The following is a 70,900-nucleotide window of genomic DNA, read 5'->3' on the forward strand; positions in this document are numbered from 1 at the left end:
GCGGGGAAAGGCGGGGAGAGAAGGGAGAACGGCCGGGCTGTGCCCTGGAAGCGGAACCGCGGCTGCGGTGACTTCCTGCTTCGGGAGGAAGGAGCGGTGGTTGAAGTTGCGCTTCGGGCTCTGCGCTGGCCCGAGGCACCGGCGGCGGCCGCCCGGGAGGATGCGGCGGGTGGGTCTGGCGGGCCTCGGGTCCGCCGCGGCACGGGAGGCGGGCGGTCCCGGCCCCTGGGGCCGCGCCGGGCCGGGGCAGCCGGGGCTGCCGGCGGGTTTGGGGTCCGCTCTGGGGTCTCGCGGAGCTAACGCGGCTCTTCCCTGGGGCGGCGGCAGGCGGGCCATTGCCCCGGGCGGTGCGCGGCTCCCGTGCCCGCACAGCGGGACGTGGCTGCCGCGGAGCTGCTCCCGTGAGAGCGCCGATAAAAGTTCCGATTAAAGTGCCTTCCCGCGAAGCCCCGGAGACCTTAAGCTTCTTGGCAGCAAGGTCTCGCTCCAGTGTTTCGTTTGTCTCCGCTGCCAGATGGAACAATTCCTGCAAACGGGTGCTCGTAGAAGGTGGGGCTGATGGTAACTGCAGTGCTCTAAACGGGCCGAGTGGTCGTTTTGAAAAGACTGAGCTGGGTGTTTGTCTTCAGTCAAAAAGGAAGCAATTTAACAAGCTTCGAAATTACTGTGTTTTCGGAGCCTATGGTCCCTAGAAAGTTAAGGTTCCAAGTTAAGGTATAGCCAACCTTGGTTTGTTGTTGTTCGGGTTTTTTTTTTTTTTTTTTTACATAGTATCATCGTAATTCGAGACATTGAATCACGATGATACTTTGTACCATTTGTCAGCTGGGAGGAAAAGCATCACGGAGTGAAGGGGAAAACATTTTCAGTCATCAATATGTACAACTGGATGCATGGCTGTGGATGTTGGCTGTTTGGAATAAGCAGGACAAGTGATTCGATTTTAAAGCCAGAGCCATGAAATGTGTGACGCTTAAGTTATTCTTTTACTGTACTTTTTCCTTTGTTAAGAGTTGCTGCTGTGGATGTTGGCTGTTTGGAATAAGCAGGACAAGTGATTCGATTTTAAAGCCAGAGCCATGAAATGTGTGACGCTTAAGTTATTCTTTTACTGTACTTTTTCCTTTGTTAAGTGTTGCTACTTTGCTGTTGGTTTTTTTTTTTTTTTTCGTTTTTAATGACTGTTTCTGTAGGATTTTTAGTACTAAGAAAGTGTATTTTTCTGGTCCTTACTAAGCTTGTAGGTTTTCTTCCAGATCAGTTCCCCCTCCGAAACAAACTTCTTAGAGTTGAGGACCTAATATTTCTACTTACAGATGTCTTCTGAATAAATATGAGTAAATGTAACGCTTGTGCAAATCTCATCTGGATCTGGAGGAGGTAGAGTCTAGGAAAGGGAAGTGGAGACAAAGAGATGTTCTTAGCTACTTCTTAAGAACACAGAGAAATATTTGATTTTGTTTGTTTGTTTTGAAATGCAAAGGATTACAGTGAGTGTTAAGATTTAAGGTTATTTTTAAAGCTCTTTAATCGGGAAGCAGCCATCAAAAACCTGATGGTGCTTCTTAGCTCTAACTTTAAAGCTACTTAAGCACTAAAAGTTAGTTTTAAGGAGAGACTGTAATATTTATTTTGAAGCACTGTATATATATGCTATGTTAGTAAAATTATTATAATTCTATATGTATATTATTATAATATTACAGTATTGTCATACACTGTGTGTTGTGTATATAGTCCAGGACATTTCATTATGATTCTTGAACTTTGTTATGTTTTCAAGTTCATCAAATGTCTCAAACAAGCCTTCAGGTTGATAGGAGGAGCATGAGCTGCACAGTTTCATTACTGAAGCAGTTATAACTTCTAGGGGGTTTGGCTCTTATCACTTCTTCTTTCAAGTAACAAGATAAACAGTAAATTACATGTGTAATTAAAAACAATTTTACTCAAAATTCATAAATGGAATTGTCTTTCAGGCAGAGATGAAGCCTGGGAAATCATCACATCTAAAGGTAAATGTTTTATGATATGATTAGTGTATGAAAATAATACTGTTTAATTTTAAAAATATAGACAAAGGCAAAACAACAACCTGTGGCAGATACAAGAGTAATTTCAGCTGCCATTCAAAATGAATGAAAAATTGTTCCCTACTACTTTAAATATATACTTGAATTTTTGTGATTTTTTTCAGTTGATAATAATGTTAACCATGTAAAAATACCATTAGGGCAAAATAGAATATTGTTAAAATGCTTGATGATAAAGAGTTTTTTTTTTTTTCCTCAAAATTTTTTATTGTGAGTGATTTGTATTTTCAGTAGCTACCTAATTTTGGGACTTGTAACTCATCTGGTAGAGGTCTGCTGTAGTTCCTAGGCTGTGGTTCAGCAGTGGAGATGTACAGATACAGGGGGTGTGTGTATATATCAACATGTATGATGTATGTATATCCCAACACAAAGCTGAAAATCACCGCTTCCAAATTTCCTTTTTCTTTTGAGAGACAATACAGTTTCATGGCAGTTTAAACCAAAGGTACAGCAGCAGTCTGGCCAAGTCTTACTTGCATTAGGTCTTAACCTTGAGTTGGGTTGCATTGCTGTTCCTATATGACCATGATTTCCCCCATAAAGCTCTTTATTTCAATACTGTCATCTGTTTGTCTTTTAAGCTTACAAGCATCACCAAATAATTAGTTGTAGGAAGTATCAGGATTTCTGAAGGCTTTCTAATGCACGTTATCAGAGTGACAAGATGAAAAATGTATTTTACATGGCCTTATGCTTATTTACCTAGCCTTTTACTTAGTTTAAATAATCGGTGATTATGAAATATTGTGAATGCTGTAAAATAGGATGTGACTCCTTGTTACAGGAAAATCTTGTTTTCAAAGTTACAACAATTACATGAATTACAGTGCTGTAATACAATATTTCTTCAAAAAAAAAAAAATTTTTTTAGTGACACAAGAATGCCCTCCAAGAACTTAAAGGGCCGAATGCTTCTTGATATGACTGGGACATCAGACAGTTGTGGGGCAAGTCTGTGACTGGTTGTTGTAGTCTAGGAACAGAAGCAGTCTTGGCTAGAGAGAGGATCAGGTTTGCCCAGGTTGGGTGGGTTGGTGGGTCTGCTCTGTTTCTCAAGCTGACCACATCAGACATCAAAGTCTAAATATGCTGTTCTCCCACTCTCATGCCTTTTCCAGATTTCCTGGCCCCCTATTAGTCATAAAATTAGAGATGCAAGAGAAATTCAACACATGCTCTTCATAATTCATGACAGAGTATTTTCATCATAAGGTGTTACATTGTAAACTGCTTGAAAGGTTTATAACTTCCCATCCAGCATACCAGGAGTGGGAAATAAAGACCAAATAGAGAATTTTGTGTGTGTTGTCTTGCAGTATGTTGAACAGTCTCAAATCTCATACACTTCAAAAAGTGCTGACCTTACTGCTCACGGAATATTACTATATTTGCTTACCCTTTTTATTTTTGTCCTTCAAGTGGAAATTTTGTTCTATTTGATTCATCTTCTGCTCTCCAAGATAGTGTTTGGAAGGTGTGTTGCTTTGAGCTCCGTAGAAAGTGTGGGTTGTAGCTTTATTGAAAATGAGATTATATCGATTTGGCTTAGAGTCTCTTTTAGGCCTGTATAGCTTGTTTGAGAGACCATCCTTTTCTGCTCTAGTGATCTTTTAATTAGTATTGAAAGATAGGGAGGAACCTATGAAAAATTCTGATCTTAGTTTCCTAACTGACAAATCTTGCAACAAGATGTGAAGGCCTGGAAATGAATGGAACTAGTGAAGTTTCATATTGCTGGGAATAAACCTTAGTAGTAATGTAGTTGTTCAATATGGTGGTGTAGTCAGCTTTATTTAAATATGTAGTGAGAGTGAAATATTTGTGGCGGTGTAGTTTCCTCTTCCTGTTAACTGCTTACTGCATGTTGAGCTTTAGTTGTAGGATGTACTAGCTTTGCAATTTTAGTAGCAAAATATTTGTATGTGCCTACACACACACATACACACATATAAATATATATATATATCAGAAGTAATTGCACAGCAGCGATATCTCAGTAGTATAATATATTGATAATATTAGCCTGCTGAAATAAAAATAGAAGTGATGCCCTTCTCATGAAACTAACATGGCTTATAAAATCAACTATGGGTATCAGTCTCCAAATAATAATCCGTAATGTACGTGGGATAGCTGTTGCAAAACTTCATCACTTGAAGTGAGATTTTTATTAATTCTTTGTCACTTAGTAGTTTTGTTTAAGAGTGGGTCTCTTACTCTTGCGAATATCTTGTTGAGAAAAAATTTTTGGAGTTTCTTTCATTTTGTAAGAAGGCCAGCAAAATGTTGAATAGTCTAGGTAAGGAGAATGGTTTTATTGTCTCATTATCAATATTCTTATAGTCTGGAAATGTAATGCAGGAAATGTTTGCTAACTTCTTTAGGAAGTTATCTTAAAAATTGAAGTAGCTACTTTATATGTCTTCTAATCATTGTGAGTTCAAGGGAAATGGATCACAGGCATTAAATTTTCCTATAGACAGTATTTGTGCATACTTGGATATGGATAATAAACATGAACTTATAAATAATACAAGAGAACAAAGTTGGGATAACTGTTCTTTCAGACTACTTTATATTTCACCAGTTTTATGTTTTTGGAGTAGACACACTATATAAAAGCTTAATATCACATTGGGTTTGGTTAAGATGTGAATCTTAAGATGTGACATATTATTTTTATTTCTGATTTATTTCTAATTTTTGCATAACATAGAGACAGCAGGTTTTCCTGGTCAGATTGGGTGCCTATATCTGTGGAATGCAAAGGCTGTAGCTGCAGAGGTCACCTTTTATCACTCAAGCCTACCAAGATGGCTGATATAAAATGCTTGGATGCATCTCTGCATGTCAAACTCCTTTGGAGTTTGAATTCAGATTATTGCTGTGCTATATCATTTTAGGAGATTGTAACTTTGTGTCAAAAGTGTAACTATTATCTGCTATGTAGCTTAGTGTTCTCAAACAAGTGGAGTTTGTGTTGTCCCTTCCAGGTAGTGTGATTATTCAAGTCAGTGGTGACTAAATGGTTACTGTAGTTTTTGTGTAGGTTTGGCAGTTTTTGTCTGTTTCCGTATGAACCAGGAGTGAGACATAACTTCTGGCTGGAAAGAAGGTTTAATCCATTGTCATTAACATAACTCTCCTCATTTTATGCTGTCTGTATGCTTTTATCATGAGTCTGTTTTCATGTTTGGTATTTTCAGCAGTGCTTTTCATTGATCAGAGAATAATGTGGTTAACCGACTGTTTTCAGTGGTCTTGCATGATGATAAAATCTTCCATCCAGCTAAAGACTTCATGCGGATTACTGATCTGATGGTGGAAAATGATTGTTATAAATAAGAAGCAATCAAAATATAGCAAAAAAAAAGCTGTCATAAATGGTACATTACCACATACAATGTGGTGTCTTAGTATAGAGGAGTCTCTCTCTTCTGAGCAGTTCAGGTGTTGCTCTGTAACTGCAGTTGATTGAAATGCTGAAAGACAGCCACTAATCTATAGCAGTGCTGGCATGTGTGGTGAGCCTTCACTGGCTGCAGAGTGACGTGCACAGGCTTACCGCATGCTACTTAGCAACTTAGAAATAAAGGCTATTTTCATTTGTGTTCTCTGAATTCTAGAGTTACTTATATGAGCAGCTGAGCAGCCTTGACAAACTAGTGATAGAGTCTGTATGGTTGTTCTCTTGCTTAGTAGGAAAATCTGAGGGAAAGCAGAGTTTACTGTGGTCTCAGTCAACCAGTCTTCTAGTGCTGTTAATGGACTGCCTGCAGAAATACTGTAAATGGGATTTTGTAGAGTTCTAAAGCCTTTCCTTATGATTGCATTTCTGCTTGTTTTACAGAGTCAAAAGGTTTCTAAAACTTCAAAGGGAATTTGCCACCAAATTTTATGTTAATGCTCCAATACATTGACTTGCTATTAATCTTCTGCAAGTACAAATGCTTAAATTGCTACCTTTTTCCTTTTCCTATATTTATATGTAAACATTTGGGTTCTTTTGCAGGATTTACTTGGAGTAAAAGATCACTGACTTCCACAATGGAAAAATCATGGATGCTTTGGACCTTTGCTAAAAGATGGCTACTAGCTTTGGCTTCCTGGTCTTGGAGTCTCTGCCGTATTTGTCTTTTGCCCTTGATAGTGACTTTTCATTTGTACGGAGGCATTATACTCCTTATATTAATATTTGTATCAATAGCAGGTATATTATATAAATTCCAGGATGTTCTGCTTTACTTTCCTGAACAGCCCTCTTCATCACGCCTTTATGTTCCTATGCCTACTGGTATACCACATGAAAACATCTTCATCAAAACCAAAGATGGAGTTCTTCTCAATCTTATTCTGCTGAGATACACAGGGGACAATGCAGCGTATTCTCCAACCATCATTTACTTTCACGGGAACGCAGGCAACATTGGCCACAGGTTGCCAAATGCTTTGTTAATGCTGGTAAACCTGAAAGTTAACTTAATTCTGGTCGATTATAGAGGGTATGGCAAAAGCGAAGGAGAAGCAAGCGAAGAAGGCTTGTACTTAGATTCTGAGGCTGTCTTAGACTATGTGATGACTCGGTCTGATCTTGATAAAACAAAAATTTTTCTTTTTGGCCGTTCCTTGGGGGGAGCAGTAGCTATTCACTTAGCTTCTGAAAATTCCCATAGGATTTCTGCAATCGTGGTGGAGAACACCTTTCTTAGCATCCCATACATGGCCAGCACTTTGTTTTCTTTCTTTCCAATGAGGTATCTTCCGCTGTGGTGCTACAAAAATAAATTCCTATCCTACAGAAAAATCTCTCAGTGCAGAATGCCTTCTCTCTTCATCTCTGGGTTGTCTGACCAGTTAATTCCACCAGTTATGATGAAGCAACTTTATGAATTATCCCCAGCTCGGACTAAGAGATTGGCAATATTTCCTGATGGAACTCACAATGACACTTGGCAGTGCCAGGGTTATTTCACTGCACTTGAACAGTTCATCAAAGAAGTAATAAAGAGTCACTCCCCTGAAGAAATGGCGAAAACATCATCTAATGTAACAATAATATAATTGATATTCTTCTTTGGGGTGGAGTGGGGCAAGTACCTGCACTGTACCTTGATTTGTGATAAGTGGTAAAAGAATGTCTGTTTTTAAATGTATGTCATGTCTGTACTTGCCTAAAGAGTGAAATTAAACTTGGAAAGGTCTGATATTTTATTAAGGTGTTCCAGATAACTTTTACATTTGCAGCATTGTAAATGAACCATTTTATGTCTTTCTCATACTTTTTTGGTATCTCTGTCCATATATTCCACTTGTTTGATATGTACAACAGATGCTATTAAAGAAACTTGCTACAAAAGTAGTACAGAATGTATTTAGAACAACGGGAGGCTCTTTGGTATTCACTGCTGTATGTGTGAGCTTTTTGGACAGCCATGGTTAGCACAATGATTAGTTGCTTCTCTTAGAGTTTATTTAAAATGTGCCATGCATGAGATTAGTGTTTTATTTCTTGAAATTTTATATTATGCAAAGTGGGAAGACTTTAATGGGCTAAATAATATGAAATAACATAAATGGTAGTGTATACTTGCAGGTATACTATCCTGGGTTATTACTGGTTTCTATGGTTTTGCAAACTTACATATGTCAAACTGCAGCTGAAGATGAAAAGATACTTTCCTTATTTTCATTTGCTGTTTGTATTATAATAGTGCACAGACGGTTGTATGTGCCTAACATCGTGACTTTGGGATTTTACCCAGGCAATTTCTGTATAGAAAACAGAAGTAACTTTTTCTAAAAGAGATCAGTGCAATCTAAGCTCCTTTCTGCCTCAAGCTCTCCTCACTAATGCACAGGCAAACTATTTGTTAGTACTAGTCTGCTTGTGCATTTGAGGTGATAATTCTTAAGGCAAAATGGGTGGTCATACAAGGTAAAAGTAGATTTTTGTGTTCAGACTTTTACGCTGGTGTAGGTAAATGTTTGTGTCTTTTATTTATTACTCCTAAAGAAACAAATTCAAATAATTATCAGTGATCACTTGATTAGAGATAAATGCAGTTGCTACAGTAAGGATAATGAAAGTGAGCAGATAGTCCTAGATGGTCCTGTCATTGAGGGTAGGAAGGCTCTGCAGTTACTGCTTGACTGGAGCAGCAAGCCAAGGCCGACTGCACGAGGTTCAGCAAGATGAAAAGCTGGATTCTGCGCTTGAGTCGCAACCCCATGCAGCACTACATGTTGGGAAAAGAGTGGCTTGAGAGCTGCTCAGCAGAAAAGAGACTTGGAGATTCTAGTCAACAGCTGCCTGGATGTAAGCCCACAGTGTGTCCAAGTGGATGTAAGCCCACAGTGTGTCCAAGTGGATGTAAGCCCACAGTGTGTCCAAGTGGTCAAGAAGGCCAATGGCATCTTGGCCTGTATCAAAAATAGTGTGTCCAGAAGGACCACGGCAGTGAACATCCCCCTGTACTTAGCACTGGTGGGGCCACACCTCAAGTGCTGTGCTCAGTTCTGGGCCCTTCACTACAAGAAAGACTGAGGGGCTGGAGCAAGTCCAGAGATGTATAAAAGAGCGAGGAAGGGTCTGGGGCACAAGTCCTGTGAGGAGCAGCTGGGGGATATGGTGGTGTGTAGTTGAAAGAAAAGGTGGCTCATGGGAGACCTCATGGCTCTACAACCACTTGGAAGGAGGCTGTAGCAAAGTGAGGGTGAGCCTCTTCTGCCATGTTTCAAGTGCAAGGGTGAGAGGAAATGGCCTTGCATCAAAGAAGGTTCAAATTAGGAATTATAAAACTAAGTTGCCCAGAGAGGTAGCGGAATCACCAGCTCTGGAATCATTTGAGTCATCTGGATGTGGCACCTGGGGATATGGTTTAGGGGTGATTATGGTTGTGTTAGGTTGATGATTGTATTAGATGACCTTGAAGATCTCTTCCAACCTTGATGATTCTGTGATCAAAGACGTGCTGTTAGCTTAGTCTCTAATGGAGTGTAGGAGCTGTTTAGATCTCTTCTGCAGGTTTAATTATCATCTGCTGCAGCTGAGCTTGCCTCTTCAAAATATTCTTTTTTAATGGAAAGAACAAATTGGAAAATCTTCCACACAATCTTTAAAGTTGCCCTTTGGATTCAAATTTTTAAGTAAACTTCTCTGCCATGTTCTGATTCAGAAAAGCATCTCAGCACACGCTTAAAATCTGTTTCCTGAGGGACAGTCATATTTTAAGCTTGTGCTTAAATTCTCTGGTTGAATAAAACTGCTTTCCTGAACTGGTGCCTTAATGGTTATGCCTCCTAATGGAGTTCTAGTTCTTATGTACATGTGGGTAATAGTTGTCAGCAGTTTGTAGATAGGATGATACATCTTTTCGTAAACTTTTTTTTTTTTTTAATAAACATTTACATACCAGAAGTTGCTGCTTTCTCTGATAAGCATAGTATCTTGTGATAAAAATAATATTATGTAATAATAGTATCTTGTGATACTATTATTAAGGTTTTTGTAGAGTTGATTGAAAAAAACTATACATCTTTGTGGGTCTATAGATGTAAAAACACAGAGCATACTTTTCAATCTGAGTGAAACCAAAACTGTATTTTCAGCCTTACAGTGGTGATACTTTTTTTCTTTTCTTTTGGGGAGAGGGGTACTTGGGCAAGGTATATTGGAGAAGTTTGACTGGGGGCTGGGAGATGAGGCTGTGTTTGTGTAGCAGAAAGGAGTTGATAGACATAGCATTGCCTTTCCCTGATGCATTCTATAGTGAGATGTAAGTTGCTTGCATAGATTGTTTCATCTACTTCACATTGCTTTAGAATAGAGGTGGAGGGAGAGAAGGAAAATTAGCAGTCAAATACTATTTTTCTAAAATTCAGTTGATGAAGCCAAAAGAGTAGATTAATTGTTGGAGACAGAATGAAGAGAAAGTAGTTGTTTCAGAAGTTGTCATATCTTGACATTAAATACCATTGTGGGATTGAGGGAGGGTGTTCACAAAGCATCAATTTCTAAAGTAACATAGCATTTAACCCCACTTCCCACTAATCAAAACAAAACTCTCAACCCCAGAATACCCCTAGTATTATGTGGTACTTGTATGCAAACGAAGTATTCCTATGTGAGCACACAGTTGCTAAGACAAAGTCAAATGTGGAGTGTTAGATTATGGCAATCTGAAACTCTTCAAAGTGGGCTGTATCTAAACATTACTTTTTATTATGAAGCCATATATGTTTTCACTATATTGTCTGCAGGATATAAATATGAAACTTTAATTTTGCAGGGTGTGAGTTGACACATTGTCATATATGCATCCTTTACACTTGTGTGGTTTCTTCCACCTTCCACATATGCACAGTTTTGTTTCTCACTTAATGGGTTGGCCACATACACTTGTGAATGAATGTTTTATGCTATTTTTCATTGCATTGGTTATGAAGTCCACTGAAGGAAAATAGGAGGGAAGTGATATTTTTATGCAAGTATTCCAGTGCTCTGCATACAATTCTTTAAGGGTGGGAGGGAGGAAGAAGGGGGAGGAAACTTGTTCTGACAAGTGAAGACTTGTTTTTATTTCATGGACTGTGTGATGGAAACCACAGTTATCTGCTGCTAAAAACTGAACTGCAAGCAACATAGTAGTAATAACTTTAAATTGCCAAATGATGTGTTATGCTACTGGTGCATTTATTTTATTTAATACCATTATATGATTTCCCGTATAAGTTACCCATTTGTGTATAGATGTTTCCCAAATATTTGTCCTGTAGATATAAATTTCTAGTTTGAGAAGAAGTCGAGTTCTTTTCACAGGTTTGTAAGAAAGCCTTAGTTTAAATATGTTCAGTAAAGGAATTTTCTAAGAAGAAATTTTAGTTAAAAAAAAAAGTAAAAACAAAGTTCCTGGAGAGGTGTCAGGAGTTGAACAGCTGTAGCAGTAGAGTTCCTTGTAAGAAAGCATAAAACCTTGTGTGTGCACACATTGTGGTTTTAATTAGTGGAAATACTTGAGGCTTTCTACTAACCCAAGTTTACATTCCCAGAATTTGTTTCTGAAATGTGAAAAGCAGAGAGATAAGCTGTGCTTTCTTCTGGAGAAACATTAACTGGTTTAGCTGCCCTCATGTCCATTTCTCAGGTAAAATTAGAAATAGAGCACAAATGCATTTGGTAGGCTACGGACAATCTGTCAGCTGAAGCGCAGAAGGATTAACTATTTATACAAAATATGCATATCAGCATCTCTAAGCTAATAATTGGGTCATGTTGGATATTCACAGTGAAGAATGCAAGGCAGAATTGAGAGTCCAAGGTATGATCTTTTCTGTTAGCAAAAAGATGCAGACGTACCTCCAATTGTATTTCATCAATTCTTGAAAAATACATTTTTATTTTTGTTAATGACAGGCAATTTTGCTAGGGGCACTTCTGCCAAATATAAAATCAGTGCCTCTTGCATGTAGTGGGATCAGCCTGATGTATCCCATTAGGTATAATTTGCAATGCCATCCTGCTTGTATAATTTAGAGTAGAACCCCACAGAAGTGTAAATAGAGATAGCATATTGAAGTTCTAAATAACACTTATGTTTTGAATTCAGAAACAGTCACTGATTATGAGATGCAAGCTTTTTATTTGATTTTTCTTTAATATATAGTTAAACCAAAATTGTCTTATGAAGTATTCTTAAGTTTTGTAGACAAAGCATAAATGTTATTGTATATGTGCTAATTGTGGCAAAGTTTTACATTATCATTCTAGTTGGTTTTTACAATAAAGTTAATTTTACAAAAAACACTTTTCTATTTTTATGTACTGACATATGCAATAAATTGATACATTAAAAGTGCTGTTAATGTCTTATTCTAGTTTGTGGCCTGTCTTCAGTGTGTTTGCATAGTAACAGATCAACCCCCAGGTATCATTTTCAGTGACTGACTAAAGCCAGAGCACATGGATAGACATTGTTAGATGTAGCCTTTGTGGAAAGCTATTACATCAGGGGAAAAAGCATATTGCAAATATATTTCTAAGCTTTGACATGTATCCTCACTTTTCAGGAAGTGTTAGTAAGTAAAACTGATATGTGGTGGCATCACTTTCTAACACATTTTGCATTTCAAAATTTCTCTGTTGTCTGGGGGTCTGAGAGATGGTCTAAATATTATGTCCATTAGGAAGTATTTTGAAGTGTTTCTGACTAGTTTTACCATCTATGCTGGCAATATTTTAAATGTCAATTTTAAATCCTATAATGCCACTCAGATTTATAGTTAATTCATACAGTTGGAGTGGGATACTCGGTCTGAAGCAATTTCTACTTTCTTAGAGAGTTTACAGCACATTACTAAGCTTATATCACCTCTGCTCCCATTCAGCATGGTTAATATGAAATACCCAGAAAATAAGGGCTTACCGATGTCTTTTCTGAAGCTGCAAAATTTATGTCCTCTCCTGAATTACTGCAAGGCTTATAGTTCATTTTTAACCCAGTACCTAGGAAACGGGGCTGTGGGTGGGGGGTGTAGGTGTGGTACATTTGGACACTCCGTTCAAGATACGTATTAATTTTGAATGAAAAAAAAAATCTAATTTTTGTAAAGGAAGAAATGACAGTACAGGAGCAACTCCAGATTTGGGTACTTCATGTGAATATTGCCCTGAATGAGAAGCAAGTTGCTCTCTTATGAACTATGTCACTAAAACTTGCTTGCGCAGTAGTGTTCTGGACAACACAAGTCTTGCATTTGATTTTTCTTACATGAAAATTGATAAGCAGCTGGGCTACCAAGTGCAATACAAACTGTGTCTTGGAATGTCTCATGATGTTTTATTCATTTGCTTAGTAGGTGGGTATAGGCCTTCATGTCAGACAAAGCACCTGAATTTTTCTCTGAATTTGTGAGTACTGATTAAATCATAGTAAACATTCGTGAGGGCATATGAACATTGAAACTAAAATTGGAGCAGCCCTGCTGAGGACTTGGGGGTGCTGGTGGATGAGAGGCTGGACATGACCTAGCAATGAGCACTCACAACCTAGAAAGCCAAATGTGTCCTTGGGCTGCATCCAAAGCAGCGTGGGCAGCAGGGCAAAGGAAAGGATTCTGTCCCTCTGCTCTGCTCTGGTGAGACCCCACTGCAGTGCTGCATCCAGGTCTTGATTCTTTAGCACAGGAAGGACATTGAGCTGTTGGAGGGAGTCTAGAGGAGGGCCACCAATCTGATTAGAGAGATGGAGCACCTCTGTGATGAGAAAAAGCTAAGAGAATTGGGCTTGTCCAGCCTGGAAAAGAAAAGGTTTTGGGGTGACCTAATTGCAGTTTTACAGTACCTTAGGGAGGCTACAAGATAGATGGAGAGGCTTTTTACGAGGTCATTTAGCAACAGGACAAGAGGGAAAGGCTTAAACTTGAGAGAGTAGGTATAGATTAGATATTTGGAGGGAGTTCTTTGCTGTGAAGGTGGTGAAGCACTGTAACAGGTATACTGTAACCGAGAAGTTGTGGAACGCTCCCTGGAAGTATTCCAGGCCAGGCTGGATGAAGGTCTCAGCAACTTGATCTAGTGGAGGATGTCCCTGGCCACAACAGAGTTGTTGGAGCAGGACCATCTTTAAAGTCCCTTCCAACCCAGGCCATTCTATGACTCTGAAATGAAACCTAGACCAAGGGCTTGCTGTTTGTTCAAAAGATCAAGTACAGACAAATAAAGTATTGAGAAAATGCTGAACCATTGGCTTAGCAAAAATTATTTTCTCCAAAGATATTGAACATGCCTGAGCTTTAAATCTCTTTTTGGACCCTATTCAGGGTCTTCATTTTAGATTTTGTAGCGAGTTCTGTCTCTGTAAGTAGATAGGAAGATACACTGATTATTTTCTGGATTTGTTTTGAAAACATCATTGTGATTAATTTGTTATGCTTCAGCTTGGATGAGGGCAGAATAGCTCTTGTATGTCTGGGAAAAACAGCAATTTTTCTTTCTCTGAAGGGCAATGCAGCTTAAGAGCAGACTTGTTTTTACTGTATTAAAGAACATGGTTTCACTCCCAGCTGGAGATACATATTTAATACTGTGAAGCAATGAGCTGAATAATGCAAATCTGCAAGGTGGCTGATTTGAAATGTATGTTCACATACCAAGTTCAGAGAGGTGTTGCTGCTAGTTTGACAAGTAACTAAGGAACGGATTGCGCTGCTCGAGGACAGAAAGGAAGTTCTACAGCTGGTTTGAATTACACTGAACGTCTAGTGTGGGCTAACTATTTACAGAAATCCAAAGGGAAAGGTCAGGCAGAGAACCCTTTCCTGTCTGTCCTCTAGGACTCAGGGACAGTGTAGCAAATACAGCCACAAGGAGATTTTGAAAGTACTTGAGTCCTTGTCCTGTGCCCTCTACTGAAGGTCTCCAGACCGTAGCAGCAGCAGAGCGGCCACTCCCACATGAAGGGCCATAGCTCCGTGTTTATCTTGTTATCATACAAAAGCATTTTTAGCCCATCTGTGCAAAAACTATTGCATAGTGTCAAAGAGGTGGAGAAATGCAGTTCTCCATGTTGCTGCATAGCAAAGCTGGTGAGACTCTAGGAGGGGTGGGCTTCAGCTGTGTGACAGAGCTCCTTTTTCCCTGGGCAGTAAGAAGCTATTGCTGTAACATCATGGGGAGGGGTTGGTGGGGCGGGGGGGAAGAAGGGGAAGGGGAGGAGGCTGGCATTAAGTTGCTGCAGTATATAAATCTTGGGTTGTCTTTTTATATTTTACATGTTTTGAAAATTATTTTCTCGGTGGTTCTGCTACATACTTTGAAAGACACCTATAATAATTGTTTTTCCTTTCTGTGTCAGTTCCTCTTCTCTTTGAAAACACTGTAATAACCATGTAAAAAATGACAGTGGCTGCGAGTCAGATGTAGGTTTACTTTGTGTAGTATGCATTTGGACCCAAATTGTCTAGATATCTAGACAAGTAATATATTGCAAGGAATGAAACAAGGATGGCATACCTAAAATGTGCAGAGAGATTTGTGGTATCCTCGGCAATTTTGAAATGTTGAGGAAATGAGAAAATATTGCCCTTTTCGCCTCAGAAAAATCTCATAGAATGTTTTTCCTTTAACAAGATAATTTATCAAATAAGACTTCAACTGTTTGTATAACACATCCTTTACTTACAAGGTATTCAACAGCTTTCTAGAAGTTAAAATAATAAGATATACAGCCATAGGAGTGGGGTATCCAGAAATAGAGTACTTTTAGGATGCATTTGTGAGGCAGACCTTGCCTGGATTTGCTACTGTGTAAGTTGTAGTTAATGGCTGAAAAAACTAATTAAGTGTTCTTGCAGGGAATGTATAGTGTTTCAGAGGGGTATCTGTGAATACTCTTAATACAGATCTCCTCATTAGCAGAAAACTGTAATACAGGATTTATTCTGATCTTCCCCCAAAGTAGTCCATCTTCAGTTTTGTCCATCTTCAGAAAGGACTTGAAATTAAATGGAAAATTTCAGAATGGAACCTTAGCTTTTTCTGTGTTCTGCACTGTCTTGTGTGGTAAGGCGAGATATCGTGGTCTCTTTCTTGTAATAACCACAGGGACCATTTTGCGGCTGCTTCAGAAGTATGTGAAGCTGGACCCTTGCCACTGGAGGCGTACTTTTAGTGTAGCCTTCGGCACATTTGCCTGGATCTCTGGGTTGCAGCATCTGTACAACCTCCTTTTTAAAAACAGAACATTTGTTTTGAAGTAAGCTTTCATGTTTCTTCAGTAAATTGGGTTTTTATGCAAGCCTTCACAATCATATCAGCTGCTTCTCTTTTGTATATTGAACTTCGTTATGGGTTTTTCCTCTCCCACAAAGAAGATGCTTTTGTGGTTAAAGTACAAAAATGGATTTCAGGAAATCAAAAATTCAGTTTCTGGTTAAACCACAAATTTCCTGTATGATTGGTTGCTATCTCTGCCTTGGTTCCCTCCCCACCAGATCTAATGTTGATCTTTTATAAGTTTTCAGATTAGTAGGACCCATCTTTATCATTTAATCTGATCTTCTGCATAATGGAAATTAAAAAAAAAAGGTAATTACCTGCATAAAACTACAGGGCTTGTTTCTGCTGTAACATCTTGGAAGTTTTAAACAGCCTTAATTTTGGGCTCAGGAACCCTTAATAATGGGTTTAGGAACCCATTTTCCTGTCTTGGAGTGAAACATTCTCACATTTAATCATCATCAGTGGTAATGTGTTGGGGTTTGGCTTTCATTTATTTATTATTTTGAATTTTACCTAAATTTTTGCTTTTTTTCCTGGAAGTAAAGGACTTGGTTAACTAGAATTCTTAGATTAGCCAAGGCATTTCTTAATAGTTTTCCTTGGCTAAATTAAGGAGGTTTTTTAGTCAGTTAATCTGAGTGTTCAACATAGCTCATGCTTTGGGTTAGGGAGACACTATGGTGTATGCACAGATCATGTATGGTGCATGCAAATTATGACCATGTTTTCAGAATACCTTTATTATAAGTTTTTAGTCTTGTTTGTTTGCAGAGTTAGATGGCCAGGACTAGGTTTCTGCTGTTTAATGCAATGACATTTTCTTTTGTAGCAATAGTTTGCAAAATGCTGCTTTGAACTGGTCTTGAGGCAGCCCCTAAGGTTTGCTGACTGCATGTGTTTCTTGAGACCAAAATTGTTGATGTGGTACAAAAGTTTGCAAAAGGATTTTCAGGAAAGCTGTCCAGTAGAAGCAGGCTGCTACCCAAAACCTGAACACCATTTCTGAGATTAGTTCCTTAGGTGTATTATATTAATTCTGGATTTTTGACCTTTTTCACAGTTCAGTTTTGTCAGTCTCAGCTACAAGCAAATAGGTTTTGTCACTATAAAAGCATGATGCTATTTCCCCGCAGCATATATATCCAAATAGTATACCTCTATTTCAACAAGAATAGTCCACTGAGAGCTTGTGAACAGCTGAAGCCATCACCTTCCCATGTCTGCTGATGGGATGCTGATCTGAGCACTCCTTAGTGCTCTTTAGTCGCACCTTAGTTTAAAACACAGCAGAATCAGCATGTGCTAATCTTACTGACTTTGCTTTAAGCTGGCTAAGGACTGCTTTGCAGCTCTGCCAACGAGAGGAATCATAAGGAGAGTACATTATGACAAGACAGTGGCAAGCATTGAGACACTGACTCTAGGTTCTAGGCTGTGCAGCTAGCACTGAGTTGTTGTTTGGTTTGGGGGCTTTTTTGGGTTCGGTGATTTTTTGGGGGGCTTTTTGACGTAATTTTTGTGATTCGCTTTGATGCAATTAGCAATCTGCATTTAACTAAAGCTCCATCTGATTAGAGTGGAAGTTGTTAAACTAAGCTTATTTCTAGGTAATTCATACTGGTTTTCATGATTGACCTCTTATTGTCATTAGTTATTGTTCCATCATTTTTGTCATCACAGAAGTTGTCTGAACTTTCAAACTTTCAAATTTTCTTTCAAACCTCATACCTGCTTATAAATCTACAGAACAACACAAGGTTGCCAACAAAGAAATCCCTTTGATGCTACAAATGCCTGTTGAATTTAACAATTTCCCTTGTGTGGGAGATGAGATTTTCCTCATCTCCCCTTTGAAATTATCATTGATCAGAATTATAAGCAAGATGGAGCCAGGTGTCTTACAGAAGTCCTCTATGTCATCACAATTACTTTGTCAGCCCAAATAATGACCCTATTTAAAGAGGCTGTGGAGGCTGGGAACAGCCTATTTTCTCTAGAGGTGGCTAGAGCACTGCTATTTATATACCAGTCTGTTATTTTCTGATACATTAATGACTGCAGAGACCTCACTGGCCAATAGTTTCTTGGTATTCCTGGATAGCTAGTTATAACTTTCTTGTTCTCACTCGGTTTCATTTTCTAAAATAGCACTTCTTTTCCAACTGTCACATTATTTTTTATTTTTAGAACAGTCAGTACTAGGCTGGTAATGTTCTGATGTCTAGGGATACTTGAAGGCATGTCTGCTTAGTACCAATAATTGCTTATTCTGTTAAAAAAAACCCCATTACATTAGTTCATATTAAATTTACTTCAAAATGTAGCCCCATTTACAGTTTAACTTAGTCTTTAAAATAGGAACAGAAATGGTATAGTATTCTATTTTTTTCACCCCACACTGATTTCTATACAGTTCATCACAGTAAATATGTGACTTCTAGGTGCAAGATACAGGATATATTTTTTTCCCTTTGCATTTAGGAACAGATTCACTTATCTGTGCAGGATGTGTGTGGTTGCTAGAGGTGGCAAAATAAAGAAAAGAGCGCCTTGCATCACAACGGAAGATGATAAAGCTTATAATCACACTAAATTTCTTGTAGCCTTAAGAAACAGAAGAGGGAGAGGCTACGGAAGTTGTTACTCTATTGTTGCTCCTTCCTTCTCCTTCCCAACATAATTAACTTGATCTGAGCTACTCTGGTAGGTGCTGTCATCAGGATTTTTTACAAAAAATCCTGTTTGGACTGACCTGTAAAAGTTTTCTCTTTGCAAAGATAAAGTTTACTTACATGGTAAAGAGGGGTTGACCTGTTGATTTTGGCCATAATTGTGATAGTTTTTATCTTTTTTCTTCTGTCCCAAACCGCTGGAACTTTTAACAAAGAAGTAAAAGTTGAATTTTGTGTGAAAAGATAGTAAAAAAATCACATGAATATATGTGGGATGTCTAGGTAGCCCTGCTGTTCCAGAGAAGAAAGAAATTCCTAATACAGAGTTGTAAGATTAAAAGACTTATAAAATCTTAAAAGATTAACTTAAACCAGACACTCAGGATTCACCTGAGTATTGTCAGCATGCATGTTTAAAGGTTTGGGTTGTCTTTAATTTTAAATTTTCTTAATAAATATTTGCTCTTTCATCCTGTTCATATTTCCCCCTCTCTCATTCTTTTCCATCCCCTAGTTTTCACCTCTTCTAATTCTACCCCACTGAATTTCCTCTTTGTGCTTCTTCATGTTCCCTTTTGCATTAATACAGGTTCTTGAATTCTTTAGAGAGACTGTATTTATTAGAAAAATTTAATAAAATGTCATCCCTTTTCAAATTAGTTTAATGAACTGAACTGCAGAATTTGCATCTTCATACAACTGAGAAACCTGTAATTTGTGACTCATACCTGGGAATGTTTTTCACTATTGTTTTTAGAAAAGGACAAAAAGTCATTTTGAATAATTTGTCTCCTCTGTAGGCATATTGGCACTTTAGATATGAATATAAACACGTGAATATAAACGATATAATGTATATATAGAGTACATCTATCTGCCTTCACACACACAGAGGCACATGCCTGTCATACGTGCACATCTCTTAAGTACCACTGGATGAAATGCTGCCAGGAAACTTTAGATGGTTGCTGCCAGGAAATTTTACATGGTTTCTGAACTTCTAGATAAGGCTCCAAATCACCAGTGGTACTGGCTGTGCCTAAATTTAAAGATTATGGGAAATGGCTATAGCAAGCTGCCACATGAATAACTAGTGGAAAGTGAAAGGAGGAAGGTAGCGTGTGAGAAAGTATTTGTTTCCAAAATGCAGCACAGAGAGGTGGAAACAAAGGGAAGACAGAATCTTAGATGTTCACTCTGTACATTAAGTCTAATGGTGCTATCAACAGCTTCATATGACAGGAAATGATCTGGGCGTTTTGTTCACTTATTCTGGATGCCCTTAGTTTCAGAGAGCAACTGGTAACATGGATTGCACCTCGGAAGGGGACAGATGAACTCTCCCTCTGGCTTTAGTAAGGAAAGAGCAGCGATGAAATCCGTGGACTGTGTGCACGTCATCCAACAGAAGGATACCGCCTCCTCTCCCTCTGCCCCCCCTGGTGCTGTTTCAGGCGCCACGGGACTTTTTCCTGTCACATTCCTGTGGCTTGCAATGCTCCTGTCCTCTTGTCTTGCAGCAGTGTCTCTTTACCATGTTATCATCCTGAAAACAGAACTAGAAGCTCTGCGCAGCGAGCTCATCTACAGAATCCAGGCAAGGTCTCCGCTAGACCAACCACTCGTGTCCCCCGATGAAAATAAAGCAGGTACCCCTGTTTCTTCCTTCCTGCAAGTGTCTGCAGCTGGCTCCAGGCAGGTAAGCTGGAGGAGATGGTTTTGACTTGCAGGGCATGGACAAATGTGGGGCTGCTCTCACTGACTGTTGCTTCTCCTTACTAGGAGAGCAGGCTTGCTGGTACTGGCACAGCTGAGAGCTTCCAAAAGGAAATCTGGAATGGGAGTAGAAACAGGGGCAGGCGGTCTGTTGTCAACACAGAAGAAAAAGGTAAATACCAGCTGATGAAGTGGGTTGGGATGCTGCTGTTGGATACTGTCTAGAGAAAAGCAGGAGTAGTGTTTGATTTGTGTTTTCTTTCTCCTATCCATTGATCCATTGATCCATGCTCCTGGAGCCCATTCTGGTTTTCAAAATTATTGATGGATGAATGATGTTAACCATAGGCATATCTTCTTAAGAGACAGAAAATTAAATGTTTTGGTTTTGAAGGGATCTTTAAAGGCCATGTAGTCCAACCACCATGCCATGAGTAGGGACAAAATGTTTAAGGTACCAGATATTTATGCTATCTGCAGGTTAAACCTTGAATGCTAGATCCCAAATCTGCATGATGTGTTAGAGTTGAGAAAGGCAACTTCAAATCATTCAGATTTTTAGCTGTTCAATTCTTTCTGATCAAAGTAGGAAGGGAAATCTATTAATAAAAATGCCAATTCACTTTTCTGGGAAACATGCTCACCCTAAAAGAGAGAAGTAATGAGAACTTTAGGGAAATAGGAGCTTTCAAGAAGAAAGGCTGGCTTGTACCTGACAAAAGAGGCAGACTACAAGGAATTCAGAAGTTCAGCATAATTTCTACATTAAACCAATCTATCAATAAATAGTAAAATTAATAAAGGAATGCCTATCGAAGTAAGATTTTTTTGTCATAGTTCTCCTTTTTAAAAGGTTCTGCAAAGAGCACTGAAGACAGTGCTCCATAAAAGACCTTTGATGTGTATTATAGAGTTGACATATTAATGGGATATATATTTTTTCCTTTGGGGATAAAACGCCTATTTCTTTCTTATTCCAAACACAATAAGGCCTTCTAAGATGAAATGCAGAATTTTATTATACTAGTTTGCACACATACTCTAATTGCACTGGGTAACTAAAATATTCCTGGGTTGCCAAATCTGTTCACTCTTCTTTTGTATATTTTTATATTATTTTAACTGTTATCTTAAGCAATTTAGAGAAGTTGAAATGGAGTAAATTTTAGGTAAAGACTAAATGAAGCTTTGAATAAAATGTGTTTGGCAGTGAGCAACTAGCATGCAATGTATTTCACTTGAGCTTCAGTAAGCTAAATGAAATTAAAGTTCTGGAGTATAATCACTCCACTTAATTCCAATATTCAGAAAAAAACCCAAACCATTAATTTAGGACATCTCTTAAAATCTACAGGTTTATACGAGATTTCTTCTATTTCATTAGTAGTCTTTGATTCAAGATCTTGGCTAAGAAAGATTTCGCAAACAGGACTGAGGTCACGATTGCTTAAATTGTATTTCTTGTAGCCTGTTTCCTTCCACAGGAACCACAGAGTTCCCCTGCCCTCCCCACCCTAGGAACTCCCAAATAAAAACAAGTGATCTGATGTGCAAGTATCATAAAAAATAAGGAGATGTCTTTTTTAAAATTAATGTTAGAGCACCAATACTTGGCAAATGATCCAGTTTCCTTCACAATAGCTTTCATCTTTAGTCTTATTGCTATTTGAAGCAAGCAGGGTTTGGGGCTCCTCAGCTGTGCTTCTGAGTAGATTTTGGTTCTTCTCATCATGTAGCCACCTCTGATTATACCTGTTTACCTGTAACACATAAAATTTCAATTAAGCAACTTATTTCTGTAAACTTTTTTTTAAGGTACAGATGGCTTTAAAGTTGTTTTGGATGGATGAAAGAAAACACAGAATATGAACATTCATTTTAAAGGGAAAAGCTACATAAGTTGACCTATTACAAAAATGTTTTGTAACATGAACCTTGTATTTTTGTATATAAAAAAGAAAAAAAAAAGTAAATTGCAAATCTTGCATTTTTATCAAAGTTTGTTAGAATTAGTTTTCTGCCTGCTCTAATTACAAAAAATTAGCTTTTGAGAGTTTAGTAACATATTATATTTTCTCAGATCATATTTCACTGGTGACCATGAACCTACTAGTCAATGTTAAATTTTGTTTTAGCAGAGTGAGTTAAATAGAAGAACATGGTGTTGTTCATGGTGCTGAATCCAGTCTACTACTTGGTCGTGTACATAGAATTACAGGCCCTGCATTTTGATTGTTTGACATTCATATCTGGGTACCAGAATCCCACCAGTCTCCAAATTGTCCTGCAGATGTGTGGCACTTATTCTGTTATAATAAAAAATAAATCAGGGTATTGAGTGAGGTGCCTGTTCTTGTCCTACCTTTGTTTGCTTCAGCAAGGTCTCAAAGTTGAGTCTGATTTCATAGTTAATTGTTGAGCCATCATTTTACTTTTATATAGATCAATTCCTTAGAAAGTTAATATTTGGAAACATCGCTGGTATCTAATTGCTTCTCTTGTGTTTCAACAGAGAGCAGAAGTAAAATACAGAACTAATATTTTGTTTATAAATAAAGTTATTGTTCAGTTCTGGGATTTTTAGACTTTAATAATCAAATTCCAGGAATTGATGCCCCATCATTCTTTTTTTACACCCAGCAAAGCCTTTCTTAAACATACTGAATTTCTATTTTAATGCATACAAGTGGCCACAAATAAGCATTTTAATTAAAAGGACAATTAAACGAAAGGGAATTTAACACAATGTTGTTTCTTTTTTTATGGGATTTACATTTGTCTATGCTAATGCATGAAACTATTAGTCATCAGTAGCTGCACATTTTGTGTCTTGCAAAAATTTCCAGCTTGGGTAGGTTGAAGAGAAGTGTTTCAGGCATCAATTCCAAATAAAGCTTCACAGTCAGCAGTCAGAACCAGAGTTCTTGATGCAATGGGTAGGAGGTAATGGGTGATTTTGAAATGTACGCTTCTGGCAAATGTCGTATCAGGACACCTTACAACAAATGTACTTTTTCTTTTTTTCTTTCTCTTTACAAATTTCATCTATGGAGGAAAGTTGGTGCACAACAAAAGACCTCTCCTGAATTCTATATTCTATTCACAGTTATTGATTGTGTGTTTCTTCCTAAGCTGCGTGTGCACTTGAGCCTAGGAAGAAGATTTAGGTTCCATTGCCTAAGCCAAAGTATGAATGTCAGGTTTCATTTTCACGCTCTCTCAGTGTCTCATTCTGATCATTATTGTGACATTCTGATTTCCATGACCTAGGGAGGCGAGAATCAGGTCTTATGTAAATGTAAATGCAGGTGACCTGCTGGAATCAGACTGAAGCCCCCATGGACTACATTTCCTTTGGTGTATTGAGGTTGTCCAACTCCTTGCATGTGTGAAGGAGCTGAGGAGCTATTCTATGTAATTCCACAAATCAGTGAGGCAGGGTAAGCTGGCACGTGACCTGGCAATTGTTTTTTTTACTAACAATTCTGAGATTCTACTCCAACAGCAGTTGTGTACATGGGAAGTAACTATTACCTTCCAAGCACGGTATTAGAATTTTGCCATTGCTCTCGATAAAATTGCTGTCCTGGAAAATTGGTACATTTGTCGGTTGGAAGTGTTTTTACTGCGTATGTTGCTACTTTAGATATCTGTGACAGAGGGATAGCAAGAGGTTTTACAAGTGGTACTTGACTTTAGTGATCTTTGAATTGAGATGTAAGCTTTTTTTACTAGCTTAAACAAATGCCACATATAAAATTTCCTTGCCAAATATTCACAATACTTCATATTTTATTGTTTGAAGAGGTCAATTATGAAATAAAAATTAAAATCAAAATAAAAAGGAAAAAGAAAATATATGTTATCCTTATTTGTTTCTGCTGACAACAGTCTAACTCAAAAGGAAATAGACCCTTCTATACAAGAAGGATAGAAAATTACTTGATGCAATTCCTGCAATTTTGCATGAAGACTTTCACTGAATGAATGAGTGAATAAATCAGTGCTGTGTATTATGCAGAACACTGTACAGTCAAAAATACGCCTAATAGGCTCTAAGTTTTAAAACCAGCATTCTGTTTTATATTGTGTAACAGAAGTCTTAATTCCTAATAAACAATTCCCTTGTTTTTCTAAATATAACATGTTATTGGCAATTATGTGAAGGTTGAAATAATGCTACTAATTCTTTGAAGATGTTTGTTACATCTTAGTCATACATGCAACTATGATCAAGGCATTTTAATGCAGGGACTGATTGAATCCATAATTAATGCCATATAAAGACATCTCTATTAAAAAGCACTAGATTAACCAGTTGTCCTCGTTTCTGCTGTGATAAAGTTCATGAAAATCAGTTTATAAAAATGCAAAACAAAAACTAGAAGATCTCTTGTGATGAGAAACCAAGAAGTTAAGGGAAGAAAAAATGCAAATGCTTCAAGAAAATGCTTGTCATTTATAAATTAAATTGTCTGGTGCTTAAATGTGCGTTGGGAAGCCTACAGAGAACAGATCTAGACAGAAAAGGAACCTATATAAGGAGGTCTGGGTTTGGTTTGGTTTTTTTTCAAGGTTAGGGTTTTTCCTAGGTTTTATTTCAGCAAAAATGGGCACAGATGTCTCAGACCTCAGATATCTTTAAATTTAACTTTAAATTTTATAAATTAGCTCACAAATATTAAACTTGAGTTTTTGTTTGGATGGATCATTAAGTGAGATTGCAAAATACTAAAATTATTATGCAATTTAAAAAATAACAATGTTTACATGTGAGGGAAAATTTTATTTTACCAATGTAAGTTCTTAAACCATGGAGATATGCAGACATCTGGATTGTTGTCCTTCAGTAAAAGACAGTAGGGTTTTTTTAAAATTGTGACTATATTGCTCAACCAGTAGAGAATACATCATTTCATGAGCTGGCTGTGGTTTATAAAGGCATCTGCACTGTCTAACATCTTCAGAATTGGGTCTTCTGTTCGTGGAATAAGGCAGACTCTGAAATGAACTTCTGCCAACCCACTGCCAGCAGAGCAATTAAAATCAGCTGAGAAAACGAATGTTCATCAAAGCAAAGCTTTTATATAAAGTCACAAGAGGATGGGGCATACTTTGTCATTCTAGATACACTTTTTTACTGATAGATCTCATGGTGACAGTCTAGATATTTTTACACATTTTCAAGATGTATTGTATTAAACCTGTATTTTGCTTTCATTATTAATCAAAAATCCTTTAGACTACAAAGATGTTGCTTAGGTTTGACTTACACTGGGCTAAAAGACATTAAATAGCAACTATTCAATGTGTATTTTGTAATAGATGCATTCTCTATATTGTACTTAAGATTAGGGTACTTCTTGGAATGGAATTGCTGGTGTTTTTTAACATTTACTTTTTACTGAAAATTCCTGTTAATTTACTCAGAAAATGTACTTTGTATATCCATATTTTCTCCTTCTTAATAGTAGTGTTTACTTGCAATTTTTTTCAATGGATTACTTAATTTTTGGTATGTAAGTAGGTCCACTGAAGTCAAAGTACTTGTGTATACTGGAAATAGTTCTGTGTCAACTTTGACTTCTGAACATATTTTGAAGCACGTTGTTGTTCAATCCTTCAAGCACTTTTTTAGATATTGTTTTTCGTAGCTTTAGGCAAAATGACCACTGTGCTAGTTTCTATTGTCATGAAGGACACTATTGCATGCATTTTCTCCAAAAACAAGCATACTATATTCTGTAGAGCCTTGTTGTTATCTGCATATATTAACAGAAAAGAGACAGACTTTTTTTAGGGATTAAGTGTGGATCTGATGTCTGTAGACTGAAGTAGAGTTGGTATGTTTTTTTAAAAAGCTGGAGATGATCTCAAACCGCACTGATCTTGCAGATTTTAATTACTGTGAGCAGTTCTCAGCAATGCTGACTAGAATTTCAGGGCTGCAACCAGCTGAAACAGAAATCTGCACTTGCAAACTGAGAATTAGGATAGTTTGAAGAGTGCCCACCAAATTTGCAGAGAGAGTTTAACAAGAGTTAAATAGTCATAGCTTTCACTGCTGTAGACACTGCCCACTGGTATGCAGCTGAATAGCAGCTGGTTAGTGGGAATCATCACAAATCCTCTCGTTTGGTTAGTGAAAAATCTGGTGCCCACATTAGTGAGTTCTTTTAAAAGCAGGAATTGAAATTTTGTTTTAGGTTACTGAAATACTAGGTGATCAGCAAATTCCATTCACTAGGAAGGCATTTTGTTCCAAAGAAGAATTAGTAACTGTCGAAATTAATTGCCTGCTGTGCTGTGTTTTGTGTGTCCATAAAATCACATTTTAATTTTATTTAGAAGTTTATTTTCCAGAAAACTCTTTTGCTCACAAGTGTGATAGAAAAATGTATGAAGTATAATAACTTTTTAATTTTGTGTTGGCTTGAGTTTTTTGATTTCTTACCAGAAGGTAGATAATTCAGATGCCTTTAAGTTCTTGGTTTGAAAAATCTCTAAATTGTAGCACATTGTTGATGTGTATTGATAGGACTCAAGGACATATTTCAGTGTAGGACACAGGAGTTTAGATGACAGCATTCCTATTACCATGAATAGAGCTTGCAGGTTGTGTGATTCTGGAATTGAATCCTTGTGTGCTGCCAGTTGGCACTGCTGAGTGCTGGTGAGCATCCAGCCCTCTTGTGCTGTTTTCAAAAGGGACCCCTTAAAAAGGAGACTTAGAAACATAAAGAGGCTGCTTTCTGCCCAAATCCTCTTTCTACCTGCTGTGCAGAAAGAGCTTTGTGCTACTGGACACTTGGTTGCCCATGTGGGTACCACTGACAGATGCAGAAACAGGATCCCACATATCCATGGCATTCCCCATTATAGCCAAATCTGTGTGGCCAAATCTGATCCATAGCCTTCTTGTCTCAAAAATGGTAAACAAAACGGAGCAACCCATGGCAGAATTTTCTTCTCTTGACCCTTTATAAATTCATTTGGTCTCTGTCGTGTGCAGTAAGTATTACTACTCAGTATTCCATCCTTCAAAGTGGCATGAGAACCAGATGTTTCAATTAAAATCTGCTCCAAGCAAATGCAGCTATTCTTTTTTTCCTTTTATCCTGTTGCCTGACACTTATGCTTAGCAAGTTTTTTTTACAAGATCTTTGTTTCACTTGCAAATCTATATTTTAACATTCTGCAGTATTTTTTGCTAATGAGAAATACCTATTTTCTCATTAGTGTCACCAATCTCTACAGTTTTGAGCAACACATTTTGACAGATACCAAGCTATGTGTTATGTGTGCATTAATTTTCTAAGGGTCATCTCTCTATTTTGCCTCTTACTATAGGTTGATCAAGTGAAGGTATTTGAAAACACTTTGAAAGTACATATATATGGACTTCAAGAATTTATTATGAAAATACATATGATTAATATTTTACATCAACTATAAACAGAAAGTAATTTTTCTAAACAATATGGCAAACATAGTTAGAAAATCTGCCATCTATCATAGTAGGCAGGGTTGGGGCTTTTTTCAAGCTTTTGCTTAGAAAATTAACAAGGTTAATTGACCTAATGATTTCTAGCTTATTTCACTTACTGCTACATAATTATATTAGGACCAGATATTCAAACAAGCATTACTTGTGCTGCTACCTGAGGCCTCCCACTTAGCTCCATGATCTCTGAAAATCATCTAGTATATGTTGTGACAGGAATTTTTATTTTGTACATTTGAGTAAAATCTGTGTTAAAACAAATAAGTTCTGTTTGAAAATAAGTGGTGAGACTGAGAGATTTCTTCCATGTCCTGTTTTTTTTTTTCTTAAAGTCGTTTCATAAGTTTATTCTATTACTGATTTATGTTTCTTTGATTTCAAAATGCTTTCACTTTGCAGTGCTGCAGGCCTGCTTGCAACTGATTGCTGACAGCAAAAGTGATATCCAACAGAAAGGTAAGAATATGTGCCATGATTTATAGTTAACTATTCCATGGGGTAAATTTTTCAACAAATGTTACCTAACTTCAAAGCAGTAACTGAGCTTTAACAGCAAATTTTAAAATAAAATAAATAAATACATTTTTAAAAATCCCAACAACAAAAAAAAATCAAAAAACAATGAGGAGGTCCCTGCATCTGGAAGGTCTCTGTATCTGGATGGCTCTTGCAAATATCATGTTTTCAGTGGGAAAATCCACCTAGTGAGACTGGAAGTTCTATCTAGAATTCATCTTTGTTAATTGTCAGCAGGTGAAAAAGAGGAAAATAACCTTTCCATTCACCCAAAATTATTTTGTCTTTTAGATGATTCAAGCATTGTCCCTTGGCTCCTGAGCTTTAAACGTGGAACAGCTCTGGAAGAACAAGGAAATAAAATAGTGATCAAAGAAACAGGTTATTTTTTCATATATGGCCAGGTGAGAAAGCTCAATTCACTGCAGCACCTGACTTTTGTAAGGATTTTTAATGCCTCCATTCAATAAGTTTAAAGTTTTCACCTCTTCTTTCTGTAGGTTTTATATACAGATACAACATTTGCTATGGGACACTTAATACAGAGGAAGAAGGCTCATGTGTTTGGTGATGATCTCAGCTTGGTGACATTGTTTCGCTGCATCCAGAATATGCCACAGTCTTATCCAAATAATTCTTGCTATACTGCTGGTAAATGTCTACATTTTCCTTTGCTTTGTTTGCAAATAAGCTGTATCAAATAGAATCTGTAGTGCTGGGCAATTGTATTGTAGCGGTCGTAAAGAACAGGGTCTGCGTTCATGGATCTGGCTAACTGAAAAATTACAGAATACTTTCAGAAAATGCAGTTTTATATAAAGTATCAGCAATTGGAGATTATGCATCTGGCTTGGTGATCTGAACAATTTTGCTCTGTCCATTGACTCTGTAGTGTGGTTAGACATTCTGGTGCTTTCAGTTAGATCCTGAAGCAGGCAAGAGGAATACCTACTGTCCTCATTGAAGAACTCAGTTTAACTTAGGAGGTGAATTCCACATTTAGGCATCCCAAGAAATATTAAAGTGCTATATTCTCCTTTGAAATGTCATGTATGGATTTTAGCCATCTAATATTTGCATACCTTACTGTGATATTTCTACTCCTTATAAAGGCTACTGGACTTTTAGTCTTTGGTTTGATGACAAACAGTTAATTCCTGTAAGGTGGTCTTTATGACTGCACAAATTAGAAACAGCACAAGAAAGACCAATTAAAATATTTAATGCAAGTCCAGCAGGCTCAATGGTCAATATATGTGTATATTCCTGCAGTACCATTTAAGGAATTAGTGTCAAGGTCTATAAAACCCCATATATTATCTCTTAACTGTCTGTCTTTCCACCTTAATGGTGGATTTGAGGGTTTTCTCTTTGGTCATTTTCCAGCAAGATTTTTTTCAAGGCCTTATGAAAAAGTGGGTGACACTGAGGGATTGAGTTGACTGTCAGCAAGTAATGACATTAAACAAATGGGATGTGGCAGGAAGCTAATTTTTTTCCAAATAAAAAATAAATTCAAACTAACCAACTAATGAACTAGATACTTTTTTCTCAGCAACTGAGACTGTCCAAACATTTCCTTTGATTTTTTGCCCCTTCAGTCACACATTCTGGAAACATAACCACCTTCAATTTCATCTGTATTCTGATTTTACCCTTGTATTACTGCTTCCCTTTCCTAACTAGGATCTCTATCTTGCCACTTCATGATTCCTGCTTCCCAAATTCACACTGTTCTGTTTTCACTTGGAAAAAAAAAGTTCTGACTGCTCTCTCATGCTGTTGAGTACGTGTCACAGCAGATACTAGAAGTGTTCTCAGCTCAGTGGCTGCAGCTCAAAGGGGACATGCTCTTGGTTATCATATCAGCTGATGTGTGGCTGGCAGGAAGCAAACTTTTGTGCTCTGCAGTTGCAGTGGATCAGCTGATGTCTGGTAACTTCATTAGGTTGGTAAAGCTCATAAAACCTCCTCCAGAAGTGTGGGAACAGAGTGGTCAGGGGCCTGTAATACTCAATCCTCCTTTTGGCTGTCTCATCACCATAACATGAGGAACCTGGGTACACCACTGTTAGAAATTTTTGCTGTGTTTGCTGAAGTGAACTGTGCTATGCTGAGTGCGGTGTGGAAATTAGGTCCATCTTCACAGAGGATGTTAAGTGTCAGCTTTGGATAGGCTGCAAACTCTAAGATTGTACCTAAAGATAACACTCATCACGAGTAGCAAGCCATGCATGCATTTGGAAGGTGACACATAATGACTTTTAAGTACCATTTATAAAGTAGTGTATTTGAGATATTAACTTAAAAATATTCCAAATTTTTTTGCCAGGCATTGCAAAATTAGAAGAAGGGGATGAACTTCAACTTACAATACCACGAAGAAGGGCTAAAATATCCTTGGATGGAGATGGTACTTTTTTTGGTGCAGTAAGACTCCTCTGAAGCCCTTCATTTCTGGTTTTTTTTGTTTTGTTTTGTTTTGGTTTTTTTTGTTGGTTTTTTTTTTTTTTTTTTGGTTTTTTTTTTTGCTTAATGCTGTTTTCTTCTCTACCTATGCCTTTGTCAGAAGAAGTACTGAATTGTAATAAAGCTGCTAATTCAGCCTCTCCCAATTCACCACAGGCTTCTAAGAATTTTCTTCACTTTAATATGCAAACCCAAAATAGGAAACATACCAGACATACTTGTGATATAGCCACCATGTGATTACTAGTAAGTCAATTTATTTTAGACAATGGGAGAGTCTAGATAGCAACTATAAAGCAATGAGGTTTTGGCTTTGAAACAATTTGTTATCTATATGGTAAACCAAAGGAGGAGTTGACCAAAAATAGCAGCATGACCAGGACCACAGACTATCAAATTGTTATCAATTGAAAAGGAAATCTAAAATAAAAGTGCATCTTAGATTTGCATTATTTCATCAACAAAGTATTTAATATATAAAGTGTGGGGAGAAAACATTGAACAGTAGATTCCTCACCACAAAATGAAATTGTTAGGTGAGTTCTGAGTTTTGGAGTTTTTTTCCTTTCCCCAAAGATATTGGGGAAAGGAAAAATTCAAATTTCTGGGATAATGAAAACAAATATACATAATTGTAGCCACTGTCTTGCTTCTTCCCTGTGAACAAAAAGTGAACAAATTACTACAATCTATTAGCATTTACTAATTAGAATTAATTTTGCTGGAAAAAGGACATGTAAAACACTTCAACAGCTCAATCTTGAATCTCAATCTTGAATCACAATCTTGCTTCTCATCAAGGTATATGTGTACACTTCTATGTAAACAAGGCTGGCCCAGGAAGAAGCACAGTGAAATTAGACAAAATGCCATGGTTGGAATTGGATTTCTGGCTCTATAATTTCTGCAGTCATATATAGATGTGTGTATATATAAATATATATATATATATATATACACACACACAGAGTATGTAGACATATCTGTATATATTTGAGAATATGTATACACACATTGGTCTTGGGCATTTGGGCATCTTCTTTTGAGCAGTTTATCCAATGGATATACTACTTCATATATATATTTTTATATTTCCCTTGCTTCTTGCTATGATCCATTCTATGCAATATAGTAAAAAGAAAAATCCAATAGATCTGGGACCAGCCATGCAATTACAAAATACACTTGTATCTCAGAGGCTTTTTCTGTAGTTTTGAATATAGTGCTTAACTCTGTTTTACAAAAAATATCCAGATTTGTAGAAAGAATAAACAGATGTCCTTTTTCATTTTCTTTTGTCTGGCTGCTTTGTTCAGTAGATAGTATTTATGCCTTTTTTTAATCCCAAATATTGTATGATACAAGGAGCTATTCTATTTTTTTTCCCTGCTCTTAAAGAAGCATTGAAGTGCTATTGGAATAGATAAAAAGTAAAACCCTAAGTAATGAATTATACTTTATTTGAAAAATAGCTTTTAGGACCTGAGAATTGTGTTATATATGCTTACTTAGTAAAGAAAAGATGTTCTGCATATTGCAGTTTTCTTGTCTGTTTTTATGAATTGTGATTTGATTGATTTCTCACGGTGATAGATAATAAATAAAAGAGATTTGGAGCTCAGAATTATGGTAAACTAATGAAACAATTATTTCATCTTCTCTGGGCTTTGGGAAGACATCTCAGCAATAAGCATATGTGTTTTTGATTTTTACACTGGGATTTTTATAAGGCTTAATGACAGTTTCAAAATATCTGCAAGTCCCTTTTTAGAATGTCTTTATTTATGTGTTGTGGAGCTGAAGCTGCAGCTGCTTATTTTTTCGTTTGTTTTTTTGGTCTTTATTATTAGTATTTATGTGCTGAATTTGCCAAAAAGGCATTTTAAATCCTATACAGGAGCCATCCATTTAACCAAGGTTGTGTAATGCTGCATATAGGTAAAACAACTGCTAGCATGCAGCGAGTTGTGTGTTATTACTGAAGAACACTAATGATGCCCAGAATCTCTCATCAGAAATTTGATTTTTAGTGTTGTCTGATTATAGGAAAAATTATGTTGTTACTGTTGCTTTTCTAGAGACTTGGTAGCTAAACTTGCAAATCCAACTTCTATTGTGTAAGCTTCCCCATTGGTTTTGGTGGGCTCGTGTTGTGTTTAGTTTAAGCCATTCCCCTGGCTGTATTTCTTCCTTCTGCTGCTGACAAATGTGTAAAGTGCAGACGTTTGGAAAGGATCTGGCGCATGATTTGGCTTGGAGGAAAACTTCTGTCTCCTGAAAGAAAAATTTTCAAAGGTGTTCCCTTCCTTACAGGGATGAAATTGAACTTCAAGTTTCTTCACAAAAAACATGAAGCATGTTTCTGTAAACCACGAGAACTCCCACGTGTGTGCAGAGTACAAGTTGACAGACTGTTCAGATATTTCTACTGACAAATCCTGCAACTTTGTTGCTGTTAGATTAGCTTTTTATTGGCTTCATGAGAAAATTTGTCTCCTCAAAATTAACCTGCTTCTGCACAAAGCTGAGTTTTAACAGATCAGCATTTTCTGATCAAAGCATAAAGAAAAGGAGAACAGTTCATCCCTGATCATTCTGCTAACAAGCTGGTGATACAGAAGGTAGCAAACTGCATCCTGACCAGCATCGCACATATGCTTCAGTGAGTGGGAGGTAGTGAAGCATTCTGCATTTGGGAGATATTTAAATAAGTGTGATAGGCAATAATTAGTATCTAATTGGTTCATGCAATATTCCAAATTTTTATCAAGGATATCTAGCATTTAAGATAGGTTTCTGCAAATGCAACAAGCTTTGTGCATACTCTGGTTCTTTTCCACGTGGTGTTAAGTAGCAGTGTGGCAAACATAAGGGACTTTTTCTTTCCAGTACATTTTAACAGAAAGTGTGAAGTTGTATCATTCTTTCCTTTTTAATAATCTGCAGTTGACATATATATAGCTGTTTTGAATGTATTTAATGTAATGTGCATCTCATCTCTTTTATATGATATGCAGTCACACACCCTGCCAACATACAGAGTATATTCATTATGTGACTCTCCTCTATCTGACTGTTTCTCAAATTGCTCAGCATTTGTCAATTTAAGACTCTGACTTCAGAGGTCCCATAGTTTGCCAAGCTTATACTGCTGGAGCTGACAGTTTCTGTGTCTCTGGTTTGTGTCTTAAGTTGATTTACCTTGGGTTGTCTCTAGCCCTCAAAGTTCTACTCTTCTAAAGATGAGGCTAGGAAAAATGCATTCTTTGGAATTTATTTAAAAAATTTGGCTACTTTTTCTTTGTAAAGGCCTAGAGAATTTGCTTTGAAAGGAGAAATGTAATGTGAGTTTTGCTTTGTTTTAAAAAGAGTTTTCTTTCTTCCTTCTTCTCTTTCTTCTGGACTCTCACAGGGTATATGCTTTTGAAGAATATTTTATGCTTTCTCATGTTAAGCATATTCTATCTCTATGGAACTTTCAAAAAGAAGAGGAAAATGTTCCCAGAAGTTTTGTGTCTGGATTTCATCAGTAAGGTCTAAGCTTGTTTTTCAAGGTCAGTCCAAACAGCACTAAGAAGGAAGATGGTGCAAATACAGGGAAGAGGGAAGCTAAATATTTGATGTAGAAAGACTCTCATGGAGTTTGCAGGTTACATAGATCCCAGCAGAGATGGGGAAAACAAATTAGACCTGGAGCTGGATGACAGGAACAGGAGACACCCTAGCTGGGATTTAATTGATTGATTCCTAATTCACAAGCTCTCTTATTCATAGCTCACAACTCGTAACTCATGCACCTATGAGCAAAACATAGCTGCTGGGGAGAGCTCTTGTTCTTCCTCCTCTGCATGGGATAGGTGTCACACTGTGAAGAATGAAAACCTCAACAATCCAGCTCCTGTTGCAGCCACTTCAACAACTGTTCGGGTAAGCTGACACCTTCCAGCTTGGACATTTGGTCGACACCATCGCCAGGAGTCAGCAGGTTTTGTCAGACAAGCAACAGACAGAGATGATGGCTGCAGGAGACTGCAGGCTGCAGGTGACAGTGGCTGCATAAGGACCTTTAGTCCTTTCTGCCCACTGTGTCGAGCACACACGTTGCCTTTGCTTTGGCCAAACAGCAGTGACGCAGTGACCGCAGCATCAGGGAATAACACAGAGCATGAGCCATGTGCTAGCCAAAATCTGAGCAGGAAGAGAGAGAAGAGTCACACCATGGGGAGTGCAGTCAGCCACCGACACAGGTTGTTCACATAATTCCATCACTTTTTTGGATAAATCCCTGAGCAACATAGTCTGAATTCAGTGTTGATCCTTCTTTGAGCAGGATGAAGTACAGGCCTCCTAAATAATCCCTTTTGCCTGCCTCGTTCTCTGAGAAGAAAGCAGGAGATGTGAGAGGCAGAGAAAGGACTGAAACTGGTGGGTCAGAAAAGGTCCTGCTGGGCAAGGAAGGGTGTTCATTTCCTGAGTGCTAATGAAACACAGGGTCCTCAGTGTGTGCTTTAACAGCATCAGCAAACATTTATGTACTGAGCAGGGCAGGTTCCAGTTAAGCACAGCAAGTTGCTAGTAGTCATCAGGTACTGCATGACTTCAAACCTAAGAGTGTAAATTGAATCAAACCATGTGGCCAAGTAATAATCTTTTTTCACTCTCTTTCCTTTGACTTTTCTTCTTGCCCCCCTCCCCAGTTCACTCAGTGGATAGAAGGTAGATACTTCATCCTGTGGAAAATAGGGTATTGATGGAAAGTGTTTTAATCTGAAGGCCAGAAATATATCTCAGAAATGTTGAAAGGAAGTAGTAAATGAGCATACAAGAAGAGAAATTAGTGTCCTGTTTAAATTAGAATTGCATTCCCTTTCTGTCAGTGAGAGCTGGCTGAAAAGTTATGTTTACTTTCCACTGATGTTGATTTTTTGCTCTTCTTTTAAGGCTAGAGTTGTTTCAGTTTTGACTTAAAACCACTTCTACTAAAACTTTTTTTGGCCAATCTACTGATCCTATCTCTAGTCCTGATAAATGTCAGTTATTCCAATGGCTGTGGGAAGTCCTGTATCACAACATGTATGTGAATTCTCCCGACTGTGCTTAGGGTGCTTGCTTCCCAAAGCTGTTCTCAGCCTAGGGAGGAGTCTTGATGAGCTCCATTGAATCTAGAGACTTCCACTTTCAATTTCCCTGGCTCAGAAGCCAACAGACCTTTTGGATTTCTAAGCTAAGTTCACCCCAGCCATAATTTTCAGTTTCATAACAGTTTATTCAGTCTGAAATATTTTAAGGAGAACATGCTGGGCTCTACAAACTGTGGTTTTGACAAGTTTTGACTGTTTTGTCTGAAAATTTCCAGACTGCCCTAGCCTTTGCTGTAGAGTTCCTTAAACAAGATATTCACAGGTGGTCACTGAGTGAATGTTCCTCATTCTCTGTCTGACTGACTGATGCCCTTGTGGTCTCATTTGCAGAAGTGTTGAAACACACAGCTGCAACTGAAATTAGCAGGAGCATGCTTTGAATACATGGAGGGCTGTATATTTCTGCTAGAATTCTCCTGTGGAAATACAACAGCAACAAATATTCTGAAAAAGCCCCAGGGGAAATAAATTCTGATCTAGTTAGAAGTATGCAGTCCGCCAAGAGGCATGTTTTGGAATAAGTGTGAGGAAAAGTTCTTAAATCATTGCTTGGGTACTGGACATTGTGTTCATTGAGCGTGACAGGGATCTTAATGGGAAGGGTGATGTGAGAGTATATCAAGTAACTTCTGCTACAGGTAGTAGGACTGAGACTACAAAGAAAACTTTGTCCCATCTTCACTATGAGCAATTAACTTTGCGTTAGAACATTTGGTGGAGGTTGGAGACAGGATATCCAGGGGTCTATTTCTATTTATTCCACAGAAAAGGGAAGCTCCACTCCCCACAAACATCATAGAAACTAGTTCATGGACCTGTGAAAGGGTTGGTGAGAGTTCTACCTGTGCTTAGAAAGTGTTTGTCTTGACATTGAGGGAACTTGAAATCACCCACTTCATAATTCCTAGCTCCACTGGAGAGCAGACCTAGTATTTTTAAAGGGAGAAAAGTAAGGGGGAAAGTTTTGCCAGAGAACAGCATATAAGCACTGTCTGGTGGCAAACTGCTTTCTCAGGATTTCTTACCTAGCTTTGTTTGTCATCAGAACAGGAAAGTCATAAGGATGACAGGGATTTGAAAAGCTAAATGAGTCTGTTTTGCAATGAACGCTGTTGATTCTTTTTCTTTCCTTCAAAGAATAGATTTCCCATGTCCGCACCAGCCCAAGAAGGGGATAATAAGAGCAAAGTGTGTGGATGGGGTGAAGTGCACATCTGATGCGATGGCAAGTGGGAAAGGTAACCGAGATGTAGTTGTGTGGAAGGGATGAGTGAAGATGAGACAACAGCAAGAAGAATGTCCTGCTGCTGCTGCTGCCTGCCTTCCTCCACTGACTCCATTGCTCCATGCAACCTTTCAGTCCTGTGTTAGTCTGGCATTTAATTGCAACTGGTAATTTTTTCGAGAGGATGTTCACGATGGGTCATACTTACATCTCTATCCAATTATCAGTTGCAAATACCAGCCAAAATTACCAGTGCTCAACCTGCAAAATAATACTGATGATGCTCTGTTGGGCTGCTACACTGGAAGTGAGTCAGGGCTGATGCAAACAAGCAGAGCAGGCTGATGAGAAATGGGGTTGAGTCTGACATTCCTTGTCTGTAAAAGGATGACAGTACACTTTTCTACCTCTTAGGCTGCCAGAAATATATCTGCCACCGTCAGTGTATGCCGTGAGCAGTGGAAACAGGAGAAGCATGTAGTCTGCTACTTTTTCCATCACTTATTTTCTTTATTTTCTTTCTTTACTTGTTTTTTCCAGAATCCCTTTGTCCAGCTTTATTTATCTCTGTACTCTCTTGCATTTATCACTACTATACTCAGAACATGCCAAAAAAAAAAAAAAAAAGGCGGGAGGAGGAGGGAAGCAGATAATTTTATTGTCTCCATCGTTAGTTTTTGTTGGATAACCTCGCACAGTCATCATCATCACCACCACCACTCCGAGGGAGCGGGAGTCTCGTGCAGACCGTCGGTACGGCCAGTCTGTCCCCAGCGGAGTGCAGCAGTGCACTCACCGAGCCACGGCTCCCATCGCTTCCATCACCGCGCAGAACAAGCTGCTAAGGAAAATTCCTCTCCCTTTTAAACTCGGCGTATCACTTCTGACACTGCAAATGGGAAATGAGAAAAACAAAATGAGAAAAGCAGAAAGGAAAAGAGAAAAGAAACAAAAAGCTTCTGGAGTACCAGTGCCAGTGAAGTAAGCTTTTCTGCTAGATTGTATGATTAATTTTGAGTTAGTTCTGTGAATAATTATGGAACCATAGAATATCCTGAGTTGGAAGTGACTTACAAGGATCATTAAAATCCAGCTCCTGGTCCTGCTCAGGACAGCCCCAAGAATCACACCAATACACACAAACATTTTAAGAATTTTGGTCACTATTCTAATTAGATTAGGCCCATCTTGTTAATTCTCTCTTCCCTCTATTCGCATAACTGAGTCTACACACTCTCAATATATATGTAAGATCAGCCTGGTATGAGAAATTATAATTTATTCATCCACAGTTTCTGACCATGAATGGATCCTTCTCCAACCTCTGAACAGCCAAATGCTTTGTTTTGTTTTTTCTTGACAACCAGGTTGAAAAACAAGGGTGGAAAGAAGAATATTTTTTCTGTAATTTAGAAGCCAATGCTTTGAGAAATTTTCTATAAATTCATTTCCTCACCTTGATTTAATATCATAGAGCCAAGAAGAAAAAGTCCTTGTATTTCCATAAGTATTTTACCTCTTTGAAGGCATTACTTGAGTGCCTGTAGCTATCTTCACATTTTCATTAGTTTCTAATACACCTTTCATTTTAGCTGAAAACCTCTTTTCTGTTAAACTGGGAATAATGCAAACCCCATCCCTTTGATCCTACTCTGTAATTCACAGCTTTAGAGCTTATGTGTTGTTTTAGTCTGCTCAAATACTTGCTTATTTGGAGGTGGTGATTGCTTATATATATTCATTAGTTCTCTTCAGAAAGGAATTGAACTAAAACTGATCCCTTGGGATACACAAACTTCTGGTCTGTGCAGAAGAAGCAGGCAGAATGGCAACATTACACACTGTTGTGGCTAAAGAGTGTCTTATTGCTCAGTTTTCTTACCTTAATGGTTATGAATATAGGAGAACACATTCACATTCTTTAAACACTCAGGAAAAGGTTCTTCTGATTTAATGAAGACACCAGCATCTGCCATGAGGAGGCCTCCATGTTTTGAGGTAACTATCTGGTACCCGATCTTAGCCCCTGGGGAGAAACAGGCATTTCTGTGTCAGTTTGACTTTTACTTATGTAAATGATTCATGGCTGTGGTGAATCATACTGAAAATTACCTTTTTTTTTTTTTTTCTCTGTGACTAAAAGACACTCAAGTTAACACCTCACACAATGTAGCTATCCAAGCTGAGAATAAGCAGATAATGGCATATAAAAACAAATGAAAGAGGATAGTTTTCATGGCATGATTTGTAACTTGGCATTGAAGGGGATAAGCAGATCAAGAGCAGCTTGGCTGAAAAGGACTTGGGAGTGGTGGTGGGTGAGAGGCTGGACCTGACCCATCACTTTGGGATGGGTCCGGTCGACATATGGGGCCCTCAGTTCCCCTCAGAAGGGAGTCAGTGCTTACTCAAGCTGAAACCTCTTTGACATTCAGAGGCTAGTCACTCCTACTGATGAAAGCCCAGAGCATGACACAGTTTCATTCCAAAACCTGGCCCACAAGAGAAGGAAGTGGTGTCCTGACCTGATTTCAGATAATAGCCTGGTGGTTAGTGCTCTTGTTGAAGAAGTAGGGCACTGTCCTGAGCCTGGGAGCTGAATCAAATGTGTGCCTCGGGTCTCCTCTCTCATCACTCCTGCTCTGCGGGGTGAGCGCAAGACAGTCTCTCACAGCTGAAGGAAAGATTTAGCTGTGCATGTGAGGACAGAGGTTGCAAAGGTGAAATTTAGCCTTACTTGAATTCCAAAAGCAATGATGCAGATAAGTGCCAAAATCCTGTTTGGTAGTTCCCAAATTCAGGGTAATGGCGATGAGAAAGCTTAATGTTTACTGCTGACTGCTGTGAGCCTCACTCTGCTGTGCCTACCTGTGTCTGTCCTAGCTCTTTGCTGTGGTGATTCTGCACCTCTCTCAGTTGTAGATGGTGAAGGGTTAAGATACTTTTGGTACAAGTTGTTTTATCTTTAAACATTATAATAAAAAACTTTCCTACAATTTATTCATTCAACCAAAGTAAAATTCAGAAAAATGCTCATTTCAAGGAAATTCACAGGTCTCTCAATCTCTAAATGTTTGTATTGGTACGGCTACCAGTGGCTAACTGAGAAGCAATTGAGAGAATGTTTACACTATGTAGATGACAAACAACTCACATCTGGCAGTAGACACATATTTTTTTATCACTGGGAATCACGATTGCTTAAGTAGGTTGCATTTGGGCTTTGTTTCTCCCAAAACTGATTTCCTTGTCTTTGGATAGTAAAACATCAGATAAAAAATGTTTCCCAGCAAAATCTGTTTCATGTAAATTCCAGAAATCCTTTTCTCCATAACTATTTTCATTATTTTGTTTATATTGGAGCCCGCACATTCTCACTCAGACAGAGAATCACATGATTATTTATGTGGAAGAGACCTCTAAGATCATCTGAGTCTAACCATTAACCCAGCCTGCCAAGTCCACCACTAAACCACATCCCCAAGTGTCACACCTGCATGTCTTTTAAATACCTCCGGGGGGGTGACCCAACCATTTTCCTGGGCAGACTGCTCCAATGCTTGACAACTCTGGCAAAGAAGAAACTTTTCCTAATATTTAATTTAAACCTTCCCTGGAAGAACGTGAAGCATTTTCAACATTTTCTCTGATTTCTCTCCCAGCTGGATACCTGGGAGAAGACCAAGTCCTCTTGCCTTGCTACAGCCTCCTGTCAGGTAGTTGTAAAGAGCAATGAGGTCTTCCCTGAGCCTCCTTTTCTTCAGACTAAACATCCCAAGCTCCTTAGCTGCTTCTCATCAGACTTTGCTCCAGATTCTCCACCAGCATTGCTGCCCTCCTCTGGTCATGGTCCAACACCTCTATGTCTTTCTTGTCGTGAGGGGCCCAAAACTGAACAGAAGATTTGAGGTGAGGCCTCATGAGTGCTGCAGAAAAAAAAAAAAAAACCAGTGAGGTTTGTCAAAGTATTCACATGGGGCTTTCTAGGATCCTCTTGATCTCATCATGTATGCTAACATATATGTGTCACTGCCTTTTTATGCCTTGAAGTTGGATGTCTTGAGAAATTCACACCAAGAATGCAATGCAGAGTATATCTTCCTCCAAATGTTAACTTTCTACTCTTCCGGAATTTTAGGTTATCCTTTTTCTCATTACATTTGAAAATATAACTAAATACTCCACTTTTAACAGCTTAAATCCCCAGAGAATAAGAAGTATACAGGTTTTAGAAGTTAAATTAAAGGCATCTCCATTGTTCAAATAGTAGGATTGTTTAATTCATATCAGATGGTTTTCCTTAAACTAAAAAAAATAAAAACTCACCTTTCAGAACATTATTGGAAATGTTGTAATAAAAATAGCTTTGTGTGTGTGTGTGTGGTAGTATTCATTTGTTTGATCTCTTACTAGAATGACTAACAGTAGGGTTTGGTATCACTTTAACCAATTCCAATCTAGCTTGAAAATAGAGCCATACAAATTCTCTCTGTACAGGCATTAAAGATGGACTGGAACCTTCAAAGGATGTTTCATCCCATCCTAGAATAGCATTAGAGGACAGCTGGGCTGCCCTCAATGTGACTGTCTTTCACTATTGATCACAGAGTCTGGAGGGCAGGCTTAGAAGTGAACAGTTAATTTTTTGTAGTGAAACCCAGGTGGTACGAGCCCATTCTGTAGTGCAGGAGGAGACAGCACTGGATTATGTCTCCTATTGGAAACCATGTAGACTATTAATTGCAATACAGCCTTCTAAGTATATTAGTTGCATTACGCTCCAGCTATGAGATAAGTTGAGCCTTGGACAGGAACTGGGGCATCTGAATTACTGCTTTACCCCACACCAGGAGAGCACTTTTGAAGCACCTGTCCCACTGAGCCCCATCTCCTGCAGTTTAGCTCACGTCAGAGCAGTCCTGGAATACATGAACCAGGCTCCTTCCTGGTGTTGCAAACCTGTACTGCCTGCTCTAGAACGAGAGGTAAGGCTCTGCAATTGCTCCTGGGCATCCAGGCCTTGAAGACTTAGTGTAAATCAGAGTTCCAAGAAATAACATCACATCGTCATTGCGCAATGACTTTTAGGAAGGCGAGCATGGAACCACTGTGCTCTGAAGCCAATATAAGGCAGTAGTCGCTAGAGGGAGCCCATTAATCATCATATCCTACATAAAACCCCACTTCAGCTCTTGGATGTTGAGGCACTTTAATAGTGTCAAAGAATGTGTGACACTATTAAAGTGTCAGTACTCTGTTGTAGATGTCGGTGAACCCAATGGGAAGAATGATGATGTCTAACTTATTTCAGAAGGCTGAATGATTTCTTTATTATAATTATGCTATGATACATTAATATACTATATAAAAGAGGATACTAAAAACTACATGCTACTCTCTCTAACTATCCTTTCTAACTCCCAACTCGTGACCCTGTTCTCCAGAGCCCAAACACAGGTGGATCTCATTGGCCATCAGGCCCAAACAATCCACCATGATCCAGCCAGGCATTCGCTCCAGGTAAACAATTCTCCAAACACATTCCACAAGAGAAAAACAAGGAGCAGAAATAGAAATTGTTTTCTCTTTCACTTCTCTCTGTGCACCTTTATAAAAATCCTGAGAGAGAGAGAAATGTGCTTGCCACAGTACTCAGTAAAGAAAACACAGTAAAGTTTTCCAGTACTCAGTAAAGAAAACGAGGGGAAAAGACTGGATTATGCAAGGCTTCTGCAAAATTCGACATTTATTCCACCTTCTGGAAAAACACAGACTTTTTAAAGATTTCTCCACAGAAAATTGTCTAGTGCAAATTCAGTGCATTGGTTGGGAACAGAATTAGCTTTGCCTAGACCTTTTAAAAATGTCATCTTCAAGTAGCACCATTGAGAAGGCATGCACCTTTCCCTCCTTCAAAGATCAAACACCAAAATGGGCACAAGTTGTCACTCTGAAAATCTTCAGACCACAAGCACAGCCCCCCTTGCTTTGACTTCATAACACCATCGGTGTGCCCAGTGGCAATTCCCAGCAGCCAGACTGCTCTGGCTCTCTCTGTGTTTGAAGAGAGCTGTGTAAAAAACAGCAAAGGCATGTTCCTGTGGTGTAACTGCAGACATGCATTCCATTTTCTGCTGTGTTCTAAATTTAGTAAATACCATAGCAATTACAGTTTGTGGTTCTCTGTTACAAACTCTATAGAATTTGCAAGAAGTCCTGGGAAAAGCAAGGATATGAGAGCTGTGGAGATGGCCCCAGCTGCAAAAGGAGCTCGCTCAGTCAGCAGGGCCCGGCAGAGACTGATTGTAACCTGGGCAGAAAAACCCAGAAGTGACTCAGAAGGTGTTTCTTTTTAGAAAACATGCAGCAGTAGAGGGCATCAGACAACAAGAAATGCTGTAGACCTTAATGAATCCTTGAAGTGCTAAAGGCCCATTGAGGGGAATGGGAACTAGAGAGCACTTCCAGCATGTTAATGCTGTGGTGGGAGGGAATAGGGAAGGGATCACCTATGGTGCTCTATTTTGCCTCGGAGATGTTCCACTAGCAATCCAACCTGAGCATTGCAATTGATACCACCAACTCACCACAACATCTCCCTTCTCTTATAAGATACAAAAATGCAGGAAACTGTTAGTAAAACAAGACTGCTCTTGGGTGATGCCTCATGCTGTCCCAAAACACTCAGTACAAGAGGACTCACGTAAGAAAAAATCAAGAAAGTGAGCATTCGCCATCATGTAACCTTAATTTGTCCCTTTGAACAATTGGTAGGAAACAGGCAGCACTCAGAAGTGAAGCTGAATGACTCATTTTCTGAAAAAGAAAATTCAAGCCTCTTACCAGCGTTTCCTCCCCACCCTAGAACTATTTGTCCCAGCATGTGCAGAGACAACCACCTCACTGCAGCATGCACTCAGGGTGGCCATAAAGTGAAGAAATTAGCTCAATTTCTATTTCTACAACAAAGAACTGCTGCTCTGTAAGTACAGTGATTTTCTCTTTTCCTTGGTGGGAGTGAGGGGAGGTTTATTGGGAACTGTTATTCATAGTAGCTTTCACGGGAGTGTCTCAGACTTGAAGGAGATCATTCCCATCCCTTGAGAGACTGGTGGTTATGCAGAAAGCATTTTAGCTGCATCTGTGGCGTTCCCCAGCCCGACCCTCACGCCCTGTGTGAATGTCAGAGTTGTGCAAACAGCAGGGGGAAGTGCAGCTTGAGGCTCCATGAGAAGCCAGAACATCCAGCTGCTTGGGAGCTCTGGCATAACATGCTTTTCCTGTGGTGAGCTGTGGGACGTGCAGCTAGGGCACATTTCAGGACTGCCTTCAGAAACACTGCGCAGTAGCAGCAGTCCCCGTGCTGAAAAAAATTTGGAATCGTCTGAAGTCACCAATCTATCAGCTGCCTGCTTTGAACACAACTTGACCAGGTACTGTATTCCTCCCTTGTTGTTGGGAAATACACAGGAAAATGTTAAATGCTGTTTGGATTTTTTTTTCCTTCTGTAGATAAAATTATCTCAAGGAAGTTTTTTAAATACTTTTCAGTTTAGAACAACATTATTCTCATACAAGGCTATGCACAAAGTGAGAGTTGCAGGCTATGTGTTTACAAATATTGGTTTCCTTTTATCTTATCAAGTCTACAAAATAGGAATTTTTTAAAAGAAATTTTCACAGAGTGAACAGTACTGAATTGAGTGGTATTAACTGCGTGACTTTTCACTGAGTGTTGGAAAACTGATGCCACAAATGAGTACTGTTTTCAAGAAAAGTGCGTGTGAGTATGTCTAAAACAATGAATATTTCCTCTTGTGAGATTTTAGTATCCTATAACTATTTTGTGAGAAAGGTAAAGACTGATTATAAAATTTGAATCAATGCAGGAAAACAATTTATGAAATATGAAAGGTATGCAAGCTATTCCCCCCAGGATTATTAAAATAGATGAAGAAAGGGATAGCAGAGGGGAATGTTTGCTTGCAATTTCTCTGCCTGGACTCCCATCACCTTTCACTGAGGAAATGGCTTGACAGGGATAATACCAGTCAGCATAATAAATCAATAGCTGTTTTCTGTATACTGCCTTCTATTTTACAGGCAACTTCTGGGGAAGCTCAGCATCGAGCTCCAGGCTGTGCTTTAAATCAGTGTCTCTCTACTGTGTAACAACCAACTGCAAAATTAAATCTGATTATTTCCAGCTTCCTTTTTACTTCAGCTGTTTGGAGGATGTAAATGTTAGAGATGGCTGATGTGTTCTCTTGTACTTTTCCTATAACTGCTTTGGCTGCAGCAGAGGCACAAATCCACATGCAGGAAACTGAGTATCTCTAGATAGCAATGCTGCCTCAGCTCTGGTGCTTGTAAGCAAGTGTTTGGATGCCAGTTTTCTAAGCACAGAAATTTATTTTTTACCACTGAAGCTTGTAATGTTGATGGATAAAATGCAAGAACTATGAATATTAACTAAACTGCTTAATACATCATTTCTGGAAAACAAAATAAATATGAAAAAAACATAATTCATAAAATAGAGGTACTTGGGGCAGTTGAGCCAAGTGTGGGATAAATTGCAAAGAAGTCTATTTTAAAGCTTTAGAATGAAACTCACTCAGCCCCTGCTTCAAAGTCTTCAAATAGTTTATCTCACTGTCCTGACAGTGGAGGGAAAAGCCCCAGAGAAATATCTTCATTCTCAGAGTTAAGCAACAAGAGGTCATGAATTCTTCCAAGAAATTATAATTGTTGGGAAAAGATGACTAGAATTTCTACAACTACAAATTACTCTTACAAGTCTGAAAAGAAACTTAGCACATTATGTAAAAAAGCACAATGCTGCTACTGTCTATGGTTATAGGAATGTAAATCATATTGAGGAGTAGATTTTAAAGCACTATTTTTTCCTTTCTGAACAGCAAGTAATTTTTATATGGATGATTCATGTAAGAAAATGGAATTATTTCGCTATTTTGAGATAAACTTCTTTACTCAAAAAGAAAAATCCCTCTAATCAAGGGCTAGCAATAAAAATAACATTAATGCTTTTACTCTTCTTCATTTAGGGTCTGATCTGAGGTGCACTGAAGTAAATAAAACAGAACTTTAACAGGCTTTGAGTAAGCTTTTAATCTATTTTTATTGCAGTTGCTACTAGGAAGACGTAACTATGACAGAGTACTCTTGGTTTTGCAGGATTTGAACACTCCAAATACAGAAATGATGTGGCAACTAATATCTCATTGGTAAGGAAAAAATCATGAGTTACTGTTGTATCATACTTAGATCTAAAGTGAGTGAAGCTTAATAATGATGTAATACTGTGTTATAAAAGAGTAGCATTGCTTATCTCACAATGTGATTTTTGTTTGTTTTTCTTGTTATTAACTTTTTCACAACCCAAAGATCCCAGACCAGGCAAAAACGATGTCAGAGGAAGTTGACCCCATTCTCAGCTTCCCAAAACAACCCTTTATAAACATCCAAAGCCATGAAGCAAAATCACTTGTATGCCATCTGCTGTATATAAATTCCCATGTGAGACTGCTCACAGGGAACTTGGAAAGAATCAGGAAAGGAGATTTTAAAGTTATGGTCCTGACATTTTCCTCTTCATTACCTCAGTTTGGGTAAACGAGAAACACTTGGCACACCCTCTGTGTCTGGACAGAGTGGTCTGGTCTGCAGCCAAGCTCGGAGCAGAGGGTCTCTGGCCACGTGTAGGGGGAGTGATGAATGGCCAGGTCACTGGCTTCTCTCCCTCTTCTGTGTTTCAGGTCACCCTTGGTTACACCCCTGATTTTTGGTCTGCTTCTGCAAGCACCGTTCACACAGCCTTCCACCATCGCACAGCCAAACTTTGTCCTGTTGCTGGCCGATGATCTCGGCATAGGGGATGTAGGTTGCTATGGGAATGATACCATCAGGTAAGGAAACTGACCCTAAGGGTGAACAGAGCTGGTATGATATTTAATGTCAACCTGAAACTCTCTGCCCAGCATTATCTCATAGCCTGGAGGGCACTCCCAGGGCCAGCTCTGCTGTGTGGCACTGTTTTACTGTGGTAATATGACAATCATTCTTGTGTATTCCTTAATTGCCTAACACTTAAGAAACAGCTACCCAAAGATAGAAATATTGTCCCCTCTTCCAATACGCAGGCCTCATTACCTCATTTTAATTCTATGTTACCATTCTTTCCCAGTCTCACCTCAAAATACAGTTAGATGACTGCTATGAGCAATGTTACCAGGAAATATTTCTCTTTTCAGCCTCAAAGACATAGAATTTGCCTTTTCTTTGAAAATTGTGCCACAGTATTGCCTGCTGGCTTGTAACATGTTTGAACAAAACAAAAATTGCTACGATCCCTCCCCTCATCCAGCAAAGAATCTTGGAATCTTACTCTGAAAGGCTTCAGTCAGCAAGTTCCTGACAGGCAGCTGGTGATCGTAGGTAGCTGTTAGGGTTCTGCAAAGCCAGGCCTCCAGCACATCATGCCCAAGGCATGGATTTTCTTTTTACATTCAGGGCATACTAGCCAGGTGACTAGGTATCTGGGCTCTCTTAGCAGCTGGTTCTCTGCAATGCAAAGAACTGCAGGATTTTGAAACAGCAGTTTGGGAAGCAGACCTAGTGCTCCTTTGAGGAGGAATATTTGTCAGCCAACTGCGATGGCAATTGTGCTGAAGGGTGGAACTACAGCAATGGCTTTTTCAAGTTACCCCAGACTGCACCTCTGGCAAAAGGCTGTAGAGAATAAGAAATGTTGCAGATGTTATTTCCTGGCAGCCTGTCTTTGAGGGAGGAATCCATAACAGTACGAGTACAAAGCAACAAAATGTCCACGATCTTTCAAAATCCTGCTAAAGGTTTTGCCTTCTTGTGAACACCATTGAACTGATAATTGCAAAAACAAAATTGTAAAACTGAAGCTCAATATAATTTAAAATAGAAGTAGACCCACCTTGAATTGGAAGAGGGGGATATTGTATTCTGAAATGTAAGGTATTACCTTGTCTGTAACTAGCTTGCTAGGCAAGCTTGTTTTTGTTGGTTACCAGTTGCTTGCAAGATACCCTCTTCTCACCTAATTACTGAGATGTGGCTTAATTCATGTTGCCATGACAGATTGCCACTACAGTGTGAAAACATGCGGGATTTCTTTCCTTTTTTCTCCTTTTCCCTTGCTACAAATTTCATGAGAAGTACCTTGTTAGCTTCCTTATCAGTACTGTAAATCATGTAGCATCTTGTCTAGTCAAGCACTGTCACCCTGTGGCAACTAAATTACCATTACACTGATGCACTGAGGCTGATACACAGCTCTTTAAGAAGCTAAGTGTAGGAAAGGCAGCTCTGGAGGAATGAGAGGTTTTTGCTGTGAGGGTGGTGAGGCACCGGAACAGGTTGTCCGGAGAAGCTGTGGATGCCCCATCCTCAAAAGTGTTCAAAGCCAGGTTGGATGGGGCTCTGAGCAACCTCATCTAGTAGAAAGTGTTCCAGCCCATGACAGGGGGGTTGGAACTTTGTGATCTTTAAGGTCCCATCCAGCCCAAATCATTCTACAATTCTATGATTTCTGCAAGACTCTTCATAGGACACGGGAAAAAAAAAATAAATAATTCTTAAGAAAGAAAGAAAAAGAGAAATATTTCCACATCACTTGAGAAAATTTAAATAAATTACAAAAATATTTCCTGGCCATCTTCAAATGCAGCAAACTTCTGAAAATAAAGATAAGTATATAATTTCTTATTCTCTTGAAAGGCTCTCTGGATGACATCTGGTGGCATTGGTTGCTTTTTTAGGACCCCCAACATTGACCGCCTGGCAAAGGAAGGAGTGAAGCTGACCCAACACATTGCTGCAGCCCCGCTCTGCACCCCCAGCAGAGCAGCTTTCCTCACTGGCAGATATCCCCTCCGATCAGGTTTGCCTTGCAAAGCCACACTCCCTTTATACACTGCTCCATTGCTGGACAGAACAGTGTCATACAATGGGCCCAGAAGAAGTGAGGGTGTGCAAAGAGGGGTGTCTCAGACACTCCATCCTCACTGAGGCACACAAGGCATCAGATAGGCTATGCACCTTTGAGGTGGCTTCTGTATTTGTAGGGTATTTGCGAACAGGTCTGGGGCAAAGCAAAGCAGAGAACAACCATCTCTGCAGAGCATCTTGGTCTCCCCTAGCGCACAATTTTGGTTACGTTTTGACACTCTGCTATACAGATTGCAGCCAGAATGGAATTAGAGCAAATTTTTACATTCAAATAAGCCATTACACAAAACATGAAGAATAGTAACAACACACAAAATATAACACTAGTTAAATTAATTTCTGTCATAGATGACTCCTCATAAGATGTCAGAAGCAGCTCAGCCCTGTAGGGAGCAGAGTAGCCTGTGCAGATGTGTGTCCATTCCCTTCAGTCAAGGTGCAGAATGAGTCATTCATGGAAAAACTTCTTTACGCCTCTGTCAAAATTAATTTGTCCTAGGAGATAACAGTTTGACAGCAATATTATTTTTCCCAATTGTGTTTTTGAAGAAAAAATACTACCCTGTCAAACTGCATCCCTGAGATGAAGAGGTATGAAAAACAAATAGCTCTACATGTTTCTAACAGCAGCCCTCAAATGCTTGTTCTATTGCAAATTATCTTCAGAGCCTTCATTCCTGAGGCATTTTGAAGCTGATGCGTCATCCTACTTTTATTATGACAGCTCCCACTGAGTCGGGTAGTTTGAAAACACACACAGGCTTGTACAGACCCTTTCCCACTGTAACAACAGGGCCAGAGATGTTCAGTGCTGCAATGACAGATTGAACTTCACACAGCGCTGTATGATGGAGTTATGCCAGAATAAAATACTAAATGGTAGAGTGTAAACCTACAGGTGAAGAGAAGATAGCTACTCTGTGGAGCTCAGAGATCAGATACCATCCAGGCCACTGGGCAAGGAATCCCTGAGTTCCCTCAGTGAGCTGGAGTCTGAGACTGACAGGGGGCTGAAGTCCCCTTGCTCTCCTCCCTGCCCTCACATTCACACTAAGTGCATTTCATACAGCCTAGGTGACATTTCATCCAGCCACTGTGACATAAGATCTCCTATACAAATGTGTCATTCCAAATTTAATGAAATTCAAGAAAGAAAAAGTCTCAATATGAGATACAAAGATGAAAGAATAGGTACTGTGGTGAGTCTTAACTCTTTCTTAATCTTGTCCAGGGTCTTAGATTTATTTACCCAAACAAACAGCATTATGGCAAATGTTTAACACTACCATTGCAGTGAAATCAGGAAACAAGAAAGTATGTTGGATAAAAGTACTCAACCCTTTGTACTGACTCAGAATGGTTTTAATTGCATTTTTAGGGATGGATGCTATAAATGATTACCGTGTTATTTTTTGGAATGCCGGCTCAGGAGGGCTTCCTGCAAATGAAACCACTTTTGCCAAAATACTGCAGCACCAAGGCTACAGCACAGGACTGATAGGTATGGGGGCACTCCTCTCCTAAAGGTGTTCTTGAATGTGTTTCACCTGCACATTTCACTCAAACCATTTGTTTTAGTTAGTAACTGTTTGTACTTTGGTTGTAATATTTTTATTTCCTGATTAAGAATTATACATAAAAAGAAACTCTGACCAAAAAGTACCTCTCTTAAAAGAACGGGCGTATGATAAGGAGGACAAATTTTACCATTGACCCACTTTCAAGCACAGCTGCGGTTGTTAAAATACATAACAGAAAATGTTACTAATTCCTGAATATTATTATACCAGGTATAAGATACTTATTCCAATACTATTCCATTTTTTAAAAGTAAAAATATGAGTGCCATTTAGATATGCATGATGATGTTTATACAGTTCAGAGCAGAGTCACACAAAAGGGAACAGGTGCTGCTTAAAACATTAGAGACAGTTAATAGTGTCACAAAATTGGACCTTTCAGAAACAGAAATAAAGCAATTATTTTTTCTTCAGTCACAGCATGCCACTGTAGTTCACTAAGATTTCATACAGCCTGAAAACACTGTCTTCCTCAGCATCAATTTGAATTCCATTTTACTTTATATTTTATAGAGCTATTTTTTAGTACCTTTGTAACTTTTGGTCATGATCTTATTCCAAATAATTATTTATCTTAGATGTGTCAAATAGTTCCACAGGTTGATAAAGCACAAACATTCCTGGCTGATTTTTCAGCTATTTGCCCTATCTCAACTGAGCATATAAAATGTCAAAATGCAAAATCCGTATCTGGCACATAAAAACATTAGCTGCACAAACCAACTGAATTTATTAATACAACTTCCTGCAGAAATAGATTTGTATTCTTTGTATTAGAATAAATCTAAACCACACCAGACAAAACTAAAAGAAGCCTTCCAAGCAATTCAAATTCTACATTACTAAAGCTCCATCTCCTGTTAGTTTTGTAGTGATATTATTTTAGTTGTTTAAATCAGCTTATCAAACAGTGCATGCTTCATCTTGGTTTCAGCATGTTATCACTAGCAAAACAATCAGATTTGTCTCCACTCTCCCCAGGGAATTGCCCTTCAGGGGAGTCGTGCTGCATGCTTCCCAGAAGCAAAATGGGGAGGCATTTTCCCCGTGGGCATCTCAGCTCAAATCACACCACAGATGCCAAAAGCATCACTTAGATTAACTGGATTGACAGATCCTGGTTAATTGCACCATGGGGGATGATGGAAAGCACCAGTGATAGGTGACACACAGAATACCACAAGAATTTTACATTCAAGTCAGGAAGCAAAAAATCTTAACTCAACATCTACCCAAGCCACCACAGCTGAATGAGCACTAAGTAGTCTCACTTGAATTGTTTGTGATTGTTTTGCCCTGAGCACACCCAGTTTAATTGCAAAGTTAAATCCTATTAATAACCTGCAGCCTGAGGTGATAATGAGATTTTTTTGTTTTCAGTGCTTTGAAGGGTCTTTGTAGTCAGAAAACCAGTGCTGTATAAGTAATGCCCTCAGAGATTAATTTATCTTAATTATACACTTAGTTTAGCTTCTGGGGATTTGATTCTTTTCTAGCATGTCAGAAACCTTTATCGACCTCAGCTGGAGATTTAGGTCTTGGAGTGCATCTGAATTCCAAGAATACTTTAGCTGTACCTGTATTTATGACCAATGCATTTATGTATTGATTACAAATCTGGTTCATTCTACAGCTGTCTCTAAATATGTCAGGAGGCAAACTGAGTAGAGATTCTAGCTGAAAGCAATTCATCCTCCTATGCTAGAACTTCCATTCTTTATATTTACAGCCGAGAAGCAGCAATTTTTCTCCTCTGGGGCAGTTTTTCTGCTCCTATCGTAATGCACTGCAAGTCTATTGAAACCCACTCAGGGTTGGCTGCTATTATACATACTGATAGCATACTGAACAATTTCTTGACGATAACATCATCTTGGAAGTGCACGGTTCCTCTCTCTATAATAAGAATTAGTTTCAAATTAGTTTTCTAGTAAAGTTCTTAATGTCCATTATGCTCTGACATCCAAGATCTGCAAAAAATGCCATTAAGCTTCTGATGAGTGATAGATTTTTTTCACTCAATTCAGACATTCTCAAACCTCAGTGTTTGAACCAAATGAGCCAACTTACTATGTCACCACATTAAGTGCCTAACCAGGCTCTTTGAATAAGCTGGAGGCGAAGCAAAAGCATGGTTTTGATGTGCCATTCATGAAAGTAGTTGGTATGTTCATAATGAAGAACAAATTGTGTTCTAAAAGGTCAAGAGATGTTCCTTCTGATAAATGAAGACTTAAGTATTTAAAAGAAGTAGGCTTTAACTTTTAAAATTTTGATTAAATCCAAATAAATAGCAAAAATATTTATAAAACAAAGTCTTTCATTCTCAGTCAGTATGTGGAGATACAATGGTCATCAAAGTTACTTACAAATGTACAGCTTCACGAGAAATCCTGAGCTCAGGTTTTTCTGGATCCAGTGGTTTGTCTGGCAAACAGTTAGATGAGCTGCTAGTTTAACTACTCTATCCATATCTCCCCCTATCAATCTGGGACCAACACATAGTCCTGACATCAAGCACTTCAAAGCCTCCCAGGAACAAGTCCACATAGCACTTTGAAGGTAAAGGGACAACAAAAGGTTATTTCCCCCTATGCTTACAAAAGGACAGCTTCCTTCTATTTGATACTTGACAGGTCTCCAGGAAGGCCATGCATTTTTGCTCAGTTTGGATGTTTGGATTTTTTCTCAATTTCTAGTTGCCTTTATATGTTTTTTTTTGGTTTTTTTTAATGCTTGATCAAAGCTACAGGGCATGAATATATAAACAATAAATGTATATATCAGCACCAATAAATGTGTTGAAAATGTATACATTGTAGAGGTTTACTTTAGTCAATCCCATTATTTAACTACATCCTTGGTATATTTCTGTGCAGGATGAAGTAGTTATCACAAGCAGAAAACAACCAGCGACTTTTTAAAAAAAAGTTTTGTGTAAGGAAAAGTCCATTCTTTTAAAATATTATCTCTTTATATTTTAATAACCTCTATTTTCAGGGAAGTGGCATCAAGGTGTTAACTGTGAATCCCGCAATGACCATTGCCATCACCCTTTAAACCATGGATTTGACTACTTCTATGGGATGCCTTTTACACTAATAAGTGACTGTCAGCCAACAGAAACACCAGAGATGGACAGAGCCTTTAGAAGGAAACTCTGGCTTTCCACTGAAATGATTGGCCTCGTTACACTCACTGCTGTCCTTGGGAGACTGACTGGCTTGATTTCAGTCCACTGGAAAACACTGACCTGCCTTGCTGGGTTCAGTCTCCTGTTCTTCATATCCTGGTTCTCAAGTTATGGATTTGTACGGTACTGGAACTGCATTATGATGAGAAACCATGGAATTACTGAGCAGCCAATGGTGACTGACAGAACTACCTCCCTTATCTTGAGAGAGTCCATTTCATTTATTGAAAGGTGAAGTGGACTTCCTTTGACCACAATTTTCTGGTTCTTGCACATTTTCCAAATTGTAAAGAGCACTTTCCTGTTTCATGCCTTCATGAGTTTTTATAATTTTTACAGTATTATGTAGGATTATAAGTACTGTTATTTTTATAAATTTAAAATAATATCAATAGGTATATAATGTAATTAAAAAGGAAAAAAAAGCTACTGCATAAGGATGCCCCTTTTTCCTAGCTTCACTAAAGCTGATAATACTTCCCAACTTCCATGGGTTGTATTGAATATTTCTAGGCTATATTTAAGAAATATGTATACCTATCAATGAGAGCAGCATTGCAGCTTTAAGGAATAGCAGGTGTTGTCAGAAATGTGTGTGTGGGCCAGGGAAGGAGAAGCAGAGCTGTGATGTAGCCTTATCATATGGATATGGAGCAGAAAGTGGATCTTCTGGAAGTTTTCTATCTATGATTCAGGGTAGAAAAAGGATATTTTATATAGACCCAAAATTATTCTATGGGATCCTAATCCCTGGGTTATAGTATCTTACAAACTAAGGTGTTTCAGAAGGGAAACTTTGTTGAAATAGCTATACAAAAATAATACCATTTTTCTCTACAACTGATCTGCATTGAGAACCTTCCTCCCTAATAACACAGTGTTGATTTCTGTTTTGTAGAAATAAGCACAAGCCCTTCCTCCTCTTTCTTTCCTTTCTGCATTCCCACACTCCTCTCCTCACCACAGAGAAGTTTCTTGGGAGGAGCAGACATGGTTTATATGGAGACAATGTAGAGGAGATGGACTGGATGGTGGGTAAGTCAACATAGCATATAACAATGTCTCCAACTTTCAAATACCTAGTTTTAATTAAAAGGATGAGGAAGATTATTAAAAGCATGTACAAAAAAAATCATAAGCATTTCATGAACATCTGTCAATTTTGTGTGAGCACTGTTGATTTATAGTGTTGGATTTTTACTTTCTCCAGTCTTGGGCCAAATGTTCACTCTTTTTTTTTTTTTTTTTTTTTTTTGTCAATTTTTTACCAGTTTTAACCATGTCCCTTTAGCTCCTGTCAAGGAGCTCTTCTGTTCTTCTTACTAAATATGTAATAATTATTTCATTAAACATGTAATAATTATATTCATATGTAATAATTACTTCATTACTCTATGATTAGTAAAGACCAGGTCATTTCTGCCTCTTATGGTCATTTCTAAGCAGGACATGTCAGAAGGTGATAAAATCAATAAGTGAATTAATTACAGATGAAAAACAGCAGGTCATTTATTTGCAACGGCTGCACTAAGCAGAATACTGGATATTTTTCAGCCATGATCATAAATAGAGAAATGTTCATCAGTGTTATCTGGTGTGCCCCTCACAATAAGATTCATGGGTTTTTTCAGCCTGTTTTTCTGGAGAGGAAGGAGAATTATTTATCATTCAGTCATGATGGACAAAAAGTACGCACATTTGCAAAAGAGAGAAAAGTCAGGTACACATACAGGAAGAATTTGGTTTCAAACCTCTCAAACATTTACATATTGCAAATATAATTAAGGATGTCAAAAACAGCTCAAGAATTACTTTTAAATTTAAAAGCACTTCATTATTAATGCATATTATATCCATGCAGTAATGTAATGCAAACCCTAACTGTGATCTAGACAATATAAAATAAGGTTAACTTTATGTTTTTCCATATTTTTCATGATAGCCACCACTGGTGCAGACACTAACTTTTAGATCATAATTTCTTTCCATATTTTTACAGTACATGGTATTTTTTTGCCCTTGACAATACAGGCTTCTTGTCTGTGACTGTGGTTCTTGCACTCCCTGTTAAAATACCAATAATAAAGTGTTTACAACACATCACAAATTTTCCGTGCTTTTAGAGACAATGAAATCATAACTACAAATACCAATCTTAAAAATATTAATGACTGAACAACCTTACGTAGATAAGAAATTACTCTGGTAAATGTTTACAGTCAGAGGTTAAAATTTATGTAGTATGAGGGATATTTTTGCTTTTTAATACACACATATTCTTGCGTTTACAGGCCAGGTTCTAGATGCTATTGACAAGGAAGGATTGAAAGAAACTACACTGGTTTACTTTGCCTCTGATCATGGTGGATGGCTGGAAAGGCGAGAAGGTGAAAGGCAGTTGGGTGGCTGGAATGGAATATACAAAGGTAAGAGCTGTTAGGGACAGTGACAACCCAGCAACAACTAGTAAAGAACTTAGGACATTCCTAAGGCTTAGCTAAGATTATACACTCAAGAAATAACACTGGTTTATTACCAAGAAGAAAATATATCTCATTCTAATTAGGCATGTAACAATGTAGTAAATTCTGACCTGGGCAGGTGTCCTTTGTAAGCATGAATTCTCAAATTGTCGAGGTCTGGTCTACTGAACACACTTTCACTGATGCTCAGTAGGAGCTTAGCGGGAAAAACAGACGTGTAAAGAAGGGTCATCAAGGTAACATGATAATACAATGAAATTTGTGCAAAAATTCTCTTCATTTTAAATCAAACTTAAAAAAAAAAATGTTTCCTTTTTATTTAATGAAAGGTGGAAAATCTATGGGAGGATGGGAAGGAGGAATCCGCGTCCCAGGGATATTTAGATGGCCAGGAGTGTTACCTGCAGGCACAGTTATTGATGAACCTACAAGCCTTATGGATATTTATCCTACAGTAGTTCATTTGGCTGGAGGGGAAGTGCCTCAGGACAGGTACAAACAAAAGCATCTTTATTCCTCCTTCTTTCCCAAAACAATGGAAAATCTAGCTTAGAAACACATTCTAAGAGTTTGATGTTTTCTTTTTCAGTCCTGATGCTTTTTCAGACACATCAATGTCTACAAGCTCAGTCACCTCTTCTCTACCTTTGAGATTTAGCCCCTACCTGCCATCTTCTGCAATCCCCTTTCTTGTCCAGAGCTGCCAGTTCCAGTGAGAGGTGTGCAGAGGAAGCACAGTCCTGTCCAGCTCACCTCAGCCCTGTGGTGTGTTTTTCGTGCTAGGGTGATCGACGGGCGGGATCTGCTGCCTTTACTGCGAGGAGCGGTGGCGCACTCGGAGCACGAGTTCCTGTTCCACTACTGCGGCGTTCACTTACACGCCGTGCGCTGGCACCAGAAGGACAGTGAGTACACAGCTTCTTCCCAAAGAATTATGTTCAGTCTACAAGAGGGCACATTGTCTTAACACATTCTTTTTCTGGGATTCCGTCTGTCCAAGTACTTCAGGTGTAATGTGGGAAAGAACTTACAGGCATTGCCTGTGTTTTACAGAACTAGGAGAAATTACTGCATTAACTAATAAGTGTAGAGCTGAAGTGCGTCCAGAAATGAACTCTAGAAAAACACTCACTCTTCCTTGTGATAACTGACATTGTTATAACCAGCCTTCTGTGATTCTTTCTTTCCCGTCAGCTGGAGCTGTTTGGAAGGCTCATTTCATGACTCCCATTTTCAGTCCTCCCGGAGCAGGAGCTTGTTATGACAGAGGATTTTGCCCATGCTTTGGGGAAGGAGTGACCCATCATGAGCCTCCATTGCTGTTTGAGCTCTCACAAGACCCTTCTGAAGCCAAACCTCTCTCGGCTGACACGGAGCCCCTCTTTGACACTGTCATAAGGAAGATTGGCAGAGCCATAGAGGAGCATCGCAGGACACTGACTCCAGTGCCAGAGCAGCTCTCTGTGTCCAACGTAGTGTGGAAGCCGTGGCTGCAGCCGTGCTGTGGGACGTTCCCATTCTGTTGGTGTGATAAGGAAGGTGATAATAAACTTGTTGACCTATAAAGGAGAGAACATGATACTTTCTCAAAAATGTATTCAGAGTGTTTCCTTTGGGGGTGTTGACCCATGGGTCATTTGTTTCTCTAAACTGAGCCTTTAGAAAATAATTGTTCCAGTGAATGGCACAGTATTTAGTAAAGGTTGCTTTAAGCTGGACACTTTCAGGGAGGGATCAAGATAGATGATCTGAAGACCATGTTTTAACTAGCATCTGCTGACAAGTGAATGAATAGTTCAAATGAACTGAAGCAGGCCAAAATTAGAGCTGTGCAAGTAATAATTCTGAATGTATATTCAGAAGCTTTCCTTTGGGTTTTTGCACTGAATTTCTAAGTGATTCCTGGACTGAGGTCTCCCTTAATTTTTTTTTTTTTGATCCTTATCTCCCTTTTGTTATCCTGGCAACGCATAAGGTGACCCTACAATAAATTTTTGCAGACTATTGCTTCCAAAATAGTTAGAAAATAGTCTTGCCTGCAGCTCCTCAAAAAATCTTTCTTAGGAGAGGATTTCTTCTTCCCTTGTAGCTAGTGACTCCAGCAGCAGTGATGATGACAACTGATTGGCCTAGGCGAGGCGTAGAGCTTGGAAACATGATACAAGCTGGGTAGTGGCTGTCTGAGCTCTCTGAAAAGAGCAGGACTCTTCTGGTTGGAGCCAGCCTCTTTTCATGCAGAGGAAATAAAGGAAAGGATTATCCTTTTCCAAAGCTCCCTTTGCCTCCATTTCCCTAAAAAGCACTGGCAAAGGCCTTTTGACATTGATGGCCACAGCAGTGCCACACTGATTCAGTAGTTCAGTGATTTGGGCACAGGACTGCACAAGTTACCCCGCTGCCAAGATCTCAGTCATAATTGTTTCCTGCTGACAAGTAGCATGTTCAGAAAAGATCCTTTGAAATATGGCAAACAATAATTATGAAAATAAGCAATAATTTGCTATGGAAAAAAAAATCTGGATAATTAAGGTATTTTTTGCTTCACAAGTTACATTTTCATTCCAAAGAGCTAGAATTACTTAGTTCTTTCCTTCTTTGTGTTAAAATAGCTTTTCCTAATTACGTGGCCTTGCAGGTAATGCTTTTCTTTGTAGGGCTGTAAATACATCTGTTCACATCAACATGTTTACACTGGAATATCAGAATAGTTAGGCATCTGAGAACATAATTTGTCCATTTGTTTTACTTCACTGTTTTTAACTATTCTTTGGCTACTGTGCTAGGACCAATTTATCTTGTTCATCTTATTCAGTAAACATTTGGTTTAGTTTGGTTTTATTTCCTCTGTTTCCCACAATTCAGTCACCAGGAAATCTGCAGGTAACAAAGCCCTGCAGCTTAAAAGCAAAATTTTATTTTATGCTGTGACTTCATGCATTTCACATATTATAATTCAACCAGATGATCCATCAGTGCTGTTGATGAGAAAGGTGCTTAGTCTTACTGTGAAAAATTCAAGACATTCACTAAATCCATCATTTTCACATGTTCTGATTGCTGTTACTCCCTCCATTGTTAGAAATATCTGGGTTTTTTCCTCATTTGAGTGTATTCTGTTTAACTGGTTCTTTCTTGGAGAGATTTAAAGGTCTTTTCATATTCAAAATGAATTGTTTTCTTTAGCTGAAATTACTGTAATCAGACTGGAATTTTTAAATTTTCTCAGTTGTTTTCCAGGATATCACTTCCATTCTCAAACCAGTTTAGTATGTGGGATTTTATGTCCTCTCAATTTTTCAACACCTTTTGAAATGCACAGGTGTAGTATCTGTGAATATGAGCAAACTAGTTTTTCTTGTGCTGAAAAACTTCATAGCAATGTAGGATATGTATATCCATTAGGACCAGGGGGTACTGGAAAACATCTGAGCTAGGATTTGTCCTGGACACTGGTGCCAGCACATGAGAGCACAGTAACCATCCCTTGCTGATCTCCAGAGTGCCGTGGGATCAACAACCAGTCAGGGCAGAAAGGACATTACACTTGGAGTGATGTCAGACCATGATAAAGGCTGCCTTGGGCAGAAAGGGCAGAAAGAACATTACACTTGGAGTGATGTCAGACCATGATAAAGGCTGCCTTGACAATAACATTCTTGGAAGCATGCTAACTAGCAAATACCAATCAGCTTGCTCACATTTCTTTTTCTTTTTCCTACAAGATTCATGGACTACTATTTCAGTGCAAATAATTTGGTAAGACTGACTTTTTCTGCTTAGTCACAGCACAGTTTTCATCTCATTAATTTATGCTGGTCATAGCCTAAGATGACGTAGATGGTGTTCAAGACAAGATTTCAAGAGCATCTTATAAAACTCCTAAGATCTAAATTTGGATACTGAAAATGTTTTCAAACACAGTAGAAAGCAATATTTGAGCATGAAAATTAAGATGTTAAAAACATAATTATCTGTTTTCATTTGAAAATTGGACACAAAATATTTGTCTGTTGTGCTGAAAGGAGATCTGTGAAGAAAAAGAAAAGGAATAATTCTCTAAGTAGTATTTGATCTTTTATGGTTTGCTTCTTTGTTTGTTTTTACATTAGCATAAGAGCAATATTTTTAAGCTGGTTTTGAACTCTCCTGGACACACATTGGTCAAGTGCTTCAGCTTGACTTCAGCACTTAATCATCAAAAAGGTCACAGTTTTCAGTATTTCAAACTAAGCCACTGTGGACATCGTGGAATACATGTAGACATGTAGAATATTCTATCATATTCTGATAATTTGTCAGGCTTAATTAATAGTTTTGTCCCTGGACATGCAAGTTGATATCAGTGATGTCTACACTTGAACACTATCTCAAACAAGACTGCCTATGCTGTTAAATAGCATTGTAGAGGCAAACCAAAATATACCAATCAATGGCAGTACCTGGAAATGTCAAAATCAGGATTATAAATTTAAAAACTCACAGAGCATCTGTCAGTACCATGAAACTGAAGGGACACAATGTTTCCTCATAATTTCCACCATGTGTCATAGCATCACATGTATTTTACAAACAAGCATTTTTATCCTATCTAAAATAAGTAAAACTATTATTGTAAATTACTAGTAATATATAAAGAACAAGCTCTTACTTGTCCTGCTTTTCAGGATTTCACTTCAGTTTGCATTGTTTTGTCACTGGGTCTTCACTGTTTTTTTCTTGCACACTTTAGCATCCTTCACAGTTTGTTGATAGGTTGTGTTATAAAGGAATTTACTAATCTCAGCAGAAGACTGGGATACTTGCAAAATTCAAACATGAGCCAGTTACAGAGTTGACTTTCTACTATTAGGCAGTTTGTTTATTTCTTACTAGTCACTGCTAAAATTAATGAATTATTTTTAACACAAATTTGGAAGTATTTTTTTTAAATATATGTTCAATCTATATGAAAGAAGTTGAGAAATCAAGAAAAACTCTTAATAAACAGGAGATACATAAGTTGATTTATAATAAGTTGACTTATTTCATCCTTTTCATTCTTTCTGTGGAGGCCAAACTAAAGGTGCTGGTAACAAAGAGTGCTTTAAAAGCATCACATCACCTTACTATGCTCCTGATTATGGCAGATGGCCAGAGACACAAGATGGAGAAGCCTTTCTAGCTGGACAGAGAGAATTTCCACAGATGTGAGAGTTGTAAATGGTGTGATCAGATCTGTCCTGGAGTAAAAGGGCCAAACCCAAATCCCTGCTTTCTTCACCGAGTCTTTGCAGAGTGGATCCTTCCCTTGAGTCTTGGTCTGTAACCCAGGAATTTTCTGCTGCCTCCTGAATTGTACCGTTTCTACCTAGTTTTTCCGAGTCCCTCAAAAAAAGAAAAATAAAAGAAAATCTTTCTCTTCATATTTCTGAAGCTTTCCTTTAATATCTTCTCCCTAATGCATGCAAGCATCCTACTCTCAACAGTGGAGCCTGAACCTCATTCCTTGCACTCTCATTTTTTTGCTCCTTTTCCCAATTACTTTTTTGGGCAGAAGTTTTTAATGAAAATATTGCAGTAACCACTACAATTTGCTGATACTATTTCAGACCCTAATGCTCCCCTTGATTTCTCTACACAACACCCACCAACCATGCTGTGAATACTGCTGTAATTATCAAGGGCTAGTTAGTAAATTCTGTTTTCTCCTTCTTGCCATAGTGTTTTTTATTAATATTTATTTTGGCCTTTGAGCAAGAATATGTCTATGCCAAGAATTTCTCTCCTGTTTCCTGCCTTTCTTTGAGTAAAGCCCTTATTTAGTGTATTACAGCGTAACACCTTTATACCCTCTTCTTAAACCAGTATAAGCACACACGGCCAGTAAAAAGAGGAGTCCAGTACCCCCATGGGACTGAGAAGATATATGGCAAGCCAGACTGTGCAACCACATGTGTACTAGTGCTGGCACAGGAGAGAACTCCCAAAGAGAGGAACTATAAAAACACCAGAGGGAATTAGCCAGGCTGCCAGGCCTGATGTGCGCACACCAACGTGACAATACGGTGATGGATTTCCTTTGCTCCCAAGGGAGCTGGTTGGCTCATTCTGCATTAGGCAGGGCTCTTCCACTTCCATGCACAGGGTGGATCTCCACATGGTGTGCTGCAGCTGGCAGTCTCACTGCCTGAGATTTACGAGCTTTCCCTCGGTTGCTGCTCAAGCTCTTCTGTTTGCCTTGGCAGTTACAGCAGCTGGGGGCCAGCATCTGCTTTAGAACAATTCCTCCTTACTCAACACGTGTTACCAGGGGACGGCAGGGAAGCCCTCCCTTGCAGCAGGCAGGATGAAGTAAATGCCTTTGCCCACTTTTTTAAACGAGACTGACGTCTGCCAATTATTCTGATACAATGATATCGTGGTTTTGATAACTGCTCCTTGGAAGCAAAGATCAGAAAGCCTGAGGTGAAAGGGGGAAGTGACAAAAAAGCTCCTGCAGTGAGTGAGCGTGGAGTAAGTAAAAGATTGGGGGAGTTGTTTGAATTTTGGGTTGTTTGGGTTTCTTTTTTCTTTTCTCTTTTCGGTTGGGTTAGTTTGTTCTATTAAAAAAAAAAAAAATCCCAAACCAGAAAATACCCCCTCTCCCAAAAAACCTCACCCTTGCCTATGTTTGTGGAGACAACCTCTTTTTTTCCTTCTTTCAACTGAGATGAGTCACCTTTGGCAAAAAGGGAATTTGCCATCAATTGCCGCTGAGCCCTGGAACCCTGGTGGGCACCAAAGCTTTCGGAGGCAGATTCCACTCCACTTCCCATGGGACAGTGCTGGGAAATTGATCTGGAACAGCAAACTTTGCCCTGCAGAGCTGTGTTCTTTTTGGGGGTGGCCTCCAGCCTCTTATTGCCATCCTCCTCTGCCAAGCTCGCAGCCTCCACCTGCCGGTGGAGCTGATCCAGCAGGTCATAAATAGTAAAAAAAAAAAAGTGTGATCAGGGTTGCAGCAGTGTGTGATAGGGAGAATCAGCAGAGTACAATAAATAGCAAGCTGTGCTTTCCTTCCCTTCTAAGTGTTTCAAACCAAACTTCAGTTTTTGGAGGTTATTATAATTGTTATTATTACTTCATAGGGATAGACACAAAGCAAACACAGGTTTGCTTCCCTGTGTTCTTCACTCTTCCTCTAGCAACCATGCCCCTGGCTGCTGCTCTTTTAATCTCATTCCTCCTCCCTCTTTCTGTCTCTGATTTTCCAGTTGTGCATTGCTCTTGTCCTGAATGGAAGGAAAGTTCTGTGTTCCTGGGTGAGTAGTTTGAAGCCAAAAGGCACAATTAGGTAATTTAGACCAGGGACTGCTAATCATAATGCAAAAATGCTCGAGGTAATTTGCAGCCGAGGGCCAGACCATCCCTTACTGCTGTTGCTCTGAAGGCAGGGTGCTGCCATAATAAATTAAAAAATGGGGGTAACTTGCCATGAGAGTATTACTTATTGAAAATGCACAAAGCTAAGTGGTAGTATAATCATGATACAAGAGAGCAAGGATTGCTATTTTCCAGGCCACTAAAAACTTCATCCCCCCTAGTGAGCACTATTGAAGCTGGTTCCCTGAGAGTGCAGATTGGAAAGGGGAAAAGAAAGAAAGGAAGAAGGAAAGAAAAGAAAAGAAAAGAAAAGAAAAGAAAAGAAAAGAAAAGAAAAGAAAAGAAAAGAAAAGAAAAGAAAAGAAAAGAAAAGAAAAGAAAAGAAAAGAAAAGAAAAGAAAAGAAAAGAAAAGAAAAGAAAAGAAAAGAAAAGAAAAGAAAAGAAAAGAAAAGAAAAGAAAAGAAAAGAAAAGAAAAGAAAAGAAAAGAAAAGAAAAGGAAGGAAGGAAGGAAGGAAGGAAGGAAGGAAGGAAGGAAGGAAAAAAAAGAGGCTACTGATGATCTCCTGCTTTTGGCATTCTTGCAAGGACATCCCTTGTATTTTGGTTGATGAGCAGCACCTGTTTGTGGCTCACCAGCTGCAAGCACTGAGAAACTGGCTGTGCTCTCACGTGCTGGGAGTTTTTAATTTCCTCTCTCTGTCTTTCCCCACTTGCTGCCTCTCCTAAACATCTCTATACCTAGAAGATATGGAAGAAAAGGGGTCAACAGGGTGGAACAGTATGTGGAATATGGTATGCTGAATGTGCTTCCTTCAGAGCCATAATGTAACGTTTGTAATTACATTTTAATTTATTGTTTACTGAGATGAAGCTGTTCTGTAGCACGCTTTTGTACAAGGTGGAAAGCAGGAATCTATTTTCAGCCAACAGCTAAGCAGAGAGAGACTTTCATGCATCACCAGTAAATATTTCTATATATGTAATAATTGTAATTCACTTTTTAAATATTTAATTAAGTGTTAAAGATTTTGAAGTCTTGCTCTGGTTTTGCAGCCGTGTGCAAATTATTTCTTCCACCATCTGAAGTTAGACAAAGAAAACTAGAAGGCAAATTCTTTTGCTGTGTGTAAATACAGTCTTTTACAGTCCTTGGTTAATTAACAAGGATTTATTCCTAATTTTTCTGCTGGAGTTAGATCTCTCTTAGCATTTTTAAGAATGAGACATTGCTTTCACTCTGGCAGATTCCCAGTGAGCAGTGGCATTGCCAGGCTTTTGGGGATGATGGTGAAACACAGGATATGCCTGTCTTCAATAAATATTTTGCTAACGAGGAGATAAAGTAGATGTTTGTATATTTTTTTATTCTCTGTAAGTTCATCTCTTTTTTTTTTTCTTCTTCAATTCAACACATCAAGAATGATTCATTCTAATAAAGGAACACATTCAACAAGTGAAATAGAGGATGAGGGAACTACCCAATGCTAAGCTGCTGTTGGGGAAGAAGGGACTCATTTTCTAGCAGTTTCAGGCTTGAAGCTTGCTTTTGGTAAAGCAAAGCTGAAAAAAGAAGCCCAAACCAGAGCCTACACAAGGCTCCTGGATAGAGAAAGTTGTTACCAATCCATGTTGACTTAGGTCCACTTGATTCAGCCCCACAAAAAACTAAACAAAACTTTTTTGGCTAAATCTATTCAAGTGAGAAAGCTGAGGCAGCTGCAGACTTTGTGGCATTACTGGCAAGTGGAATAAATTTTATTGGAAGTTGATTCATTTGTGGTTGACAAATTTGGAGAAAGAAATGGTAGAGCAGTCATATGTAGTAACAGCTGCTGAAAAGAATAAGGTTTGCGGATAATCAAAACTGTTTAATGCCAGTGTGTCCACACAAAATTTGCTGGCCAGTTTCTGCTGTTTGGGCTTCTGTGGGATTTGGTCTCATTTTGCAGAAATGTTTAGGCTGGATTATTAGAGTCCTATGACCTCTTATGTGAAGATACCAGACTTAATAACTGATGCTCTGCACTTCCAGTTGTACCTTTAAAATGCTTTCCTGGACAGCCTGTTTCAATGCTTTAGAACCCTTTCTCTGAAGAAATTTTTCCTAATATCCTGTCTAAACCTCCACTGGCACCACGTGAAGTCATCTCCCTTTGTGCTGTCACTTCTTATTTGGGAAAAGAGACTGACTCCCCTTTCACTTCAACCTCCTTTCAGGTAGCTGTAGAGAGCAATAAGGTCTCCCTTGTAAAAAGTTAGAAGGATTGATTTAATTCCTCTTTTACCTCTGACATCATGCTGGTGATTGTACCCAATCCATTGCTTTCTGTAAGCTTAGTTTATTTTCAGGATTGCATTGCTACATTGCAGATCCATTGCTGCCATTCTCTTCAGGTTGGCAAGTGTCTGGCTCCTTCCTGAATGCATTTCCTTGTAATTGGACAAATTACAACTGTGTTTGAATTGACCCACCTGGGTTTTTTTCCCCAAGAACCCTGCACTCAAATCAGTTTTCCTGATGCTTCAATTGCTTTAAGTCTTTGTTGTTCCTTTATTTACCCTCATTTAGGATGAGAACCCTATTACAAATTATGTCATTATTTCCCCTCATGCTTTGTTTTAATTCTTCCCTGACTGTAAGCACCACAGAATTAAAATTGTCTCTTCCTTTGTACAAGCCCTTGCAAAAGTAGTCTAAGGTGTGAGGCTCTTGCACAGTTACAGTTTCCCTGTGAAATCTTGAAGGAGCGGGTTTCTTGAATAGGAGGATGCTGTGATTTATAATGCTGTCATTCTCTAGATGCACATTAAGCACAGCAGTACCAACTTAGAACATAATTAAAAGAAAAGCATAAGCACCAATTTTTATAGTTTAGTAGGGTTTCTTCAACATCTGATTGCCCGTGGCAGTGGCTTCTGCTCTGTGCTCAAGATCATTGTTAATAAGGTACTGTGAATTCAGTTATGGTGTAAGTCCATATTGAGTCTTGTAAACAGAAGCTACATAATAGTTGTGTGTATTTTTCTGATGTTTTGCACTTACCTGATTCATTATGCAAATGTTGTACAATCACTCAGTAATACTAGCTGCCAATTTTTTTTACTTTGAATGTTTTCATGTTTTTATGCAATGAGATCTGTTTCTTGCGTGGAAGTCTCTGGCTGTGCCTCTATCATAATTTCCAGAAATAGCATTCTAGGGAATTTTGGAAAGGTTTACATGTGTATGTATCATATGTATGTTTTATACTCTTTCTTTCCCTATTGCTTTCAAAGTTTACTGGTGTTTAGTAACTGAACATACTCGCAGTCTTTCTCCATGGATTGCTTAAAAATAATCAGTTGGAGCTCTAAGCATGGTTATTTTATAGTGCACAATACTGCTACATAACAACTTAGAATAAGGACTTGAAACAGTAAGCAGTATGTTACCTGAGGTGGAATTTGTCCTTGACCCGGTCTTAATCCACAAGCAGGATCACCACAGGGATCAGCAAATATACAGCATTTAATACCATGAGAAAATAAAGTGCTGGGATGGAGCTGAAGACATAGGTAAAAGCAGATTTCAAAATTTGCACCTTTTTTTCTTTTCAATATGAGACAGGCAGGGGTGGAGAGCATTCTTCTTGTCCCCATCTTGGAAAGAAGAATGCCTGAGTGACTCTAAGGGGCTGTCAGGGACTTATTTCCAAGGTCCTTTTAGAGGCCTTCCTTCTGCAGCTCAACCTGAATGCTTTAGTGCTCTGAAAGGATTCATTGTGCCACGGTAATGCCCTGCTACTCCTAAGAGATACAAGACTGGCAAACAGATTTTTTTTTTCCCCCAATGTCTGAGATAGAAGTGTTCTTATGAAATTTTGTGTGTGTCATTTCAATATTTATGAAATGAAATGACTTCACTCAGAAAGTTTGTCAAAGGGAAAAGGAGCTAAATGAATGCCAGTGTTTGCTTTTAGTACTCAGACATGTAAAAAGCCAGTAAGGAAACAGCAGTATAAAACACACAGTGACTCAAAAAAAAAAAAAAAAAAGGTTTTGCTGGCAGAGAATTTGCCTGTTTACAGCAGGGAGTAAACAGCAGCATTCTGTGCTCAGGTGCAATGAAAAATTGATTAGCTGAAGAGGAGGAAATACTGCTTGGTTCAAGCTGCAGAGATAAAAACCATATCCCTTCTCCTTTAGTGTTACTTATTTACTTTACTTTTTTTTGTTAGAAAAAGTGTTTGTTTAAAATTTAATTCTGTGGAAGACAATAAGGAATCATGGCTGTTAACTCTGTGTTAGGGCAGTAACCTAGTGATGAGAAACAGAATGTGAGGTCTTTGCTTCCAGATAGAGTTTTCTAGCAGGGAAAAAAATGTGAAGGTGTGGGATATTTTTTTTTTTTTTTTTGGTGGCGGGGGGGAGGTGGGTAGCGGGGGCAGTGCAGTTTGTTTCAGTTTGCATTTTTAGGTCATACCAGCAGCACTATGGGCCCATCTTCAGTAGTGAACACATGGTGAGAAAGATGTAAATAGTCAAAAAGAAGTTTAGTTATAATTTGGATGAAAGCTGGTGAAAGTTAATTGTATTATTGGCAACTTAACTTGTATTAATTTGTATTATTGGCAGCTTTCAAAAATCTGCTATTCGCAAAGCATGATGCAATTTTGAAGAAATACAATTTTTTTCAAATCTTTGCACCAGAAACATCACAAGCTGTTAAGCAGTCATACAAAATAAGTATTACAGTCAAATAGATGTTAATAAAAGTAGCCCAATGTCACAACATAAAAAATAACTGAATATATTCATAAGTGCAAGGAGGTAAAAAAATAAAATACTGTCTCCCACTCTGGTTATCCCTGCCACTGGATTATATGAATCTGATAGTTTTAGCTGTTCCATCTTTCCATCTCACTGACTCCTACTGACTTGTCTGGAACACAGTCTTAAATTCAGCGATTGCTGTATTCAGGTAGCACAGAGAACCAAAATGTCAGCAAATAAGGCTCCTCCAAGTAATTGCTCGAGACCTTCTGAATTGTAAAATGTATTACACCCGAGTTAAGATCTGAAAGAACGGGATGGATGGTAAACACTACAAATAAACACATCTTCAGCACAGGTATGACTACTTTTCTAGAAAATGCAATGAAAACAGAAAAATAAGGTCACAGAAGAGAAGGAGGACAATCAAATCCTTTTATCTCATCTGGAAGGTTGGAAAAGCTGTGTGGGAGAAAAAAAACAATTTGTAGCATATTTTGTTATTATATCATCTCTTCTGAAGCACTGAAATAGAGCAGTGAGAGAAGTTATACACATTTTATCAGAATTAACCAGATAGGAAATCAGGAAGAGGCAGTATCCATGCTGTGCTAGTATTTGAACAATAAGGACTTTGTACTTTGCCTGGAATTAATGTAAAACCTGCATAGCTGTTCCCATTTGATGGCTGTTCCAGTTTACTGGCTGGGATCCCAGTGTGTCCATGCTGGAGAGAGGGGGAAGGGAGAGCAAGAACAGGAGCGAGTTCCTGCCTGCTTTCACCCACGCGCCTTTTAGAGAATCGGGACTGCTCAGCACACCCAGGAGCAAGAGGGATTTTGGAACAAGAATAACTGAGAAGAGGGTTTGTTTTCCACATTGTTAAAAGGGGGTGGCCTTTTTTATTAGTCCTGATGATCATTTTATTGTGGCTTACTGACTAACAAGGGAATTACTCTTTGATGTATTCTTGGATTTCTGTAACAGATTGCTGATTCTTAGAGGCTGCTGTTAGATTTATAAGTTATGTTGGGGTTTTCTCATTTAATAGCTAAGGAAACTGGACAAGCCCTAGGGCCCAGTAGTGGGTTCATCACATCCTAGTGCTGTCAGAGTGAGTTCTGCTTTCAGAAGGAATCAAACCCTAACAGAGAAATGTGAATATGCATATTTAAATTGTGGTGGTTTTTTAGTAAGTGTGGTCATTCATGTCCTTCAGTCAGAGAAGTGCTCCTAAAATGGCTTACAGTAAATCAGATGGTTCCACATCCAATGGTATTTAGATCTTTTTAATACCACCAGTACTCAGTTCAAGTTCATGTTTTTCTGAGGGTCTCTACATAAGTTTCTGTCTTAACCCTGATGTGCCTGCTGTGACCAGCTGGCTGTGATGCAAGAACCTGTGGGCAAAAAGTGGAAGACAGCAGAGCTGTTGTATGAGCTTGGAAAGCTGAACAACACCCTGGGAAGTCAAGAGGTTTCTTAGATGTTCAGATCTGTCTGGTTCTTTTGCTCCACTACAGCTCAGAGGGGCTGATCCTCAGCTACATGGTGTAGACTGAAGATTTTCACTATAATAGTTTTGGCTTAATCCTGTACCACAAGCTCCTTAAATGTAATGCTGCCTAACAGTGGCTGGGAAGGCAGAGCTCTGCCTGTTGTTAATCCAACGTGAAGATATTGCCATTATAGGTGATGACCAGAGCTATCAGTCATTCTTTGTGGTCACAGATTTATGGCTTCAGGCACTTGCCTCATCATTGCCTCAGCTCTCTGGGGCCTCGGGGGAGCTGCACCCAGGCTGTGACAGTGAAACACCACTACACTGCCACCTCAAAAAGATTTGCAATCCTAGTAGCAAGTCCTTTGTTTCATATTAATACAGCCTGCTTTTGTGATAGTGGGGTCCTGGCATCTGCATTCACAGTAAGGTCTTGCTTCAAACAGCCACTGCACTGAGTCGGAGAGGCTTTGCTGCCTTCCCATTCATCTCTGACCCATGCACTGGGCAGGGAGGATGAGCTTTCAGTACTGCCTTTCAGGATCTTGCCAACAGCAGAGGGAGACATCAACACTGCAGAAAATTCCATAATGAACAGTGATCAAATTTGTTGGGTTTTTGTTGCTTTGTTGTTGTTCTTGGGGGTTTTGTTGTTTGATTGAGGGGCTTATTTTTGTTTTGCTGGGGGATTTGTTTGTTTATTTGTTTTGGTGGGGATGGGTTTTGGGTGGTTTTTTTTGGGGTTTTTTTTTTCCCTTATTGTCTCAGCCACAGCCAAATAAGAATCTAGATGTTGCTTGGAAAAATCATCGATCAACCCCAAGTTCTGACTCTTTTAATACTGTTTTCCTGAGCAGAGTGACAGTATCTCCAATTTTTTTGTCTTATGGCTCATCCTGTGGAATGCATAAGGTGGGATATACTCTGCT

General features: G+C 38.6%; 4 protein-coding genes across 16 annotated transcripts in view; all 4 read left to right on the top strand.

The window, feature by feature from the left end:
* The window catches only part of ABHD13 (abhydrolase domain containing 13), a 10,337-nt gene extending 2,885 nt beyond the window's left edge, over positions 1–7,452 (top strand). The window contains exons 2-4 of one of the 6 annotated variants that reach the window (XM_068182580.1): positions 1,980–2,015; positions 2,968–3,107; positions 6,109–7,452. In XM_068182580.1, coding sequence (XP_068038681.1) covers positions 6,144–7,157 — 1,014 coding nt within the window. In that variant the 5' untranslated portion in view covers positions 1,980–2,015; positions 2,968–3,107; positions 6,109–6,143 and the 3' untranslated portion in view covers positions 7,158–7,452. Of the gene's footprint in view, positions 1–37; positions 170–627; positions 715–1,979; positions 2,016–2,967; positions 3,108–6,108 lie in introns of those variants that run through there. The other 5 variants (XM_068182581.1, XM_068182575.1, XM_068182576.1 and 2 more) reach the window with 5 other exon arrangements.
* Positions 7,453–14,454: 7,002 nt separating this feature from the next.
* TNFSF13B (TNF superfamily member 13b) lies at positions 14,455–30,994 on the top strand. Of its 5 annotated transcripts, none has more exons than XM_068182584.1 (8): positions 14,467–14,737; positions 17,223–18,576; positions 19,832–20,244; positions 20,328–20,433; positions 28,165–28,221; positions 28,573–28,685; positions 28,782–28,932; positions 30,614–30,994. In XM_068182584.1, exons 3-8 carry the CDS (start codon positions 19,879–19,881, stop codon positions 30,724–30,726), a joined length of 906 nt encoding a protein of 301 aa, XP_068038685.1. In that variant the 5' UTR covers positions 14,467–14,737; positions 17,223–18,576; positions 19,832–19,878; the 3' UTR covers positions 30,727–30,994. The 5 variants fall into 5 exon arrangements, with proteins under 5 accessions (XP_068038687.1, XP_068038685.1, XP_068038683.1 ...); XM_068182582.1 differs by having other exon boundaries at positions 14,468–14,737; positions 17,223–18,668; XM_068182586.1 differs by lacking the exon at positions 17,223–18,576 and having other exon boundaries at positions 14,455–14,678; positions 20,066–20,244.
* Positions 30,995–43,960: 12,966 nt separating this feature from the next.
* Positions 43,961–58,831, top strand: LOC137469645 (arylsulfatase D-like). Of its 3 annotated transcripts, none has more exons than XM_068182594.1 (11): positions 43,961–44,098; positions 46,267–46,364; positions 46,896–47,045; positions 48,930–49,051; positions 50,498–50,620; positions 53,700–54,123; positions 54,791–54,927; positions 56,184–56,318; positions 56,705–56,867; positions 57,159–57,280; positions 57,570–58,831. In XM_068182594.1, the coding sequence occupies exons 2-11, from the start codon at positions 46,339–46,341 to the stop codon at positions 57,938–57,940; spliced, it is 1,773 nt and encodes a 590-aa protein (XP_068038695.1). In that variant the 5' UTR covers positions 43,961–44,098; positions 46,267–46,338; the 3' UTR covers positions 57,941–58,831. The 3 variants fall into 3 exon arrangements, with proteins under 3 accessions (XP_068038695.1, XP_068038694.1, XP_068038696.1); XM_068182593.1 differs by lacking the exon at positions 43,961–44,098 and adding an exon at positions 44,394–44,549; XM_068182595.1 differs by lacking the exon at positions 43,961–44,098 and adding an exon at positions 44,394–44,549 and having other exon boundaries at positions 57,613–57,821.
* A 3,940-nt stretch (positions 58,832–62,771) lies between these two features.
* Positions 62,772–70,900, top strand: part of LOC137469644 (arylsulfatase D-like) — a 23,822-nt gene continuing 15,693 nt past the window's right edge. The window contains exon 1 of one of the 2 annotated variants that reach the window (XM_068182592.1): positions 62,772–62,867. The gene's annotated coding sequence lies outside the window, so the exon portion shown is untranslated. Of the gene's footprint in view, positions 62,868–68,634; positions 69,336–70,900 lie in introns of those variants that run through there. The other variant, XM_068182591.1, reaches the window with a different exon arrangement.

This window comes from Anomalospiza imberbis, chromosome 2 (genome assembly GCF_031753505.1).
Source record: "Anomalospiza imberbis isolate Cuckoo-Finch-1a 21T00152 chromosome 2, ASM3175350v1, whole genome shotgun sequence".
NCBI lineage: Eukaryota > Metazoa > Chordata > Aves > Passeriformes > Viduidae > Anomalospiza > Anomalospiza imberbis.

Excerpts from the sequence above, each read along its gene's own strand:
- TNFSF13B (XM_068182584.1), top strand. The coding sequence starts at position 19,879 with ATGAACTCTCCCTCTGGCTTTAGTAAGGAAAGAGCAGCGATGAAATCC. Across the intron at positions 28,686-28,781 it reads ATTTTTTCATATATGGCCAG|GTTTTATATACAGATACAAC; the intron begins GTGAGAAAGCTC and ends TTCTTTCTGTAG. Across the intron at positions 28,933-30,613 it reads TAATTCTTGCTATACTGCTG|GCATTGCAAAATTAGAAGAA; the intron begins GTAAATGTCTAC and ends TTTTTTTGCCAG.
- LOC137469645 (XM_068182594.1), top strand. The coding sequence starts at position 46,339 with ATGATGTGGCAACTAATATCTCATTG. Across the intron at positions 46,365-46,895 it reads TGGCAACTAATATCTCATTG|GTCACCCTTGGTTACACCCC; the intron begins GTAAGGAAAAAA and ends TCTGTGTTTCAG. Across the intron at positions 49,052-50,497 it reads CAGATATCCCCTCCGATCAG|GGATGGATGCTATAAATGAT; the intron begins GTTTGCCTTGCA and ends TTGCATTTTTAG.